The sequence below is a fragment of the Eumetopias jubatus genome, unplaced genomic scaffold (assembly GCF_037043125.1).
Source record: "Eumetopias jubatus isolate StellerSeaLion01/CBP00866 unplaced genomic scaffold, mEumJub1_p1.0 scaffold_5, whole genome shotgun sequence".
Lineage (NCBI taxonomy): Eukaryota > Metazoa > Chordata > Mammalia > Carnivora > Otariidae > Eumetopias > Eumetopias jubatus.
In genome coordinates, this window is record NW_028274811.1 from 27,988,457 (window position 1) to 28,056,069 (window position 67,613).

Here is a 67,613-nt window from a genome sequence, read left to right on the forward strand (position 1 = left end):
ATAATAGGGTATTTTTTGAAGTTTATCTTTAGCATTTCACTGCATGTGAACCTACCTGTATGTCTTCATCTTTAGCTATATACTGGAGAGAATTAGAATGGCTACGGCAGGAAGGCAAAAAATAAGAATATTTAGCATTTAATTTAGAGAATCTCATTTATGAATGCATCACAGAACCTATCAAGAGTTAGGCTTGGCTAATTTGATCACCAAGGCAGTTATAAAAACAGACAATTCAGGGTTTCAGGAAAAGGAGGTAGCAAGAAAGGGGGGTAAATTAACTCTTTCAGTTTCCATGAAACTATGGGCAACTTGGTGCAATGGCCCCATTTCACCTTGGGCTGAAGAATTACCCAGAAGGATATAAAGCACTCAGAGTCCTCCAGACCATTAAAGCCCCGAGCCCAGGAATCAAAGGCAATGGAAGAAGGGAACTCAAGGAAATGTCAGAATCCCCACGGATTGCATCAACACCTCTGAGCTCCCTGTTGGGCGACATTTCAGGCCCATTTGTGTAGAAAACCTGAAATGAGTTATCCAAGTTAGATACATAACCCCCACGCAAGTCTGCAAAATCTCTTCCCCACATCCGAGTCAGATTTGTAAGCCTTCTTCACAACCAACCACCCTTCTAAACGCTTTGAGATTTCATCTCCATGTACCCCCATTTTAGCCAAATCCATTGACTTTGACACCAATCCTCAAATGAGAGCAGACCTATGTTAAAGTAAGATTCCGTAATTCCACAGAGATAGTCAACAAACCTTAAGACCATCTCTATACCATTTTTTTGTCCTCAGAATTTCCAACCCTGGAAACCCCAGCGTAGTGCACATACAGGCTATTTGGTGGCCTTATGTAAGCATTTCAGGGAATTTTAGTGTGGGCCTTAGTATTTCAATGCTGCACTTATTAAAAAACGGAAGTTCCCTCTGACCCACGTACCAGATTTGGTAAGTCATTGTACCAACCAGAAAGGATTTTAAATCTATATTATTTTTGGCTCTGTTTTAAAGAAGCAAAGCAAGCTTTTGCTTCTGCCACGATCGCCGACCCTGTTCATGAAGCAAACTGGAGGGAAAACTAGTAAAGGACTCTCCCCGCCCTCAGCCCCATAAATTTAATCACTTGCTCTATAGACCTGAGATTCAGGCGACGCTCCCACGTGACCTGTTCTAATATCGTCATAGGGACACGTGGTTCTAGATACTTCGTCCCCTCCCCCTCAGGGGTGGATTGTTGACAACGCCGCCGGCAGTCACGTGGTCTTACGTCATCCCACCTCCTTTCCCTGAAATCTGTGGCCCCGGATGAGCCTCTCTGTCCCCACCCGGTCGAGTTTAAACTACTGAAAGGGGGAGACACAGGATGGTGTTTTGGTTTCGGGGTCTCTTAATCCACAATCCCCGACCGAGAACAGAGAACACTAATTTATCGATTAGATTAGGAAGCCAAAATGGATAGAACCCTGCTCAGAAGCTCCCATAACGAGCTCTCATACGCCCCGTGCCCTTCTCCCTCACCCCTCACTCCGTGGTACCGGCGGAGGGCGGAGGGATCTGGAGGCGGCGGAGGGAGACGTCATTGCAGGGTTGTTTGTGCAGCCTCGGCGGCGGCGGTGACCCACAGTGATTCGGCCGCCGCGCCGGGGGGTGGGGGGGCTGCGCGGGACTCTTTTCTTTCAGACTGACCGCGGGGCAGCTGGGGAGCATGTCGACTCCGGCCCGGAGGAGGCTCATGCGGGATTTCAAGCGGTAAGGGCCCTCACCTTCGCTTGGATGACGGCTCCTCACCATAGCTGTGGGCTGCAGGGCGGGGATCCGGGACACCTTCCTCTCATAACCCTAAGAGGGCCGACTGTGGGCCCAGCGGTACCGACGGAAGCCCAGTCCTAGCCCCCGTTCGCACTCCCTCATTCTTGCTTGCTTTTCCGACGTAAGAAATTTCGATACCCCCCCTCCCCCAAAAGTAAAAAGGATGGCTATGGTTTGTCCTAGGATTCCCCGCTGCCCACTTGGGTCAGCTGCCCGACGTTTGGCCCTAGAGCTCAAGCCTCATCCCTCCGCCCCTGCACCCTGTCATGCCCGGTCCCTGTCCCCCAGAAGCAAACCCTTGCAGAATCTTTTTCCCTGCTTGGTGCACCAGTTTTCCTGGATGGCCCTGCGGTCTTCGCTGAGGGGCAGGGTTGGGGCGAAAAGCGGCCCCCCCTCATTCTTTCTGCAGTGAGGGTGGGGTCTGCAGCGCGAGGTCCGGAGGTTGTTAACCCATCCTCCGAAACCCGACTCTCCCTCGCCCGCCCGAAAGGACCTTGAGAACTGGCTTAGAGACCTGGGACTCGGGCTGGTAGCCCGGCTGCCAGTGCCTTCTGGAACCAAGCTCTGTGGCCTGGTGTTAAAGCCCTATCTATAGTCTCCAAAGCCTGGAAAAATGCCTTTCTTGAGGCTGGCGCTAACCTGATACTCCCTGGGCCTCCTTTTGTAAAATAGGGTTTTGTTAGGTGGTGTTGGGGTTACTGAGGAGGAAGTGACTTTTTTTCAGTTGTTTATCTTTGAATACTTGGAGGTACGGGGCAATAAAATGAGAAAACTTAGCATTATGATCCACTGCACATTTTTAAGTGTTTTGTTTTTTTTTTCCTGGGGAGCTCTGCCCTAACTGAGACAAAATATCTATTATAAAAACTTAGGTTAACTGTTCAGGAAGTAACCTTTCAACTTCGCCATTATAAAGCCATAGGTGAAGCATTTAAACCATTGTTTTGGGCTTTGGGCGGTTTATCCTCGAATGTATTCGTAATGTAGCCGTTCACCCTTGGTGGGCGAGAAGCAGCGTAATTCTTTAAAGGCTTCTGGTCATCGTGGCTTAATGTGTTTGAGGTTGACTGAAAACTGTTTTTATGTAGCCTAATTTCAAAGTATCATATGACAATCACTACATATAGATACCTGTGTATAAAATGTCTCATTTATTTTTCTATTGAAATGACAGTCTTTACAAGGAGATGCTCTATTTGGTGCAAAAGTTGCCTTCTAAAGCTTAAAATCAAATTTCATGTTAGCTCAGTTGAGTGAAAGCCAAATAAAACTTCCAGTTCGTGTCCATTGTTACTCTGGTTTCTTACTGCCCCTCTCTGTTAAATTCTGAGTTGAACACATGACACCTTTGGTAGTTTTCCAAGGGTCTTCAGGTTACGAGAATCTGATTGTGACAAATGTTGGAAGGTAGCTTTGTATTGCTTCTCCTGATAGGAGAGGTAGATGTAGCTGTAGCACAGATCTTTAAAATGGGGACTGATGAAAAAACATAACTGAGGCTTGATTATTTTAAAGCTACTGCTAATTGAAGCAAATGGGATAAAGCTACTCGCCTGCCTAAAACTAGTTTGCTAATTGAATTGAATATCAGTGTTTTCAGTTATTTAGTGTTTGCCTTGAGGGTCCTTTGCGGGGGGGGGGAGGGGGTGGCCATGTTACACAGGTAGCTGTGGTTTGGACTCACATAGACCATCTTTGCATTTTTACAGCAGCAAAAAAGAGGGTCTCTGAAAATATTTTTTGCACTTGGGGCTTTTAATTTTTGTTGTTGATGGCAGTCTGTATGCATCACATCTCAAAGATACCTCTTAATCTTCATTTTCAAAGAGGGATGACTCCAAAGCTCTTTGGAAATTTAGACAATTTGGAGAGGTATTCAGTAAGTATATACATGGTTGATTTTTTTCCTTTTTAGTCCTATGGTTTATTCTACCTCAGCACAAGAACAAGGAAATGATTTAGTTTGTGTCAGAGTAGGTAGAATAGTCCATAAGGGTTCTCTTTGGCCTTCGTAGTGACCTTCATGTTCAACTTTGAAAATTACTACTCTCAATTTCTAGATTGCAAGAGGACCCACCTGTGGGTGTCAGTGGCGCACCATCTGAAAACAACATTATGCAGTGGAATGCAGTTATATTTGGGTGAGTAGAAAGATATAACAAATGATACATATAGTAATTCTTTAAGAAAAGTGAATGTATCAACTAGGCAAAGAGGCTGAAGTGGAATTGGGGGCTCTTACAGAAATTGCAAAATAAATTTAAAAAAAAATTCTGTGTTTTTGCAGTTAACTAAATTTTATTTGTGTTGGTGTTACTGCCTATGATTTTATAAGCACTTTGGGTTTTACCTGATTAAAAATATCATTTGAAACTGAACAAGAAAAGGTAAATTATTTTCTACAAAATAAAATGTACCAAGCAAATGTTTATGCTTGCATTTTTTTGGAACTGTAAAAAGACTAAGAAGAAAAAATACTCAGAGCGTCCAATGTGGCAAGAATAAACAAAAAATGTTAAACAAATTATATATTGCATGTATGCTTTTTTTTTTTTGCTAAGAGACGGGTTAGGGATGGGGGCATAGGGAGAGAGAATCTCAAGTAGGCTCCATAGCCAATGCCAAGCCCCACACGGGGCTCAGTTCTCACCACCCTAAGATCATGACCTGAGCCTAAATCAAGAGTTGACTGCTTAACCAACTGAGCCACCTAGGCACCTTGATTTAAAATTTTCTTATGCCTTTTCTCCTGTTTTTCTGGACTTGATCTTTTTTCTTTCACACTTCTTAAAACTAGGGTTTTGCACTAAAACTTCGAAGGGGCACCTTCATAAACAATTCTGAGTTGCCATCGAATTAGTTATGAGTCTATGTTAAATACTAGTGAAAAAGTTAGTGTATTCTTCTAAAGAGATATTAAATTCAAGCTAACTTGCAAGAAATAAACTTGATGGTGCAGCTTAGGAAAGATGAAATTGGGATATGGAGGCAGGGAAAAGATTTAAGCAAAAGAAAGTGGCTTTCTTGGTTACGTCAGTTCTATCTGGCTGTTTTGAACAAGAGCTGTTGCTCTGTTGGGAAGCAGAACACTTTGGTTTGGTGTTACAATTATCTTTAAAGGGTATTTCCATCTTATTGATATAAATTGAAAATACGACTTTTTTCTCTTAAGAATACACATTTACAAAATGGACTGGTTGGTATTTATGAACTGAAACTTTTGTGTGCTAAAATTATGAGCCTTTTTTTTGTTTTGATCTTTTTCTAAACCCCCCTAAAATGAAAACTTAGAAAATAGTTACCCTTTATTCCTACGTCCATAAAAATCTAGGGCTAAGATGATAGCCTTGTGACTCCACAGATCATTAAAATGAGCCCCTCTTTCTCTGAGTTTATCCTATCCACTCTTCATAGTCAAGAAGATGGGGATTCTCAATCTCAGCTCAGGTCTTGGATCTCAGGGTCTTAGGGGTGGGCCCTGTATTGGGTTCCACCCTGGGCCTGGAGCCTCCTTTTAAAAAAAAAAAAAAATCAGGAAAAGGCAGAATTAAACATCTTTTAATCAGAAATCTTCTTGTTTTCAGACCAGAAGGGACACCCTTTGAAGATGGTAAGTCATTCTCAATTATGTTTTCTGTAGTACTGGGACACTGCTTTTAAGTAGGAAATTATAACACCAACATTTCTAATTTAAAACTATTTTCTATTGTTACTAGGTCAAATTAAAATTAAATAATGCTACTGAGAATTTATAGTTCATAAAGGACTTTTTTCCACATCAGCTTGACCACCTCCATTGCCAGTTCTTTGTGTTACTTTGGTATTTGGCTGTAGAACTGTAGACCTAGATGGTAGGTTAAAGGAGAGTAATCATGCTCTTTTAACATTGTTATCTACGGTGGTAAGGTGTTGAGCTGAAATTGTTCTTAAACGTACATAGCTGGGGCATCTGGTTTGCTCAGTCAGTAGAGCGGTGACTCTCAATCTCAGGGTTGTAAGATTGAGGCGCACATTAGGTGCAGAGATTACTTAAAAAAATTTAAAAATCTTAAAAAAAAAAACCACATAACGTAGCTGCCAGTAGCCGCACATACTACAGCTTACTTTTGATACCCATAAATAGTTAGCATTCTGTGGAATCTTTTGCCTCTTAAATTTAGTTTTTTCACCAAGAGCCAGGAAAATGGAAAACTGGTTCTGATACATGTTTATAATTGAGCTTTTCATACTGATTTTAACCAGGTTCTTAGATTTTCCCTAATTATGGCATAGATATTTAAGAATTGTTGAACAGGTTTTTAATTATCAAAATGGCTCCAGAATTAACCCATCGAAGATATATACACAAAGATACTGATTGTACTATTTTTAAGGAGATAGCCTGAATGCCTAATAGGGGGAAATGGTTAAGCAAATTTATGATTTGTGGAATTAGATTGTGCAATATCATGTACTTGTTAAAGAATAAGGTAGATCTGGACTTAAGTCTCAAGAGACAAAGTTTCAGAATGATACATATTGTATTACATTTTTACCAAATAACATGTATGCAAGTGTGTGTATTAAAGGGCTGTGTACCATACTGTTGAAAGTGGTTACTGCTAAGGTGAGGGTAAGGAATGGAAGAGAAGTACTTAAGGACTTTAGCTTTTTGCACTATACCAGGGGTTCTTGGGTGGTCCATGAGCCCCCTTTTCAAGTCCCTAAGCCTGTTTCATGGATTCTTTGTAATTAAAACTGTCTTTATACCAATACTAAGACATTTGCCCTTTTTACTCTATCAGCATTTGCACTGGTGGTACCAAAACATTAGTGGCTAAAACTGGACCTGTGCAGTTTAGTATCCTGGCACAAATCGATACAGTGGCTCTAAACTGTACTAGTGGTCATTGTATGTATGTATGTATTTAGAAATTAAAAATTTTTTAAAGTTTTTTTTTAAGTAATCTCTACACCCAGCATGTGGGGCTTGAACCCACAACCCTGAGATCAAGAGCCTCACACTCCACCAACTGAGCCAGCCAGGTGCCCCATATTCTTTGCATTTTAAAAGCTGCCAGTTTCACTTAAAAATTTTTTGTCTTGATGGCAAAAAAAAGTCTTGATGAAGAAGTAGATGTTATTATTATTACTGAATGTCTGACCCTTGAGTATACATTTTTAAAATACTTTGTGTGATTAAGTGGAATGTATGCATAAAACACTTCTCTTGTGATGATTTTCTGGAGGAAAAGCACTTCTGCAGTTGAGTTGCAACTTAAACTTTTTTTCATGGAACATTTTTACTTGAATGAATGAGAGACAACCATAATTTAGATTCGACCGTTTGGCAGACATACTCAAAAGTGACTGAAGTGAGCTGTTAGATCAAGGAAAGTAACTGAGTATTGTTGCTACTGATAAAATAATGATTTCCCACTACTTTAAGACTTCTCTGATAACATCAGTAGGTGGTATTACCTAATTGTGGTTTGTTTTTGGATAGTATATCATGAAATGTGGCAACATTTACAAGAATTGTATCATTCATTGAACCAATATTTTCTGAATGACCAGTGTATAAAAGAAAATTAGGGATGGATAAAACATTTATGCAGCATGTAACAGATTTTAATGTAACTGATGGAAAAAGTATGTATGATTTCAGACTCTACATTGCAACTAACCCTTAAAACTTACCACTTCTTTACTGTAGTAATCAAAAAAGAGTATCTGTAATTATCTGAAAAAACTATTGAAATATTCCTTTTTCACTTAACATATTTTTGTGAGACCTTGTTTTCTTCCTGTACCTCATCCCAGAACAGCATATTGCAACAGATCGAATGCAGCAGTAGCTGAGAGAATCCAGCTGTCTTCTATTAAGCCAGTCATTAAAAAGATTTGCAGAAATGTAAAACAGTGCTAAGCTTCTAATTTTGTGGGGAAATATATTACTTTTCATTAAATGTTACTTAAGTTAATGTGTAGTGAGTTTACAGTAATTAATGAATGAATTTTTAAAAATTTTCTGGGTTGGGGCGCCTGGCTGGCTCAGTTGGTAGAGCATGTGACTCTCGATCTCAGGATCATGAGTTAGAAGCTCACATTGAGCATAGAAATTACTTAAAAAAAAAATTCATGAGTTAAATACTGTCTAATATAAGAAATACTGATAGTTATATTCAGTGGTGTGCTGGAGGTAGTTTGTACTGATTCATGAAAACAGATTGTTAAAAATTGGGAATTTTTGCAAGCTAATTAATAGAGCCAATATTTTAAAATGAAATTATTTTCCATTTTTGGTAGACATATATAAAATGGTATGTTGTCACATGTATCCCTTCCCAGCTTTGCATTCAGTTGACTTCCCATTGGAAGCTTGGCTGTGATTGGGAATAAGAGTATAAAGGGGTCCTGAGACTCCGTAAAGTGGGCAGGAAAAAACTTGAAAATTGCTGTTCATATGTGTGTAGGCTGAAATTTTTACAATGTACATTTTTTTAAATTAAAGCAAATTAAAATCATACTTTCAAAATACATAATTAGATATGACTATCTTCACTATTTAACTGTACTTTTCATAACACCTCTGATGTATTCAGGATATGAAATAGGTACCACATTTGATTTTGCTTGTATCTTTGTCTTCCCTAATCCCAAATTTCCAAGGAGCAAAAAATGTGAAAAGCTAGAGGTTGTATACCAAATATATAAAGATAAATTATCAGATAAAATAAATAGAAGAAAGGATTTTTGTTTTATTTTTTAAAACTATATTGATGAAATCAGAGCAGAACCTTCTAGAGACATCTGGAATGGTTTAAACTTTTATTGACTTCATTAGGAATAAGTCTCAATTTACTGAGTATGTCCAAGGGATTGCAGTTAGAATACGTCTCCAACCTTCAGGTGGACTTCCTCAAAATAAAAGAACTCTGGATAGTGAATAAACAGAATAGAAGTACAAAAACCCAATGGTTATTTCTGCAAAATAGATTTGGAATTGGAGTTGAGAGTTCTACTTTGTACACTGTGAACAGATTAACTTTCTTAGAAATGCGTAATTTTTTTAAAAGCCTGTGTCTGTACTGACCATAAAACGCTGCTTTACAAGAGTGTACCACGTTGGTCTATAACCAACAGTAGGCAGTTACACTTACTGGTTCTTGGCATATTTAAGTGAAAGGATTCGTATGGGAACAGAGAGACCTTTCAAATTAATGTCCATGCCTTCAATCTAAGTCCTTTGTCATGTGGTAGTTAGCCCCTCTCAAAATCTTTTGGCATTCCCCTTCTAAGCTATAATAAACTAGCTATAGTTCCCCAAATGTGCATTTTAAATTTCAGTAGCTAGGGCCAAATTGCTTTCCAAAAATATGGCAGTTTAACATTCCCACCAATAGCACATGAAAGTGTGTGTTCCCAAGTGCTTGCCAGTGCTGTGTGTTACCAGTCTAACGTAAATCAAAGTATATAATACGTTTTATGTGCTAAGACAAAATTGACATTACTTTTTGTGTGGTTGTGCAAAAACCACTATGGGTTGGGAATTCATTGATGAGATTAAAAAGTAATGCTTGTCTTTACCATAATTATTTTGGTTTGTTTTCTATCTAGGTACTTTTAAACTAGTAATAGAATTTTCTGAAGAGTATCCAAATAAACCACCAACTGTTAGGTTTTTATCCAAAATGTTTCATCCAAATGGTAAGTAACATTTTATTTATTAAACTTCATAAGTGATGGGGGGAAAAGAGTTCTTTCCTTCCTTGTAGGCCTTGCCCCATACTTCTCACTGCTACAGGCCACTTCTGGATGTTGCTTCCATGTCAGTATTAGCTACGTTTTTGTAGCCTGGAATCTTTAGAAGGTTCCAAATTTCAGGTAAAGTTGTTTTGTCTTAATGCTTTTGATTTTAAAATGATACCTATTCATTTGTAGAAATGTGAAGGATACCAAAAAGAATGTGTTGCTTAAAATTTAGCTTTAAAAAAAATAGGGCGCCTGGGTGGCTGTCGGTTGAGTGTCTGTCTGCCTTCGGCTCAGGTCATGATCCCACAATCCTGGGATCAAGTCCCGCATCGGGCTCCCTGCTCAGTGGGGAGTCTTATTCTCCCTTTACCCTTCCCCCCGGCTCGTGATCTCTCCCACTTTTTCTCTCTCAAATAAAATCTTCAAAGATAATAATAAATAAACTACAAATAAATGCTTGTACAAAATTGAGATCATATTGTAACTTTATATACTATGAACATCTTATGAATATTCTTTTGCATCATTCTTAATGGTTGCATACATGTTCTGTGAGGTAACCATAATTAATCTGTGTCCAGTTGTTGGTGATTTTCAGATTTTTTTTAAGATTTTATTTTATTTTGAGAGAGAGTGCAAGTGCGGGGGGGTTGTTGCAAAGGGGGGAGAGAGAGAATCTTAAGCAGGCTCCACATTCAAGGCGGAGCCTGCTCCATCTCATGACCCTGAGATCAAGACCTGAGCCAATATCAAGATTCGGTTGCTTAACCAACTGAGCCACCCAGGTGCCCCAAGTTCTTTGTAATTTTAAACAGCACTTTGAACATTCTTGAAAATCTTCCCAAATACCCATGAATATTATTAATAAGTTTTTAGAAGTGGGATTACTGGGTCAAAGGTTCATATATTTTTAAGGCTTTTTTAAGTACAGGTTTCCATTTTTTCTCTCGTTCTTACTTTCATTTGGAGAAATTTATTTACTTATTAAAGATTTTATTTATTTATTTGACACAAGGAGAGAACACAAATGGGGAGTGGCAGGGAGAAGGAGGAGCAGGGAGCCCAATGCAGGTCTCAGTCCCAGGACTCGGATCATGACCTGAGCTGAAGGCAGATGCTAACCGAGCCACCCAGGCGCCCCTGGAGAAATTTTATTCCTATTTTCCATAAATGGTTTCTGAGTGACTTTTGTAATTAAACTTGCTCTTCTATGACTTCCTGTTTACTTCTAATACATGTATATTCCTGGATAATAAATTACTGTACGAAAGACTTATTTTTCCAAAATATTTAAGCTTTCCTTTTTGTATCCTTTGCTCATTTAAATATGGTCTTCCTCATCAGTTAATTTACTTGCAGAAGGAGTCACTTAATATTTATTCCACTTTAGTTTAATCTTAGACTTGTTATTGAATTGACCCACAATGTAGTAAGGATCTGTAAATGAAGGAAGGTGGGAAAGACTGTACAATGTGCAGGAGGTTCTGTATTTGTAGGTATAGTGTTTTCGTCGTTGGGGAAACAGTGTATTAGATTATTTCTCATTCCTTCATATTAATAACAATGGTTTCCCTTTTTTCTTTTACCAGTACTTTTTTATTAACTTTCTGGTCTGTGCTGTTCATTCGTTTAAATTATATAGTTCAGGGGCTTTTAGTATACTGAGTTGTGTAACCATCACCATATCAATTTTAGAATATTTTTATCTCTCCCCCAAAAAATCCCATGACAATTGGCAGTCACTCCCTTTTCTCCCAGCACCCTAGCCCTAGGCAGTCGTATTTTCTTAACCTCTGTAGATTTGTCTGTTCTGGACATTTCATATAAATGAAATCCTATAATGCATGTGGTCTTTTGTGACTGACTTCTTTCAGCTAACATAGTTTTCAGGGTTCATCCATGTTGTAACTGTATTCTATTTCCTTTTATGGCTGAATGAAATTTCATTATATGAATATATATACTCTTGTTTATCCATTCATCGGTTGATGGATGCTTGATTTCTAGTTTACTTTTGGATTACTTCTTAGAAATAGTTACTAGTTCAAAACTTTAAAAATCATTTTGTGTTTTCATGGGTTTTACAGAGGTGATAATTGTTCTTTAGACTTGCCAAGTTTGATGTTCCTGTGGGATAGATAGTAAGCTGTTGACTAGGCTGCTTTAAAGCGGAGAATTAAATCTGGTCTAAAGCCAGTAAGTGGGAGGCGCCTGGGTGGCTCAGTCGTTAAGCGTCTGCTTTCAGCTCAGGTCATGATCCCAGGGTCCTGGGATCGAGCCCCACATCGGGCTCCCTGCTCCACGGGGAGTCTGCTTCTCCCTCACCCACTCCCCCTGCTTGTGTTCCTGCTGTCGCTATCTCTCTCTGTGTCAAATAAATAAATAAAATCTTTAAAAAAAATAAAATAAAAATAAAGCCAGTAAGTGGAAGTAGCTAGCACAGATGGATGGTCATTGAGGCTGTGAGAGTGAGTAACACCACCCAGAGGCTATATAGAGGCCAGAAAGAAGAGGATGGAGGATAGAGCCCTGAGAAATGACAGTATTTAAGTATAATTTGCCTCGTCTCCCCCCGAAAGCCTCACTTAATTCCTGTCTTTATGTAGGGTGATCGGGCTTACTCCAGGAAGCTTTCCAAAGTTTGACAGTATAACATTTAAATGCATTTCTCCTTTGTCAACACAGCAATTCTACTTCTGGAAATTTGTCGTGTAGACATAGAGTCTCACAAGTGGGTAAAAATTTATGTTCATGTTCATTGTATTTTCACATAATCAGTTCAAGAGGAAAAAAGACTTCCCAAATGTTAAAGACTTAAAACATATTAATCACTGGATTTTTATTTTATTTTTTGATTATGAAAGGAAACCATACTCATTAAAAACAAATCATAAAATATAAGAATCCTATTACTTACAGAGAGCCAGTACGTATATTCTGGCATTTATTTTGTAACTACACATACTTCAGATGAAAATATTTAAATATTTTGCAAAAAAATATCATTATCCTCTAAAAATTGAAAACTTATTAAGACATTATGGATCTTTATCAGTTAACAGAGGGTAGATGTGCATCATTTCTCTTGGCTACATTGGTATTAGTTATATGAATATACTGTTAATTTAGCCAGTCATCTCTTTATGGACCACAAGGTCTAATTTTACACGCTTATAAACAGTATTGTAGTGAACTTCCTATAAATAAAACTTCATCTGTCCACATTTATTTCTTTTAGGAATAATTTCTGGGAGAGTAATTATGTCAAAAAATAAGTATTTTTTTTTTCAAGAGCTTTATTTAAGGAGTTCAGAAATAGATGCTTTAAACAGATTGGCTATAAAGGTGGGTGTTGGAAAAATTTAGCTCTGACAAAGCTTCCTGATGAAAAGGTGCAAAATAAGAGATCTTAGTTTTAACACTGGTTTTCCTGTGAGACAAGAGGGTTTGGTAATTAATGTTCAGAACTCTGGGCCAATCATTCTATTTGTGGTAAAGATTTCTGTTTTAACTGTTTTAAATATGATAAAGTTAATAGGTAACCAATTTTAGTGTTGTTTTTGCAGTGTATGCTGATGGTAGCATATGTTTAGATATCCTTCAGAATCGATGGAGTCCAACATATGATGTATCTTCTATCTTAACATCAATTCAGGTAAGTGTGTGTTAGGTTGCATCATGATTTTTCAAGACTCTATGGGATACAGTCAGCTCCTTTAGGAGCAGTACCAGGTAACCAATGGCACAGCCTGGATAAAATCCTATGGTTTTCAGACAACTGGTCTGCTTTTTTGTTAGTGACCACATTGGATCAAATGCACAGTTTCCTGATCCTTGTGTAAATCAAGTGTTCTCACAGGTCAGGTATTATTTATTCCCATGAAGCATAGTCAGAGGATGTAGAAAAGGAAAATGCTTCTTGGAAATAGATGATTGCTTAGAAAAACCATAGGGACCTCAGGAAACTGCCAAGTGCAGAGAACCATTAAGTATGTTACCCTATCCAGGAAATCCTATTTTAAAAAAAGGTAGTGTAACCATTTGCCAAAACACTGTGGCAGATAATTTCACAGTTGACCTTGAATGACAGTTTTGGAGAGAGGTGGAGCGAGGGATGTTTTAGTTTACATGGATGTGAGAGGAACAGAAGTAAAATTTGGGTTTGTGACTTTTTTTAAAGCCTTTCCTATCAACATTTCTTTAATTCAGGTCATTTTATAAACATTGCTTTCAACTTCCCTATTTTATTCCCTTGCTGCTGGATGTATATGTTTTCTTGATAAAAGGAAACAAGACTCACTACCCAACTTACTGTCGGACATTTGCAAACCACAAAATAGAGTTTAACTTTGGAAAATGCTATTTCTAGGTATTGTATATTTAACCAAATCGAGCTGTTTATTTCTAGGCCAATGTTTCAGTATGTTGAAGAATATTCTTTCCCATTTTCTTTGAAATTGGAGGTCTTTTTTTTTTTTTTTTTTTTTTACAGTCTTGAGGTCTTTTCTTTACATTTATCACACCATGAATTCATAGGGAATGGGTTCCAGCAGTTCAGGCTCCTTTCCATTAGTTCTCACAAAGTGTGCTTCTCTGGGTGGGGCAGGCTGGCGCTTCAGTTGAACCCAAGTACCTTTCTCTTTGGCTTCCTTCTTTTTCTGATCATTTTCCTTCACACACTTCAGGAAGCTGTCTCGGCTCTTTTGAATGTTTAATATGCTCAATGCCTACATTAATTCTCTTGGCAAGAATCTTGCCCTTGTTTGTTTACAACAATGCCAACAGCATGCTGAGTAACGTTGTAGACTCTTCCAGTTTTGCCATGGTAACATTTGTGGGGCATTCCTTTTCGAACAGTGCCCATTCCCTTGATGTCCACAGTATCACCTTTCTTATAGATTTGCATGTATGTGGCCAAAAGAACAACTCCATGTTTTCTAACAGGTCTAGAGAACATATAGTGGGTACCTCTCTTCTTTCCCTTTGAGTTGGTCATTTTGGCGAATTACTGGAAGATGACGGTTCCGGCCGAAAGGCTGAAATTAGAGGTCTTAAGGTAGTTGAGTACTCTGTTTTGGAAGCTTCAGTTCTCTAGCAGCAGGAAATTATTAAATTCATCAAGCCATTTCTGAAAGTATTTAAGACCTAAAAATATAGAAGATATATACTAATATCTGCCATTTCTTTACTAATTTGTTCTTTTGTACAACTTCTGTGTTCCATATCTAGACCCATGTTAATGTAAAAAGTAACTCTCTACAAATCCTTTTTTCCTTTCTCTTTCCTTCCAGTCTCTGCTGGATGAACCGAATCCAAACAGTCCAGCCAATAGCCAGGCAGCACAGCTTTATCAGGAAAACAAACGAGAATATGAGAAAAGAGTTTCGGCCATTGTTGAACAAAGCTGGAATGATTCATAATAGACAACTGGTCTGTTAATTTTTTTCATCATTGTTGTGTATAATTTACCTCTCAGTAGAAAGGCTAACAAATTTTAAGTGCCACAGGTTTTAAGGATTCTGCAGAAAAAAAAAAAGTCCTTCAGTTTAGAACCTACAAAAGCTTGTGTATCTTGATTAATGTACTTTTTATTGCATGGTGTGAACTAAGTTATTGCTTACATAAATTTGTAATATATCCTGTTTGTATTTTTTTCCAAGTGTATAATGTTGGTGTGGAGTTTTCATGACAGAATAATACACATTTTGTAAATCTGTACTTTTTTCAAATATTGAATGCCTTATTTTTGAATTCTTTAGATTTTTAAATTGGAGAAAAGCACTTAAAGTTTTTTATATATGAATATTACATGTAAAGCTGTTAAAATACATAACTTCAGTGCAAGAGACTTTGTCACTTATTTCCTTATCTGTGTAGGAGGGGTTAATAAGTCTCTAGCTCTCCATCAATTGATAGTTTATTTCCAGTTTCAAAAGAACAGATTTATATTTTATCAAGAAATTCTTCAAATTTGATTCTAACCACCAATTATAATTTCCAACTTTATTTTAAATGTTTGAATGAACTAAATCCGTTTCACTTGAGCAATTATAGACATAACTGGTTTGATTCTGTCCAACTCTGTATTTAGGCCACTTGTTACTGTTTCTTCATGCACTACTTACTGTTAAACTGTACCTTTTGCAATTTCACAGTTTGTACCTCTACCATGAGGAATTGGCACCTCTACCTGGAGCAGAGAGCTAATGTAACTTATTTGCTGCTTGATAGCACTTTAAAAGAAGATTTTTGATAATGAAGAAAGTAAAACCGTAAACATTTACCAAAATCCATGCCCCACTATTAACACTGAGTAAGAGTTGGTTGCATTGGTTTAGCAAGGCAGATATTTGGAAGGATCTTGGTGTAACTTAAAATATTTGAAAACTGCCTTTTAATGCAATTGCGTATCTGTTTATTCTGGAAAAATGTTTTAATACCAGGGCCTGCTGAGTTGCTTTCTCTTGTGGAGATTTTTTTTTTTTTAATCTCCTAAGTTGTATAAAAGTTGTACTGCATCTTAGTTTACTGGATAAATTTAAAACACAGTATTGTAGAAAGCTAATACAAAGCTATCCTATGCCTTCAAATAGTACAGAAAATGGAAAATATACAAGTAAATTCTGTTGAAACACCTGTGTAGTCTTTCTAGTAGTTAAAACAGCTATTTGAGTAACCCCAATAGTTTCTTGTCCTATTCTTACTTAGCTTAGTAAGCTAACAGTTTCTCTGTTGGAAGACTAGGGTCACAGTGTCTGCAGCTTCTATTTTTTAAGCCAAGTTTAACACTGGAAGGATAAGTGCTGATGTTTCCCTTTAAGTTATTACTTGGCAAATTTTGGGGTAAGTGTATGATCTTAGGAAGCTTTTTATACAAATAAGAGTCCACTCACTGGAATTAATGGCCAAAAAGATGCTTACGGGTACTTTTTGGTTGTAGTAAATGTGATGCTTTCATATTCAGCTCTGAGACAAAGTGTAGCTTCTGTAGACATTTACTCCAGTGACTGACTCTTAAATATAAACAGTAGGTATGAGAGTCTCCCCTCTTATTAAATGCTGTTTGGTTACTGCTTCAAAATCTATTTTTATCTTAATCTGTTTTCCTTTCCCTATTTAAAAGTGAAATATTTCAAGTTGATAATTATAAGGGTCACATCTCATTTTGCAGGGAGTCTCTGAGCTCAAAGTCCTAAGTTCAACACACGCATAAAACTCATACCTCATCCACATTCCCATTGGAGAAAATTCTTAGGAATATTCCTCTCCCAATTACTCCTCCGTTTTTTTTCTTCAGCCTTGGAACAGATCCTATTTCTTTGGTTGAGTACTAGATGTAAACCTTCAATTTACAAGGTTATACCATACAAAAAATGTTTACTTTTACACTAGGTAAATTTTATAAGTGTGTGGTATAGCAAGAGGCTAGCACTAAGTCATTTATTTCAGTATGAAGTTGGATTCATTCTAAAGTTTAAATGCATTTGTGATGCACTTTCTGTAACGGTACTTCTGACGTAGAATGCTCTTACGTGCGTGGCACTATTTGAAGCACTTTAACATTTATGATCACATTTCATACAGTAATCCTGTGAGGTAGGTACCATTATATTACAGATGAGGAATCTAGATACAGAGAGATTGAGTGATTTGTTGAAGATCAGCGAGCTAGCAGGTGACAGAGCTGGGATTTGTACCTGGGCAATCTCGTCTTTTAGCCAAGAAGGAGACTATCCCTCAAGAAATAGTAAGGTATTGAGTTCAGTTTTAGAAAACCTGTTAGACTTAAATACATCCCTCTCATTTTTAAAAATACTTGAGTTGATTTAGACTTGGGCACAGACTGGTATCTATCTAGTGAATAAGTTTTCTTGGCCACCATTTTCTACTTCTATTTTTTTTGGTTATAGGAACACCTTCTGGTCTCTGATATAAAGGACTATGACCTTTGACTTATCAATAGACCAAAATTTTTTCCCCTTCATGGAAATATTCTTTTTTTAAAAAAATATTTTATTTATTTGAGAGAGAGAATGAGAGAGAGAGCACATGAGAGGGGGGAGGGTCAGAGGGAGAAGCAGACTCCCTGCCGAGCAGGGAGCCGGATGCGGGACTTGATCCAGGGACTCCAGGATCATGACTTGAGCCAAAGGCAGTCGCTTAACCAACTGAGCCACCCAAGCGCCCTCATGGAAATATTGAGTCAGCACCCCCACACACCCCAGTAAAAGTTCTGTGAATAACTTCTGAAACTGATCTAAAAATTCTTACTCCTGTAGGTAGGTAGAAGGTAGTGGAAAAGAAATCTATTAAAGGTGCCTTATTTAGTAACCGCATTTTGTGCTCCGTAAACAAAGTACCTGTCTACTTGATTTATTTAGTACTCTGAAGAAAGAACCCTAGGGCTCACATAATACAATTCAGAGTTATGTCTGAGGTATTTTGAGCTCTCGGTTCTCCCAAGTTTTAAGAGATAGGGATCAACTTTTTAGGTGTTGGTGGTATTTATTACAATTCCTTTCTATTGCATTTCGTAATGCAGAGTCCCAGAGGAATCTCAGTTATGTGGGGATTATTATGTAAATAGAAAAATCAGTAGTTGCAAAGCTATTAAAGGTAAATGAAATTGTCCATAGGGCAAGGGCCTTGTGCCAAGATGGTAGCTCTGTTACTTCAGTTCCCATCTAGTTAGGAAAAAACAACTGCTGTCAGGAATAAAGATTAGAGTAGTTTTCTTTAGTTATCCAAGTATATGACATAGAGGAAAGAGATTAGAAACAAAGTTTTATTGTTTTTTTTTCTGTCCTTTGAAAAAGAATATACAAATGTGTGTGCCATTCCTCTTTCAGTAATTTCTCCACCTCCCCCCAGCCCCAGCTGTATTGGTTTGAAACAATTTTAATAACGTCTTGAGGTTTTTACATTTCCTATTCATAGCATAGGTTAGGGCTTTTTTTTAAGTTGGGCCAGAAAGACAAATGAGCTGTGCCTTTTCTTTTGCAAACCTTTCTGAGTATATGACTCATCTCAAGCTCAGCAACGTCAGCTCCTTGCTGGTTGAAATCAAGAACCCTAGAAGGAAGGGCTCCAAGCTTCCTCTTTGGCATATGGAGGTTTCAGCCTTGGGTGAAAAGCCTGCATGGACTGACTTTCAGGAACTGCCATTGACTTAAGTGGTAAAGCTTGGCCACCTGATGCTATTATCAGACACTCACAATAAAATGTATGAGAAGACTAGAGAGTATATTCTGCTGACAGCAAATAACCTTTTAGCTGGTTAAAGAGGTCTTTATATGGTGACAGTCTTGGTTTACAAGTATGATGCTTCTGTAGTCTTGGGGGGAGCTTATCTAAACCCCTACCTGGAACACTGGGATCCTTAAAGTCATTGGGTTGGGTACTTGTCTACAGGGGATCAGAGCCTATCTATAAAAGGATCTCCAGCTCCATCAACCTGTACCATTTAGTTGTCATTATTCCTGGAATGCGGAGGGGTTCTGTGGTGTCTCGAAGGCTGCCAAAATGCAAACATTAAGAGCACTTAAGGCAGACCTCTTTATGCTGCTTCCTGTCTGAAGCCCAAGGTGTAAGTTGCCCTTTCCCTTCCCCATTTATAAACAAGGCCTTTTGCCAAGAATAGCACAGCCCACCAACTGAATTGGACCAGCTGCACTCCTGAATAAGAGCATGTCAAAGAGAGGTTTACAGCAATTTGGCCTCTGTATAGTCATTTTACAAAACTGAGTTGGGAGATTTTATGTTACTGTGGTGGTGTGAGTACAAAGACCATAAGGAACTGGAAGCTTCTTGTCTTGATAACATCCTGGGCAGAGCACAGGAAAAGAAATCAGAGATTCTAGTCCATGTCCACTTCAGACAAAGGCTTGGAATCTCACCTCCAAAGAAAAGCTGGATTGTAATCCCTGCTGTGTTTTAGCAGGCTGTAGGTTATAGACCTGTACCTGCACGAGCATGTAAGGCTGTGGTTTCAGGTCGAGACTTACCAGAACAGTTGGAAGGCTGCCTTTAGAATGAAGACGATGTCAATCCCAGGGGTGGACACAAGGGATCTTTTGCAAGCCAACAAGATCAGTGAGAGCTATTACTGGGGTCTGATGATGGTGAGGCTGATGAACCCATCTGTTCAGGGAGAAAGTTCCCTGCCCTGGCTTTTGTTAGCCCTTACACATTGGTTCTTTGATGGGCTGCATATTATTTTGCACTGAGCAGCTTGAGAACAGCACAATCCCCATGGCACCTTTTCAAGACCGAGTCTGACGGATCAGGCTGGAAGAGCAACAATGCAAGTACAGTTCCAAAGACTGGAATGCAAATCCAAATACTAGGAACCTCCTTTCCAGACACCCTCTGGCAGTACATGCACAGGCCTGGGCAGGAGGCCAGTAGGACAGCAGAGGACCTCTAGGGTCCAAGCTCCAAATCCTCTGGAGACACGGATTAGCAGGTTTCTGGTTTTTATAAAAGTAGAATGTAGTCATAAAAAATAATTTGGTAAACACAAAGGTAGAAGGAAGCATGAGTCATTGTCTCACCACCTGAGAAGTTGAAAACAAGTGGTTTAAGGAGAAGCCCAAAAACAAACCAAGCCCAACAGTTTCCAGTCAGCTGGGGTCCACAATTCACACTGAGTGATAAAGTCTCAACAGTTCACACGGTGAGACTCAGGCAAGCCTGCCATGCCAGTGCTAGGGCAAAGGCCATGTTCATGGAGAGAGGAGCGTATCCACAGCCTCCACAAGCCCCAGACCCCAGATGCAGGGGTACAGGAGTTCCAAGGCACCTGGTGTTAGGGGAGGACTGCAGTGGACCTATAAGCTCTGGCCACCTGCTGACCCCCAATCCCCATCCTGGAGGTTTTCTTTTCATTTTTTTTTTTTTGGTTTTATTTTTTTGAGAGAGAATGAGAAAGCACAAGCAAGGGGAGCAGCAGAGGGAGGAGAATCAGGCTCCCCACTGAGCAGGGAGCCTGACACGGGACTCTATCCCAGGACCCTGAGATCATGACCCAAGCCAAAGGCAGACTAAACCGACTGCGCCACCCAGGAACGCCTGGATGTTTTGCTTCTACCTCCCTCTCTGGGACTGCCAGGCATTTGATTAAGGCTGCATCGTTCAGTGCCTGCTGCCATTCATTTTGTCAGCATAGCTACTGAGTACTTAATGGGTGCCAACTCACATGTTTGGCCCTACTCTGCAACTGGAACTGATTTGGTCTGCCCTTCTGCAGCTCTGGGGATGGAGCCTGGTCTTGTGGGGGTCATTGTGGGTGCTCATTTTTCTTTTGTGTAAGTTAGTTGAAACATTTGTTTTCCCAGCTTGGCCTCAAAGGGAGAGTAGGGTAGGAATGAAGCAGGGAGAGCTCACTAAATGCCAGGTACTTAAAGAGAAATTTTTCCACTGAAGCCTCCAATAAAGATCAAAGTAAGAATCATCCCCCACTTTGAAGATCCCTACACTGATGTGAAGTAAATCAGGAGGAAGGAATTACCTACCAGTTCACATCTAGGTCCAGTTAAATATTCTTAATATGAGAAGATATCAAAGAGACAGGAAAATGCAGCCCCAGCAGTGAGATTTTGGTGCTAGGATTCAGAGCAAAGCAAGGGCTTTTAGTCAGCAGGCCCGAACAGTTCAAGGTTGACCTCCTTACTGTTAAATCACCCTTTCACTAAACCAGGGGAAGACCAAGACCTGCTTTAAGATGCCCTAACAGCATGTCTCCCAGGCAAATAGGTTGGAAGACCATAATCAAGGCTATTTTGGGGTCATCTGCCTACTTTTCCTAGGCTGGGAAAGAAGGATGGGACTTGGGCTGGGACCACCTGGGTTATTTCTAAAGAGCCCTCCTTGCCTGAGAGCACTGTCAAGGAAAAAAGTTCTGGTTCACATGTTCATGCCTAGGATATGCTAAGAATTATAGCTCTAATGGGAACTTAATAGTTTCAGTTTTTACTTTTCTTTTTTGATTCCCAGGGGAATCTGTTCAGGTGATGTATTCTTGTTACCCCCACGTCCTCAGCTGGTTCTCTTGTCTGTGGGCAAAGCTTCAGGCCCACCTCCCTCCCTGACAAAAGCACATATGCAAAGGACTCTGCCCCTAATGCTTGGCATTGTGAGAAAAACTAAACCAAAATGAGAAAGGCAACCAACACACTGCCACCCCTAGACCTGAGAGTCCTAACTTGGAAGGAATAGAGTAAACTTCGGGGAAGAAACAGAACCTCATCTGGCTTGCTTTTCACTTAATGAATAAATAGCCTCTTTCACTTGCTTGCTCTTTATTTTAATGAAAAGCAAGCCCAGAGAGATTCTTCTTCCCAAGGAATGTGTGTGTGTGTGTGTGTGTGTGTATAAAACTTTTTATATATAATATGTATATATGTAATATATTTTTTATTTTTTTATATACACACACACATATATATATGTGTGTGTGTGTGTAAATATATATATATATATAATCTCCATGAGGGCAGATTTTTTTTAGTGTGCATTCAGTATTCGTTAAAGGAAGCAATTTCCATGACTACAATCTGTTTAAGTTCTAAAACTCTTGCCTCTTAAGATTTGTGTTTAATCTTACTTCCTACAGAACCAAAAGATGTCTCTTAACTAGTAAAGGATGAGAGCCATGACTAGATGACATGATACCTAGACTACAGTCCTCAGACTCCAGAAGTTGAGTCTCTTTCCAGACAAAAGGGGACCCAGCAGAGACTTTAGGGCTAAGCAGCAGAGAAACACTGAGTTACCTGACATTTAGAATAATAATAAATCTCATTTCAGATGCGACAGTGTGTATTTTCAGTGCCATTTACTACAAATAGCAAAGCCTCAGAGGATGGGCAGTGATAAATGAATCCTCCCAGTGCCCATGGAATAGGTAAGCCCTCAGGTCCACATGGATCCTGGAAAATCCTTGCCTCTGCAATGGTAGAAAATTCATCAGGTGGGCTATAGACTCTAATGAATATTGTAAAAAGCAGTTTTCTGGGTAATATAAAAGGGTATCACGGTTAATTGAGCACCCTAAACTGTACTGTTAGTACTTGCTTCTCACAAGGTCTTGAGACAAGTCTTTAACAGAAAAAATGCTCTCTAGTTGTTATTTGAAGGTAACAATTTACCATGTCCCTTCCTATGATCTCATTTGATCCTTACCCCGTGTTGGACAGCACTGCATATTCCAAGGCCAGTATCTTACAGTGAGCTGCAGTTTCACCATTCAGAGTGGGCCATTCTACCTACACTACAAGGACTGCTGCAATGCAAAAATTTAGATTTCTATGCCACTTTCTATCCCAGAAAAACAAAGGATGAAATTCTAAAATACTGCTTAATTTTATAGATGAGATAGCTACAAAGGTTTTAAAGATGAGAAGAAAAACAGAGACAGCTTAAGCTGAGGAAATGATAAGAAAACCCATTAGAAAATGGTTATCAGAAAATTTGCTTTTGATTAACTAGAGAAGTCTTCAGAAATACAGCGAAGAAGAATGGGGAAGGGGAACATGCAATCAGTGCACAATTTAAGCTTGCTTTATGAAATGGATATGTTCCTGACAGGACGTTATTATTTTAAAAGGGCATTATATCTTACAGAGAAAATAGGATCCGTTATGAGAAACCTGTGAAAGATGCATTTTAGAAGTGAACATCCCCACTCTGATATTTCCCAATTTTAAGCCTCACAAATTAGTAGAGGTAACCAGAATAGAAAGAGGCTAGGCCACATGTGAGGACGAGGCTAAGGCTCACTGAGCACTAGCTTACCCCTGCAACATCTTCGTCTTTGCCACAGCTCTTTGTGCTAGGTATTTCTAGGACTCCATTTCCCAGGTAAGGCTAGGGAGAGAAATGGTTTGCCCAATTATATCAGAGATCTTGACCTCACGTGATCCAGGCTAGTGATTGCTACAGATTAGAGCCAGAAGCCACACAGAGATGTGCCCATCTAAGGTCTGATGCTTGTCCTTAGGCTTGAGCAGTGGGTGAGAGTCATCCCACTTGTCTGTTCCCAGCATCATGCTCCCACAGCCAGCTCTCCTTTTCAGCACTCCTGGTTGTTTTTTTTTAATTACCTGGGTTTACTGGTAGGTTCAGCTAAGACAGGGTCCACTGCCTTATTCACCATTATCCCAAATACCAAGCCCAGTGATGAGTGAATTCTGCTGTGACTGTTATACTGCTGACCCCAAATGAAGTCCCTCTCTCAATATTTATGCCTGGAGGTAAGTTCTTAATGGTGAGTACTAAATAAGAAATAGAGGGCTCCAGGCTGGCTCAGTTGGTAGTGCATGCAACTCTTGATCTCAATATCATAAGTTCGAGCCCTAAGTTGGGTGAAGAGATTACTTAAAAATAAAATCTTAGGGGCGCCTGGGTGGTTCAGTCAGCGAAGCATCTGCCTTCAGCTCAGGTCATGATTCCAGGGTTCTGGGATCAAGTCCCACATCGGGCTCCTCGCTCAGCAGGGAGCCTGCTTCTCCCTCTGCCTGCAGCTCCTCCTGCTTGTGCTCTAACAACAAATAAATGAAATCTTAAAAAAAAAATTTTATGGGGCGCCTGGATGGCTCAGTCGTTAGGCATCTGCCTTTGGCTCAGGTCATGGTCCCAGGGTCCTGGGATCGAGCCCCACATCGGGCTCCCTGCTTCGCGGGAAGCCTGCTTCTCCCTCTCCCACTCCCCCTGTTTGTGTTCCCTCTCTCACTGTCTCTCTCTCTGTCAAATACATAAATAAAATCTTTAAAAAAAAATTTTAAATGAATGAATGAGTGGAAGAGGGGAGGGATAACAGATATATTAACTAAGTGGGGAAAATATGAGAATTTCAGAGCAAAACAGCATTGCATTAAACAAGTATTTCTTCAGGGGCTATGGGCAAAGCAATTTCTTAAGTCTAGAAGACCAAAACCCTCAGGATCCCTGCAGAAAAAGAGAATGTGGGCTTTACTCAGCTGCCTAGACCTTCTAGAAAATCTATAAATCAACTAGGCTGCCTGGATCAAGCTGTGGCATCTGGTGTCCGTTTTAAAATAAGGCCAGATGCCTTTTCATAAGCCGTCTCTTCCTATGAGCTGGTAGGTACCTGAGGCCTATGAATTGATTCTCACTCATCTCTTAAAAAAGATGAGTGTGTGTGGCAGTGGCCATAAAGATGGCATAAACTTCAGAAAGAAATAAGGAGATAATGGCGCCTAGGTGGCTCAGTCGGTGAAATGTATGCCTTCAGCTCGAGTCATGATCTCAGGGTCTTGGGATCGAGCCCTGAGTCGGGCTCCCCGCTCAGCGGGGAGTCTGCTTGTCCCTCTCCCACTGCCCCTCCCCACTTCTCATGCTCTCTTTCTCTCAAATAAATAAAATCTTAAAAAAACAAATAAGGGTTGGTTTGCCTCAGTGCGGGGAGGGGAAAAAACCATAAAACAGAATCAGACTTGAAAATACATTATTGAAAAGTCCAAATTGTAAAATTCACTACCGGCAATTATTACAACAACATAAAAAAAAAAAATAGGCATCTTTAACAAAAAGTTTGACATTCAAAAAGTGAAAATAAAAAAAAGGGCATGATTTATAAATACATAAATATCCATGCACACTTTTACAATGATAGCTACTGGAAGAATGAGACTGTCATGCCAACTGCCTCTTTCCTACATGTTGGAAATACCAGGAATCTTAAGAGAGCTGCTGTGGTCCATGTCACGCTCATCCCAGCCTCCTTCCTAAGCCTGTAGCTGATGTTGAAAATGTGATGAATCTTCTGCCTCAGCTTTGATGCTGGGAAAAAAAAGAAAAGGTTATTTAGCCATGAGTCCAGCAAATCTAATTTATAAATTAAAATACAGCATGAGGGGTGCCTGGGTGGCTCAGTCAATTAAGTTTCTGCCTTCCACTAAAGTCATGGTGCTGAAGTTCCAGGACTGAGTCCCACATCGGGCTCCCAGCTCAGTGGGGGGTCTGCTTATCCCTCTCCCTCTGCCTTTCCCCCCGCTTGTTTCTCTCTCTCGCTCTCTCAAATAAATAAAATCTTTTACAAAATAAAATACAACAGTGATACAATATTTATCTACCTAGATGGAAAGTAGACTCAAATTATTATTTTACTACATACAGAAAATTCAACAAAACATTGAACATACCATCTATTTGGAACCTAGAGCCTAATTTTTTTGTCTTGACACCTGTGATCTATAAATGCTGACAATTTAAAGTGATAACAGAAACACCTGAAATATAACTTTCTTCATGGCATGCTCTTCAGTGAAGGGTTCTAAAAGTAGAATCACACAACACTCTTCTAAATTAAAATCAGTCGAATCCAGGTAGTAATTCACAAGATTTCACATTGACTCAGGATATTTAGGAGATGTGAAGGTTATGTATTTCTGGATTTCACACTATTAGAAACTGTAAATGCATATCTTCAAATAGTGGCGAACTGAAGCAGATATATTCTTCCTGGGTGCTCTCTAGCACCTTTGGTAAATTTAAACTTGGCTTTAGACAACTTTTAAGCTGGGTGCGAAGAAATTTTGGCTGTCACCTTGTATTTGAATGGATTTCCTTAACATTTAGCAGTGCAAGTGAATCAATCTGAGAGTCTTTTTAGTAATCAGAGTTTTCAAGGTATGACCTATTTCCTAGCTAAGCCTGTCACTCCAGTCTTTTTGAGCAATGAAAAAGCAAAATTCCTCAGGAAAAGCAAAATATAACAAGTCTTTCCCCTTTTAGGAGAATGCAGTATCACCAAAGAAACCACCATTACTCCAAAGGAAAATAAAATCCCCTAAGCCATCTTTCAAATTTCCCAAAGAACAGACCAAGACTACGGCAGCCGAGAAGCTGCCAACAGCTCGGGCTGCTTCAAGTATGGTCTTTGACACAAGGTGTTGGCATGTGATTTACTCATCCTGAGCACTGGGCAACAGACTGGCCTGGGGGGTCAGAATCAGCTTTTCTGGCTTTTTCTCTTTCTAGTGGATAAAGGGGAAAAGGTAGCTCCACTCGTCTGACAGGCTGAATTTGTTTTAATACTTCCAAATACTTGCTGCTTTAAAATCACATCTCCTTTCACCACAGGAGTGGCTTTTCCATTACCTTAGCGCTTGCCAAGACTGGACATAATGCACAGAAAAGCACTTCTTCAAAGGCAAGTATGCTTGTTTTCCTACCTTCTCGTTCACATTTCAAATCCAGTCACCTTCTGTACTGCCATTTTCCTTCTTGGATAAAAATGTCCTCAGGAAAAATGGGCCAAGAAATTAAGTTGACAAATTCTTTCTGTGAGCCAATAATGATAGCTTCCTAGCTAATCACTCCTCTTTCTCCTTAAGACAATGGCTTGGAAATATTACCTCTGACAGTGCTAGTAATGACACCTTCCTGAGTGAGCTGCTGCCCTTTGTGAATTACTGCTCGCTAATGGATAAAGCTAGTCTGCCACAAAGGCTGCTAGTAGCTGCCTAGGGATGACTGTTAGATAACTGAGATTGTTTGCTCAGTATATCTGTATTTGAATCCGAAGAAAAATCATACACTGCAACTGTGTGATAAATACCACCTGTCAGAGAACAATGCTCATTTCTTTTCTCAGACCAAAATAATAAGTTGGATACACCACAGAGATGTATCTGTCTCAAAACTGCAGTATATAATTTTTTTAAATCTTACTTTATTTTTAAAAGATTTTATTTATTTATTTGAGAGAGAGAGAGAATGAGCACGGGGAGGGATACAGGGGGAGAGAAAAGCAGACTCCCCACTGAGCAGGGAGCCTGATACGGGGCTCAATCCCAGGACCCTGAGATCATGACTTGAGCCAAAGGCGGATGCTTAACCGACTGAGCCAGCCAGGTGCCCCTTAAATCTTACTCTAAAGAAATTATGTCCTAAGTTACCTTCACTGTCCAGTCTCAAGATGCCAACAATGCCAGGTGATTCATTTCTACTTGCTAGCTAGCTTTAAAACCCACCTAAACTCTAATTTTAGAGCTCAGGATCTATTCTAGGCAGAACTACGACACTTTCAGGTGCATGGCTCAGTATCAAGGGGTTGTTTGTTTTGTTTTTTGGGGGGGTATGTGGCCTAGCAATGTTGCTTAATGTTTGCCAGCCTCTATTACACGCAAAAACTTCAGGCAAGAGACAAAAGAACTGCTGGGAAGTCCCCATGACTCTTTCCAGTGGCTTCCCAGGGTGGCCTTCAATAGAGAAGGAACAGCCTTCAACACCACCCAAGTCTGTCATAGCACACACATCAGAAGATTCCTTCTAAGAATCGAAGTATCTAGAAGTCTTAAGAACTGGCAAAACTCTACATACACTTTAAGGATCCTACTTCTCAGGATAACTGAGTTTCATTTTCAGTGGTATCAATAGTCTAAAACTTGGCTACTAAGAAAACTTAAGTTTTATTTGAAGGAAGCCGAAACACACATAATCCGAAAGTGCTCTAGAAGTAGAGGCTCCCTGCAGGCTTCTTCCAGGTAGCTAGGTGAGTATGACTAGTCTGATGGCAGAGCTGCTTTCAGGGATACCAGGTTTGTGCCTGAGGACTCTTCTCTGGAGGCTGACACTGGGCAATGACAGTGTCAGAAATGAACATCCCAGGGCAGAGGACTCCTATACTGTGGAGGTTCAAGACCCCTTCACAGTATTAACAGATTAGAGAAACACCCTGGCCCAACACACACATGTATTTCTTCACACTGGTCTATGGACATGCTTATCAATTACAAAAGCTCCTTAGTTTCCCTTGGTCTGTGACCCAAACACCATGAAGGGTTCTGATCTCTAATAGTCCATAAGACTATGACTACATATAAGACAGAGAAGTATAGGGGCACCTGGGTGGCTCAGTTGGCTAAGCATCTGCCTTCAGTTCAGGTCATGATCTCAGGGTCCCGGGATCGAGCTCTGCATTGGGCTCCCTGCTTCTCCCTCGCCCTTTGCCCCTCCCTCTTGCTCGTTCTCTCTCTCTAATAAATAAAAATCTTTAAAAAAAAAAAGACAAGTATAACAAAATTGACTTGAAAAAAGTTTTAAGGACGACGAAATACCTCTTGGGAGTAAAAAGCAAGGAAAGAATCTTCCACACGCAGTTAGGAAGTAAAAGCTGATTCTACTCCTGCCTAGGGTGCACTCAGGCAGCCAGCAACTATCTAGCTGCCCCATGACTGAGCCCCAGGAACCACACCACTATGGGACACTGATGAACTGCCCAGAGATTTTTTTTTAAAGTATTACATGAGACAATCCAAAAAGTCACAAACTTCCAATTTCTGACCCCAGATTCAGATTTTAAAAGAGTATTTTTTTTTAGCAAAACTATTTGAAATCAAGTGGGGTGTGCTTTCAGACTGAAGTACTTTATGGGAAGCAGAGGTTTTGATTAGTTCCTTGATACCCACACAGAAGGGAACCTCTTTATATGCCCTGCCTCCCAAAACAAAACCCAACAAGGATGAGGTAAGGGCTTACAATGAAGGGCGCCTGGGTGGCTCGGTCGTTGGGGGTCTGACTTCAGCTCGGGTCATGGTCCCAGGATCCTGGGATCGAGTCCTGAGACTGGCTCCCTGCTAGGCAGGGAGCCTGCTTTTCCCCCTCCCACTCCCCCTGCTTGTGTTCCCTCTCTCGCTCGCTCTGTCAAATAAACAAATTAAAAAAAAAAATCTTAAAAAAAATTTTTTTAATGAAAGGGCTTAGATCCTTGAGAAGTAAACAATAGACTCTAACGCATCAACATAAAAGCAGGGGCCATTAATGCTATACCATTTCAAATGCACTTAGAAATCCTGTTTACCTTTTTCATTAATTCACTCCTGGTAGTAAACTGTGGTAGGTCTTCCACTTCAATCCCATCAGCCATTTCCATCACTTTGTCTAAAAGGTCTTTGTTGTAACTGCACAATAAAAAGAAGTAAGATAAAAACCATGGAGAAATTACTTGTCACTATGGGTTAATGAGAAATTACAAGTAGCCCAACTCAGCATTCTCATGTGATACTACAGGGGAAATGGACACATGCTCAGCAGCAGGTTAGGAAACCGTTCTTCTGGCTTGTAGATTCAGAAGCGACTGTAGGAATGCCAATAGAGCAGGCGTTTCAAGATTTACAAAACAAAAAAGATTTACAAAAATAGAGACACTGTACATATGGCAGTACATATTCGTGGATACAGTATGAGGACCAAAATGTTTTATTTTTTAAATACATGGAATGTTGGTCTAATGTAAATAACATCATTTGTTCATTTTTCCAATTTTCTGACATTTTCCTAGTCTTGGAGCCCATTAGCCAGGATTTCTCAGGGGCACCCAGAAAACAGACGAAAAGCCTTTGGCACTGCTCCTCCAAATCCTGTTCTAACAACCCCAACAAACCAAGTGGCTAAGGGCTGGCGGAAGCATGTGACAAGAGTCAGAGAGCCAAAACGGGCACAGAAACCAGGACTAAGACAAGTCATCTTACTATCCTAGCACAATTTCAAGACACTAAAATAAAAGGATGTGGGACCTTCAAGATTTGACACCTTCTTCACTGAGGGGGTAAAAGGGGTGCCTTTTCGAGCACTTCAACAACAGCCCCTTGAAGTCATCTGTTATTTTCCTAACAGGAAAGGCAGAGAGGCAAAACAGTCCATCAGACTGGGGAGTGGGGAGAAAAAGCCAAAGGCCACAGATCACATCCTGCCATAAATGGTAAAATCCACAATCCTGCCAGAAGACATATGGCCCTCTCTCAGCTCTTTCATATGTAAAATGGGGATCTCAGTTTCTGTGTCTGCACGTTTGCCATGTGGGTGGAAGGAGCCAAGACACAATGTACTCCGCAAAGGCGATGGTTTAAACTAACAGTATTAATACAGATGACAATGGCATTTTAGCGCCCACCATAGATTGAGCTCTTGCTAAATAGCAGCCTGTGCTAGGTGTTTTTTTGTTTTTTTGCTCTTTAATATTGTAGTCATCACAACTCATTTTCCAAATGAGGAAATTGAGGCTCTGAGAGGTTAAACGTCTTTCCAACGAGCTGGCTAGCGTGGGAATCAGCCATAGGCCAGGCCAGTGCGGCGGGAGGTTGGGGGCGGGGTCAGCACTGGGCAGGGGTCGGCCCTAGGGGAGGGCTGCGGGTCTGAAGGCAGGGGATAGGGTCAGCCAGCCCGCAGGGGTCCGCACCTGCAACCCAGGAAGAGGTGGTTGGCCCACACCATGGAGAGGGACAGCAGCTGGTCCAGGCGGCCACCGCCATCGGGCGGGTCGCGGTAGTCGGGCAAGTGGCGCAGAATGAATTCCATGCGAGCCTTCCATTGCTTCTCGCTCTCCGAGTAGGAGCGGAACTGCTCCGCGAAGTCGGCGGCCTGCCGCACCCCCGAAACTAGCTCCTCCACCGCGGCGGCCGCCTCGCCACCCACCATGGCGCCCTCCGCCGCCTAGGGCCGCACCCGCCCGCCGCCTTCCCGACTCGCATCGCGCCACGTCTTGGCGGCTAGAGGGGCCCCTGCGGCGCGCGACTGCTCCGGAGGACCGACCTGGAGCGCCCTCGCCGGGAGCGGCGGCCTCACCCGCTCGGGCCCCTCAGACCTCCACAGCCTGCTGCGCCTGGCATGCGTCTACATGGGGGCCGCTGAGGCCGTTCTCAGTCGACCCCGCGGGGAACCGGTAGGGAAACTGAGGCCCCCAAGCACAAAGACGGAGTGCCCCTCTCCTATTCGGCGGCTGGGTGCCAGCCAGAGCTGTGCTGTGTCCTTGCCCTGGGGGCTCCCCGGGCGCCTGGCCGCACACGGATGCCCTCAGTTCTGAGGGCTTTATATGTGTAGCTGCTCCGAGTCTGTCTTTGATTAATTCCCAGTTGTGGCCCGCCTTCCTGGAGCTAGCCATCCGTCCAATTAAATACCTGCCAGGCTTTTTGCTAGATGCTGGGGATGCAAGAGAGCCAATTCAGATCCCTGGACTAATGAACTTTGCCGTCTACTGGGGGAGGCAAACATTGGTGAAAGAATTGCTTGAGTGAAAAATTTCAGCGTTGGCAGATGTTAATGAGAGGCCCAGAGTGTTAGGAGCGTGAACAAGCAAGGGACCTGATCCAGACTTGGAGATCAGGGAAATGATGCTGGAGAGCCGAGGGATGAATAGGAGTTAACCACGTAAAGAGACATAGGCCATGGCAAGACACAGCCTGGCCTGGTAAGAGAACCCAAGATCTGTGGGACAGGGTCCTAGAGTGGAGGAGATGAGGCTGCAAAGATCAGCAAGAATAGTAGGCCATGGTAGGGACTGTGGTCTAGATCCTAAGAAGAATGCGAGTGTCTGAAGGATTTTAACCAGAGCAGTGACACCCCTGTTTCCAAAAGATGTTGGAAGGAGCCAGAATAGATGTGTCCACATGAGATGAGCAAGTGAGACTGGCATAACTCTGCTGTCCATTCAAGGGACAGGGAGCAGATCCACTGAGAGAAGAGCTTACTTGTAAGTGGTGAATTTCCCATCCCTGGAAGCATTCAAGTATAGTACTTGGGAAATCACTTGAGCCGCCATCAGCCTTGAGAGATTATTGACCTAAGATGATGCCCCTTCATCTTTCATCACTTGTGGGGAGAGGTATAGAGCCTGGCCTAGAGTCCATGATCCAGGTCTCCAGTGTAGTATATTGTGAATAGGATCCAGGGACAGAGCCAACTGTGCTGTCTGCTGTTTCTGCAGCTTCTGATGGGATGTCAGGACCCCAGCAGGCAGAAACCCCATCCAAAATGGAAATATCAGGCAGTATAATGAGAAGACTGTGCCTGCAGACCCAGCACCAGGCTCAGCGAAGTCCCATTATGGTTAACAGTAAGGAGGCATGCCACTCTCACCCTGGCAAGCAAGGAGAATGTGAACAGTCACAGCTTCTCCACAGCAATCAGGAATAGGTGCCCACAGCTGGGGCTCTCAAAATTGAGTGCAGATCACACTCCCTGAGGGACTTGTTGAAATAGCGATTCCCGGGCCTATCACTGGATGCCCAGAATCAAGGTTCCGAGTATTCCATCTGCTACTGACCAAACTTTGAAAAGCATTGATGAGGCTTCTCTGAACCAAATTCTTGGTCACGTGCTGTACAGTTGAGAAGCTGGCCCCGAAATAGGAACCCAGGCTTTGTTATCAGCAGCTGTAGCTACACAGCTAACTCGGCCAATGGGGTGGGAAAAAACTAGGGGTCATCCAGCAACGAGATTATATACCTACATACAAATATATTCAAACATGCATGCAAGGTATAAGAACCCAAAAGTGCACAAATAGGTATTATTAAAAATAATATGATATTGTTACATTATTCTTTCAAAATGTGAAGCTGTCTAAAAATGTTAGTATTAACATTTTACAGGACCCTGTGGCAAGTCCAATTCTTGTCCAGGTTATTATTTCTAATTTGTTTTTATGATTCATATTTCCTTACAATGGAGTACTTATATAAACAAGAATCAATTTTCCTACCTCATCTTTTTTTTTTAAGATTTGTTTATTTATTTTAGAGAAAGAGCACGAGCGAGCAGGGGAGGGGCAGAAGGAGAGGGAGAGAGAGAATCTCAAGCAGACTCCCCACTGAGCATGAAGCCTCACATGGGCCTCAATTTCATGACCCTGAGATCATGACCTGAGCCAAAATCAAGAGTTAGAGGCTTAACTGACTGAGCCACCCAGGTGCCCCTCTTTTTTTTTTTTTTTTAAGACTTTATTTATTTGACAGAGGGGGAGAACACAAGCAGCGGGAGTAGCAGGCAGAGGGAGAGGAAGAAGCAGGCTTCCCACCAAGCAGGGAACCTGATGCAGGGCTCGATCCCAGGACCCCAGAATCATGACCTGAGCCGAAGGCAGTGCTTAACCAATTGATCCACCTAGGTGCCCCCACCTCATCTTTTTTTTTTTTTTTTTGTAATCTTTATTGGGATATAATTCACATACCATAAATTCACCCATTTAAAATATATAATTCAGGTACCTGGGTGGCTCAGTTGGTTAAGCGACTGCCTTGGGCCCAGGTCATGATCCTGGAGTCCCTGGGTCGAGTCCCGCATAGACTCCATGCTCAGCAGGGAGTCAGCTTCTCCTTCTGACCCTTCCCCTTCTCATCTGCTCTCTCTCTCTCTCTCTCATTCTCTCTCTCTCTCAAGTAAGTAAATAAAATCTTTTAAAAAAATAAAGTATATAATTCAGGGGTACCTGGGTGGCTGAGTCGTTAAGCGTCTGCCTTCGGCTCAGGTCATGATCCCAGGGTCCTGGGATCGAGCCCCGCATCGGGCTCCCTGCTCGGCGGGAAGCCTGCTTCTCCCTCTCCCACTCCCCCTGCTTGTGTTCCCTCTCTCCCTGTATCTCTCTCTGTCAAATAAATAAATAAAATCTTTTTTTAAAAAAAGTATATAATTCAATGGTTTTAGTATAGTCACAGATTTGTGCAACTATCAACACAAGCTGAATATAGAACATTTCATCACCCCCAAAAGAAACCCCATACCCTTTAGCAGTTACTTCCCATTCCCTCTAGCACCTTGCAACCACTAATCTTTTTGTCTCTATGGGTTTCCTATTCTGCACGTGTAACATAAATGGAATCATATAGTATGTGGTCTTTTGTGTCTACCTCTTTCACTTATATCATGTTTTCAAGGTTCATCCATGTTGTACCTTGTGTCAGTTCTTCATTCCTTTTTGTGGTTGAAAAACACTCCATTATATGGGCGCCTGGGTGGCTCAGTCGTTAAGCGTCTGCCTTCGCCTCAGGCCATGATCCCAGGGTCCTGGGATCGAGCCCCGCATCGGGCTCCCTGCTCGGCAGGAAGCCTGCTTCTCCCTCTCCCACTCCCCCTGCTTGTGTTCTGTCTCTCGCTGTCTCTTTCTGTCAAATAAATAAATAAAATCTTAAAAAAAAGAAAGAAAGAAAAACACTCCATTATATGGATATGCCTCATTCTGTTTATCCCTTCACCATTTGATGGACATCTGGGTTGTTTCTACATTTTGGCTCTTATGAATAATGCTTCTGTGAACATTCATGTTCACGTTTTTGTGTGACATCCGTTTTCAATTGTCTTGGATATATACTGGATTGCTGGGTCTATGTTTAACTCTTTGAAGACCTGGCAGATTATTTGCCACAGTGTCTGCCCCATTCTAAACACTCACCACCAATGTATGAGGGTTCCAGTTTCTCCACATCCCTGCCGCCAATTACTATTTTCCCTTTTTTTTTTTTTTGTTATACTCATTTTAGCAGGTACAGAGTTATATCTCATTGTGGTTTTGTATCTCCCTAAGAACTAATGATATTGAGCAACTTTCATGTGATTATTGACCATTTGTCTATCTTCTTTGGAGAAATGTCTATCTAGATACCTTGCCATTAAGAGACAAAAAACACATTATTTTTGAGAGCAGTTTTATTTTTTATTTTTTTAAGATTTATTTATTTGACAGAGAGAGACACAGCGAGAGAGGGAACACAAGCTGGGGGAGCGGGAGAGGGAGAAGCAGGCTTCCCTCTGAGCAGGGAGCCCGATGTGGGGCTCGATTCCAGGATGGTGGAATCGTGACCTGAGCCCAAGGCAGACACTTAACGACGAGCCACCCAGGCACTCGAGAGCAGTTTTAGGTTTGCAGCAAAATTGAGCAGAAAGTGCAATTTCCATCTCCCCCGTCCCTCCTCTCCCTCCAACTATCAATATCTAGCACCAGAATGGGACATTTGTGCCATTGACACATCATTATCATCCAAAGTCTATAGTTTACATTAGGGTTTACTCTTAGAGTTGTACGTTCTGTGGATTTTGATGAATGTGTAAGGACATGTATCCACCATTATAGTAACATACAGAATAGTTTGCTGCCCTAAAAATCCTGTCTTTTGAAGAGCAAAAGTTTTAAATTTTGATGAAATACAAATTTATTTCTTCTGAGTTATGCTTTTTGGTCTAAGAAACCTTTGCCTAACCCAATGACATGAACATTTTCTGTTTTCTTCTGGAAGTTTTAGGTTTTACATTTAGATATATGATTCATTTCAAGTTAATTTTTGTATATGATGCAAGGTATGGGTTGTCAAGAAGGATAAAGGATACTAGATCTCACCCTACTTGCAAGCTAACAAGTTACCGTGCCACAGTTTCAATGGCTGCTGGTAAAAGACATAAGCCTCCTACATATAGTCAAAGACCTTTATGACCCACAGAACAGGGAGCAGCACGGGCTTCAGGTTTATGTTGGTTCCCCTTGTCCACAAGTTCCACAGGAGCTATGCCAAAGGGTCAGGTGGATGAAGTACAAATGGTACACCCAGTGGGTTTGTATCACGGCTGAGGAACACTAAGCTTAGGGAACAGCAGTCTTTTTATAAAGGACTGCAAGCAGACCTGCCCAACCTTCGGCCCAGAACAATACATAACCTTTTTAATCTGGACAGTAAACAAACCTGCCCTTTACTCTGAAGGTGGACACTATCTCTAAGCTGTCTTATGGACAAACATCCTTAAAAAGACCGTCTGCAACAAAAGGGCAGTTAGTGTCTAACTCTTAAGATGTGCAGATGCATGAGAGACCCACTGAGAATTATGAGAATTGTCTTCCAACAAAAGTTGAGATTCTTTTTTTTTTTTTGCATATGGTCATCTAATTGGTCCAGTACAATTTGTTGAAAAGACTATCTTTTTCCCATTCAATTACCTTAATATCCTTGTCAAAAATCAGTTGACCATATTTGTGTGTGTCTATTTCTGGACTCTATTCTGTGTCATTGATCTATGAGTCTATCTTATTACCAATACTATACTGTCTTGATAAGGGTGACTCAGGAGTTAGCAAACTTTTTCTGTAAAGGGTGGGCTACATATAATTCCTGTTGCATATTTTTCTTTGTTTCTTTTTTCAACTATTTAAAAATGTAAAAAACATTTGTATCTTGTGGGCTTTACAAAAACAGGCTGCAGGCTAGATTTTGCTCATGGGTAATAACGTGCCAACCTGAGCTGTAACTTTATAATAAGTCTTTTTTTTTTTTTTTTAAGATTTTATTTTTTTATTTGAGAGAGAGAGAATGAGAGATAGAGAGCCTGAGAGGGAAGAGGGTCAGAGGGAGAAGCAGACTCCCTGCCGAGCAGGGAGCCCGATGTGGGACTCGATCCCGGGACTCCAGGATCATGACCCGAGCCGAAGGCAGTTGCTTAACCAACTGAGCCACCCAGGCACCCTATAATAAGTCTTAAGATCAAATTGTTTCAGTCCTCCAACAGTGTTCTTTTCCAAAATTGTTTTGGCTATTTTATTTCTTTATATATATTTATATAATATATATATTTAAATTTATATATATATATATATATTCATTTATTTATTTATTTAAGTAATCTCTACACCCAACATAGGGCTTGAACTCACAACCCTGAGATCAAGAGTCACATGCTCTTTTTTTCTTTTTTTTAAGATTTTATTTATTTGACAGAGAGAGACACAACAAGAGGGGGAACACAAGCAGGGAGAGTGGGAGAGGGAGAAGCAGGCTTTCCGCGGAGCAGGGAGCCTGATGCGGGGCTCCATCCCAGGACCCTGGGATCATGACCTGAGCCGAAGGCAGACGCTTAACAACTGAGCCACCCAGGCGCCCTGAGTCACATCTCTTCTGACTGAGCCAGCCAGGAGCCCCTTTTGGCTATTTTAGTCTATTGCTTTTTAATACAGATTTGAGGATTAGCTTGTCAATTTCTAGAAAAACAGGCTGCTGGGTTTTTAATTGGGGAATCTATAGATTGATTTAGGGAAAATTAATATCTTTAATAATATTGAATCTTGGAATCCATAAACATGGTATATCTCCCCATTTATTTAGGTCTTGTGTATTTTAAAACCCAATGAAACATTAGATTAATATACATATTTACTACTTCATTTGTTCTTCATCCTTCTCTATCTCTTACCTTCCATGTGGTATCATTTTTCTTCTAACTGAAAAATTTTGTTAGTATTTCCCTTAGTAAAAACCTGCTGGTGACAAGCTCACTTTTTGTCAATCTGAAAATGACGTTATTTTGCCCTCCGTATTACTTATATGGCTGCATAACAAGTTTCTCCAAAACCTAATGACTTAAAAAAAATAAACATTTATTATCTAACAATCTGTCTAAAACAGGAATTCAGGGGGCACCCGCACTTGGTGCATTTGGTTAAGCGTCAGACTCTTGGTTTAGGCTCAGGTGGTGATCTCAGGGTCGTGAGGTCAAGCCCCTCATCGGGCTCTGCACTCAGCAAGGAGTCTGCTTAAGTTTCTCTCTCCCTCTCCCTCTGCCCACCCCTGCCCCTCTCATGCACACGTGTAGGCACACACACACACACACACTCTCTCTCTCTCTCAAATAAATACATAAATAATTTTAAAAAACAACAACAGGAGCGCCTGGGTGGCCTGATCAGTTAGGTGTCTGCCTTTGGCTTGGGTCATGGTCCCAAGGTCCTGGGATTGAGCCCCCCATCGGGCTCTCTGCTCAGCGGGGAGCCTGCTCCGCCCACTCCTGCTGCTTGTGCTCTCTCTCTGTCAAATAGATAAATAAAATCTTTAAAAAAGTAAAAAATAAAAATAATAAAAAATAAAAACAACAACAGGAATTCAGGAGTGGCTTAGTTCTTGAGCTAAGTATCGTTCTGGCTCAAGGTCTCTGATGGTGTTTCAGTACATTTGTTAGCTGAGGCATCATTTATGTGAAGCCTTGTTAGGGCTAGAGGAGCCACCCCTTAGATGGCTATTTGCTACAGATCTTGGTGCTCACTACATGGACCTGTCCACAGGGCTGCTTGTGTGTCCTCCCTCATGGGGCAGGGGTCTCTCTTCAGAGTGAGTGTACCAAGAAAGAGCAGGGCAGAAGCCTCAATATTTTTTATAACATGGACTCATAGGTCACATACCATCACTTGTAACTTACTCTGTTCATTAGAAGTAAGTCACTAAGCTCAGTACACAATTGAGGCAAGAAAATTAGGCTCCATCTTTTGTTTTTGTTTTTTTTTTTAAACAAACATTTTATCTATTTATTTTGATGGAAAGAGAGAGAGAGGGAGCCCGATGCGGGACTCGATCCCAGGACCCTGGGATCACGACCTGAGCTGAAGGCAGATGCTTAACGACTGAGCCACCCAGGCACCCCAGGTTCCATCTTTTGAATGGAGTGTCAAAGAATTTGTGAATTTATTTTAAAGCCACCACACTTCTCTCTTTTCCTCTTCTTTCATCACCTTCTTCCTCTTCCTCCTCCCTCTGCTCCTCTTCTTTCCTCCTTCTCCTCAGATTATCTTCTAGAAATTTCCTCAACAGTTCTATTGATTGTGGCCCTGAAAACCTTAAGAGAATTCTAGAAGATACTCCAGAAAATGATCTAAAATGTTTCTATTCAGTTTCTTTTTTAAGATTTTATTTATTTGACAGAGAGAGAGAGAGAGAGCGTGCCTGCGCATGCACACAAGCAGGGGGAGTGGGAGAGGGAAAAGTAGGTTCTATACTGAGCTCTCTTCAGTTTATTTTACCACAAATTTATTTCTTGTGTCTACTTTGCATTGGTTACTACATCTAACATATCCTAAATATCTGAGTCTCTGTTAAGTAAATTGTTGCTTTTCTGTTGTGAAAAAAAAAACATACTTTTTCATTTTAAGGAAATATCCATTGATTCCCATTTCGCTGAGTGTCCTGTTTTTAATCAAGAATAAATATTTAGGGGCCCCTGGGTGGCTCAGTCTTTAAGGGTCTGCCTTCGGCTGAGGTCATGATCCCAGGGTCCTGGGATCGAGCCCCGCATCAGACTCCTTGCCCAGTGGGAAGTCTGCTTCTCCCTCTCCCCCTCCCCCTGCTTATGTTCCCTCTCTTGCTGTGTCTCTCTCTGTCAGATAAATAAAACCTTTATTAAAAAAAAAAAGAATATGTATTTAATTTTTCAAATCCATTTTCAGTACCTATAAACACAATCATATAATTTTATATTTAGAACTATTAATATGATGATTTATGATGATTTATATTAGTAGATTTTCTAATATTGAACTTCATTTCCATTTCTAGAATAAACTCCATTTGGTCAGAATTTATTATTCTTCCAATGTGCTTTTTTTTTTCTTTTTTAAGATCTTATTTATTTATTTGACAGAGAGAGAAACAGAGAGAAAGGGAACACAAGCAGGGGGAGTGGGAGAGGGAGAAGCAGGCTTCCCGCCGAGCAGGGAGCCCGATTCGGGACTTGATCCCAGGATCCTGGGATCACGACCTGAGCTGAAGGCAGATGCCCAATGACTGAGCCACCCAGGCACCCCTCCAATGTGCTTTTGGATTCTACTTGCTAAAATTTTATTTAGGGGGGCGCCTGGGTGGCTCAGTCGTTAAGTGTCTGCCTTCGGCTCAGGTCATGATCCCAGGGTCCTGGGATCGAGTCCCACATCGGGCTCCCTGCTCGGCGGGAAGCCTGCTTCTCCCTCTCCCACTCCCCCTGCTTGTGTTCCTGCTCTCGCTGTTTCTCTCTCTGTGTCAAATAAATAAATAAAATCTTTTAAAAAAATAAATAAATAAAAAAATTTTATTTAGGGTTGCCTGGGTGGCTCAGTCGGTTAAGCATCTGCCTTCAGCTCAGGTCATGAACCCAGGGTCCTGGGATTGAGTTCTGCACTAGGCTCCTGAGCCGGCTTCTACCTCTCCCTCTGCCCCTCCCCACTGCTTGTTCTTTCTCTCTCTCTCTCAAATAAATAAATAAAATCTTAAAAATAAATTAAAATTTTTGATTTAGGATTTTTGCACTGATATTTATAAATGACATTGTCCTACTTTTTAAAATTCTTATTATAGTTTGGTTTCAATGTACTTATATTTGCTTTATGAAAAGAAATTGTAAGTCTTTATTCTTTCCTAGATTATGGAGCATTTTATTTTATTTTTATTTAATTTTTTTAAAAGATTATTTATTTATTTATTTGTCAGAGAGAGACAGAAAGAGAGAACACAAGCAGGGGGAATGGAAGGCAGAGGGAGAGGGAGAAGCAGGTTCCCCACTGAGCAAGGAGCCCGACAGGGGATTTAATCCCAGGGACTCCATCCCAGGACTCCAGGATCATGACTCGAGCAGAAGGCAGAACCTTAACCAACTGAGCCACCCAGGCGTCTCGATTAAGGAACATTTTATTTTTTATTTTTTTATTTTTTAAAGATTTTATTTATGGGGCGCCTGGGTGGCTCCGTCGTTAGGCGTCTGCCTTCGGCTCAGGTCATGATCCCAGGGTCCGGGGATCGAGCCCCGCATCGGGCTCCCTGCTCAGCAGAAGCCTGCTTCTCCCTCTCCCACTCCCCCTGCTTGTGTTCCCTCTCTCGCTGTGTCTCTCTCTGTCAAATAAATAAAATCTTTAAAAAAGAAAAAGATTTTATTTATTTATTTGACAGAGACACACAGGTAGAGAGGGAACACAAGCAGGGGGAGTGGGAGAGGGAGAAGCAGGCTTCTCGCGGAGCGAAGAGCTCCATGCGGGGATCGATCCCAAGACCCTGGAATCATAACCTGAACCGAAGGCAGACGCCTAACGACGGAGCCACCCAGGCACTTTTCAATTAAGGAGCATTTTAAAAATCACTGGAGGGCGCCTGGGTGGCTCCGTCGTTGAGCGTCTGCCTTTGGCTTGGGTCGTGATCCCAAGGGTGCTGGGATCGAGTCCCGCATCGGGCTCCCGGCTCAGCGGGAAGCCTGCTTCTCCCTCTCCCACTCCCCCTGCTTGTGTTCCTGCTCTCGCTGTCTCTCTCTGTCCAATAAATGAATAAAATCTTTAAAAAATAAATAAATAAATAAATAAATAAATAAATAAATAAATAAATAAAATAAAAATCACTGGAATCATCTGTTCTTTAAAGGTTAGTAGATTAGTAGAATTCACCTATGAAACAATGGTCCTGGAGTTTGGGGGGTTTTCTGGGAAGGAGGGGTAAGCATTTGACAAATTCTGTCAAATTATTTTGACAAAATTATTTATTAAAATTATTTATTATATTTTACAATATTATATCTGTATAATATTTATGCATATTATTTTTATTCAAATTATTTTAACACATTTTATGCAAATCAGTCTGTTTCGGTTTTCTACTTTTAGTTTTCTGTTAAAATTGTACATTTTTATTGGTTTTAAAATTTATTTGCATAAAATTGTATAAGGTAGTCTCTTACAGGGTTTTTTTTTAATATTTGTTTATTTCAGAGAGAGAGAGAGAGAGAGAGAGCACGGGGATAGGGAGGGACAGAGGGAGGGAGAGACTTTTTTTAAAAAAGATTTTTGTTTATTCATTAGCGAAAGAGAGCACAAGTGGGAGGGCCAGGGTAGGGGTGGAAGGGTTGAGGGAGAACCCAACTCTTAACATCATAAGAGAGGCCCAGGCACCCTCTCTCATGATTTTTTGTTTGTTTTTTATTTTCTAGTGTTTGTGTGACTCTTTCCCTCCCACTTGTAATTTTTTATTTTGGGTATTTGTACATTTTCTCTCTCTCTTTTTCTTTTTTTTTTTGTGTGTTTTTTTGTTAAAGACTTTATTTATTTGAGAGAGAGTGAGAGAGAGAGAGCATGAGAGTGGGGAGGTCAGAGGAAGAAGCAGACTCCCTGCTGAGCAGGGAGCCCGATGTGGGGCTCAATCCCAGGACCCTGGGATCATGACCCGAGCCGAAGGCAGACGCTCAACCGACTGAGCCACCCAGGCAACCCCTTTTTTTTTTTTTTAAGATTTTATTTATTTGACAGACAGAGACACAGCGAGAGAGGGAACACAAGCAGGGGGAGTGGGAGAAGGAGAAGCAGGCTTCCCGCGGAGCAGGGAGCCCGATGCAGGGCTCAATCCCAGGACCCTGGGATCATGACCTGAGCCGAAGGCAGATGCTTAACGACCGAGCCACCCAGGCGCCCCTCCCTCTCTTTTTTTAAGATTAATTTAGTTTATGGCTTACCTAATTAATTGAATTTTTTCTTTTTTTTCTTTTCTCAAGTTTTTATTTAAATTCCAGTTAGTTAACATAATTGAACTTCCTAAGAACAAGGTTGTTTATTAGTAAGTTCCACTATAGTTTTGTTGTATTAACTGATTGTTTCTGTATTTATCTTTATTAATCTTTCCTTTTGCTTTCCTTTGGCTTATTTAAAAAATCTTTTTCTTTGGGGTGCCTGGGTAGCTGGGCGCCTGGTTAAGCGTCTGCCTATAGCTCAGGTCATGATCCCAGGGTCCTGGGTTCAAGTGCCGCATCGGAGCCTGTTTCTCCCTCTGCCTGCCGCTCCCCCTGCTTGTGCTCTCTCTCACTCTCTCTCTGGCAAATAAATAAATAAAATCTTTAAAAAAAAATCTTTTTCGGGGCGCCTGGGTGACTCAGTTGTTGAGCGTCTGCCTTCGGCTCAGGTCATGATCCCAGGGTCCTGGGATAGAGCCCCGCATCAGGCTCCCTGCTCCGTGGGAAGCCTGCTTCCCCCTCTCCCACTCCCCCTGCTTGTATTCCCTCTCTCGCTGTGTCTCTCTCAAATAAATAAAATCTTAGAATAAATAAATAAAAAATAAAATGATCTCTATAGACTGCTAAATTAAAAAAAAATCTTTTTCTAGCTTTTGAGCCAGTTTAATCCATTTGTTTTTCTTTCATTTGTGTTGATATAATTATTCAAGGTAATGAATTTTTCTTTGAGTACTACTTTAGATGAACTCATAGATCCTTCTATATGGTATGTTCATTATTGTTGCTTTCTAGAAATTCTGCAGTTTTGAATTTATATTTTCCTTTTGATTGTGGAGTTATTTAATATAGACCCTCCCATATGTATCCAAAGAGAAGGACAATTTCTGTTTGTTTTCTGAATATGTTATAAATGTCCATGTTTGTTGTGTTGGTATTATAAGATGCTATCTGTATTATTTTTTACTGTGGGAATTTAATGAAGTTTGGTTTGTGGCCTAATACATAAAGTTTTGTGTATGTGCAAGTGTGTATTTATGAATATTCCAGAGCACTTGAAAAGAAAGTATGTTCTCTATTCTTAGGGCACAATGTTTGATGCATATCAATAACACCTACCTTTTGGATTATGTTGTTTGGACTTCTAGATCATTATTTAATCTTGGCCACTTGATTTGTTTTGGATTGGAAAAATCAAAGTCTTGTATAATTAGTGTGTCTCTGGCTAAATTTCCTTGTATCTCTATAGTTTCCATTATATGAAAGTTCTTGCTCTATTATTTGGTGCATAGATATTCATAGCTTAAATTTTCATGATGAATTGTAGTCTTTAGCATTAAACAGTCCTTCTCTTTATCTTGGTTAAAGCTTTTGATCCTGAATTTTATGTTGCCAGATACTAAGCTGTTTAATGTTTGCAATTTTTTGGTACACCTTTCTTTGCCCATCCTTTCATTATTAACCTTTCTAGATCATTTTGTCTTAGACGTCCACCTACTCTAGAGTTGGATTGGACTTTGAATTCCATTTTGAAAACAGTTTAAAAAAATGAGTTAAGGGGCACCTGGATGGCTCAGTCGTTAAGCATCTGCCTTTGGCTCAGGTCATGATCCCAGGGTCCTGGGATCGAGCCCCGCATAGGGCTCCCTGCTCAGCGGGAAGCCTGCTTCTCCCTCTCCCACTCCCCCTGCTTGTGTTCCCTCTCTCGCTGTCAAATAAATAAATAAAATCTTTTTTAAAAAAAGAGTTAAACTCATTTATATTTATTGAGATGACAGATGTATTTGTTCTCAATTCTGTCATTATGTTGTGTTTCCATAATGTATTTTTGTATTTCCCTTTCTTCTTAATGTAGTTTTGATATTTAGGAAGGTTTGTAATTTTGTTCTAGAAGTTACCTGTGTAAAATACCCTTGATTCCCTACTATGAACACAAAAAAAAAATCTTGTAATCCAGTCCTTCATACAGTCAATAGTATTATCAGTCTTAAGTGTTTATATTAAATATGCTTAAGCTTCTACTTGATTTGGAAATTTTAAATACTCTCCTTTGAATCTATTGATTCGAGGCAATTAGTAAGCTCATTCTTATTCCTTTTTTCTCTCTCTCCTGTGTTTTATTAATAATAAGAAATTTCTGGGCGCCTGGGTGGCTCAGATGGTTAAGCGTCTGCCTTCGGCTCAGGTCATGATCCCAGGGTCCTGGGATCGAGTCCCGCATCGGGCTCCCTGCTCCTTGGGAGCCTGCTTCTCCCTCTGCTTCTCTCTCTCTCTCTCTCTCTCCCCACCTCTGTCGCTCATGAATAAATAAATAAAATCATTAAAAAAAAAAAGACTGCAACATCCTTTAAAAAAAAAAATAAGAAGAAGAAATTTCTGCATTATTAAGGCGTATAACATTTGCACCCTGATCTCTATATTTGTTTTACTCTTATTTCTACAGTTAAATACATTCAGTGCTCAAGGAAGGTCCTTTTACCCTGATTTCATCAGGCTCACCAAGTGGTGCTGTGACTGCTGTTTTATAGTTCTAGGAGGTTCTTCAGAAAGGGCTCATAAAAATAATATTCCCTGATTTCTTACAGGTTTTAAGACGTTTGTCTTTAAGCTTTATACTTGAAGATCAGGTTGGTGGGTGAAATTATTGGTCCATACTTTTCTCCCTTTGAGTGTCTTGCAGGTGTTGGTCTGCTGTTTGTGGTAGTGATTTTTGCCCTAGAAAACTGGTGGAGGAGTGGAGAGGTGCGACCAGGGGGGCTCTCCGTGTTACCCCAGTGATGGACCCCTGACGTGGCTTCTGTGGGAAGTCACCCCCTCTGGATTTCAGAGTTTGGGTGAGGAGAGCTCTTCTGTCCATCTGTCTCCCAGAATTTTTTACAGGCTTTGTTTCTAAGAGTACTTTTAAAAGTTTTTCTCTTCCCCCTTTGGTGCTTTCCAAGACTTTCCAACTGTTCCCAGCAACCTCGAGTTGTTCAATTTAGGTCTTGTGCTTGTAGTTCTCTTTTGGAGTAGGACCCTCCCCTTCTGAAAGGCAATGATTGCGGGAGATTTCTGACCTCTCTGAGGCTGTATGTCCCTTCCTCCCTCAAGGTTGTTCACCAGCTCTTCTGCTTTTTTTCATCTTCGGCAACTCCTAACAACACTTTGGAGGTTGCATCATGTTTTCACCAAATGCGTAGTTGGCAGATTTGTTGTTAATCCTTGTTGAGTGTGACAATTCAGAGCCAAGACGCTTCTGAGTTCCTTCTGAAATGGAACGTTCTTTTTTTTTTTTTAAGATTTTATTTATTTATTTGAGGGGGGGTTGAGACACAACCAGGGGGGAGGGATGGAGGGAGACGGAGAAGCAGACTCCCCGCTGAGTGGGAAGCCTGATGCTGGGCTCAATGTGGGGCTCAGTCTGAGGACCCCAGGATCATGACCTGAGCTGAAGGCAGACGCTTAACTGACTGAGCCACCCAGGCGCCCCACATTCTCCTCTATTTTTAAGTTTTGATAAAAAAATTTTAATTAATGCCACTATGACTTATCCTTTCAACTGAACTTCTATGGACATGAGGAGGTTTATTTGTTTGTGTTTTCTTCTGATGAACTTCTAGAAGTGACATTCCTGGTTTAAAAGAGCAGGCACACTTTTAAAGCTTTTGCTGTGTTTTGCCAAAGTACCCTGTAGATAGAAAGTCTGTACCCAAGTTTGTACCAGTCACGACTTCCTCTTTAAAGCTAGTGAGTAGGAGCGCCTGGGTAACTCAGTCGGTGAAGTGTCTGCCTTCGGCTCAGGTCATGATTTTCAGGTCCTGGGATGGAGCCCCTCGTAGGGCTCTGTACTCAGCGTGGAGTTTGCTTGTCCCCTCTCTCTGCTCCTCCCATCCCCTCCCCCCCTTTCTCTCTCTCTCTCTCTCAAATAAATGGATAGGTCAAATCTTTAAAAATAAATAAATAAACTAGTGAATAATTATTGCAATCACTGCTCCCACATTCTTGAATCCCCAAACTCTCCTGAGCAAACTCTTCCTTCTCTTTGTGCAGCCCCCTCCTTGGTGACTGCTGCACTGAAGCCCCCAGCCTAGATGCCCTGGCATAGGGACAGGTGTCTGGAAAAACAGTAAGTCACTTACTATTAAGAGCACCCATAAGCTCTTCTGTTCTGATTTTGGTCTCAAAAAGGAAGGCCAAGGGGGCGCCTGGGTAGCTCAGTCATTGGGCGACTACCTCCGGCTTGGGTCATGATCCCCAGGTCCTGGGATCGAGCCCCGCATCAGGCTCCCTGCCGGGGCAGAAGCCTGCTTCTCCCTCTCCCACTCCCCCTGCTTGTGTTCCCTCTCACAGTCTTTCTCCCTCTCTCTGTTAATTAAATAAATAAATAAAATCTTAAAAAAAGGGGGGGAGGCCAAGCCAACCGTGAAAATGCCCCTGGAAATGGCTCAAGGAGGCCTCCTAGAGGGTGGTCAGGTGAGAGCACAGAACCATGGACACCAGGGTTTCCTATTTCTTCCCACCACACATAAGCTCAGCAGGTAACCCAAATTCATAGTGGTCCTGGAAGTGTCAAGAGGAAAAAATTACCTATTTTCCCCTCTATACCTGACTGACAGAACTGTTAAATAGCCAAATGGACTGGAGAAGTGGTTTTATTCTTACCCATCCTGCCTTGGAAAACCTGAAAATTCAAGTGCATTAAAAATAACAAGTGCAAAGAGCTCTTGGAGCCCTTCAAGCTGGCCCTTCAAGCTGGCTTCCCAGCATCTGTGAGGAAGGTTTTACCAGCCAAAGGCTGGGAAGCATTAAAAGCTTTGAAACCTTATGATCCACGACTATTAAAGAAGTTTCTAAATTCTGAATATTCCTCTCCTCTGGCTTCTCCTGTATCCTGACTCGCCAACAGCCCTGGGCTCCCCCAAGAACAAATAATATGCAAAAGTTTTTTTAGTCTACTTATGATAATTACCTCAAATTAACATCACAAGGCAGTGGAAATTACATTCCCCAAAGGCTTCCTAGTGCAGGAAGTTACCGTGCAAAGGTAACTGCAATGTAGTAATGTGAAAATCAGGTTAGCTTCTGTTGTGCAAAAATTTTTCTGTTAATCCATTATTTATATTCATATAAGATGGTGTTTCTGTATCCAAATGCATGAATATTTTAATCTGTTGTAAATGTAAGCTTAAGGTTTTTTTCTATCGAATTAGACAAGTCTCTCTGCCAGAAACCATAAAGTTGATGTTCTTAAAACAGCAATCTAGTGGCTGCTTTTACCTCACCAAATGAATGTTCAGCATTCAGATCACAGAAAGTTATAGTTCTTCCTATTTTGTACGCCTCGGGCCATACCAGGAGTTCAGTCTGAGTGCCTTATTTTAAGCACACGTTGATGAACTAGTGCTCATAGGGAAGGAGCTGGAGACCAGGTGGCGGGGCAGGAGGGACACAATTGGACGGGCACTAGGACTGTCTTCAGATCTTTGAAGGACTATTTTGTAGAAGACAGCTCATTCTTCTTTGCTTTTCAAGGCAGGCATAGGGACCAAGATTGAGAGCTATATGAAGTCAGATTTTATCTTTAAATAGAAAAACTTTAAACAATTATTGTTGTCTGAAAAATACAGAGTAACTTCCTTGGGTTGAACTGAGCTCCCAGTCATCTCACATCTACAATAAATTTATGATTGAATGAGATACATAATTAAGTATTTTACAATTAAAAAAATATTGCCAAAGCTATTTGTTTTTAGAAAGCCTTGAAAATGCTTAAACAAAGCAAACTCTTTAGTGATTCTCGCCACTAGTTTTGTAGACTAGGACCCTGTAGCTAATCATCTTAATCCCAGTCAGATTTCTGAAAACTCTTGCCTGCCTGGCCACCCTTGACATCTACGCACATAAGGAATAATTAATAGCGAAACAAAGAAAATGCTTTATATTTGTGTCCTTCCTCATTTTGAAATATCTGGATTGTAGCTGATTCTCTGTATACATTTATGTATTTCCAAATTATATATTTGCATATTCCAGAAATGATTTTAGCTTCAGGAGGACTCACATATCCTTAGTGTTACTTCTACTAACTCCAAAAACCACTTTCCCTAGCACAAAAGGAAGAAAATGATTACATTCCTACCATTAGTCAGTGGTGGTAAACAATCTCCCCACAGTTCAAGAAAAAAATCCTCCTTTGAGAGTGAAACTCTTCAGTAAGCTTACTGTAGACAAGATTAGGCATCTGTCTAAGAATTTATTGAAGAGATAGTTTTTTGTTTGTGTTTTGTTTTTTATCTTTAAATAATTGCTACACCCAACCTGGGGCTTGAATTTACAACCCTGAGATCAAGAGTTGCACACTCTATGGACTGAGCCAGCCAGGGACCCCAAGAGATAGTGTTTTTAAAAAAAGGAATAAGGGATGATGTGTGGGTGTGGGGTCCCACTCCTGAATTTAGCAAAATTAAGGTGATTTGTCATCCTACCCGTGCCCCTCTTAGAGGAGAAAATGCAGCAGGAGCGACGGTGATGACCTGCAAGAGCCTTGGGCCCAGCTCCTGAGCCTTGCGGGACAAATGGAGGGAAAAGTTCCAGGTGTTGGGCCCTTGGGGGACCTCACTGCCAGTCACAGGGCAAGAATGGCACCTCTTTAATAGCCTCAAGAGACTGGCCAGGGACTGGTTGGCACCATGCTATTCTCATCTTGACTACATCACAAATCACTGCTCAGCAACTGACCAGGTAGTTTTTTCAGTTTCTATACATGTCCCCCGCCCTGTGAATATAAATTGCAGGTGAAATTTCTGGTTCCACTATCTATTTAGCCAGAGGCCTAGCCTGTGGAATAAGCAAAAGGAGAGCCCACCTTTTAGAGCGCCAGATTTAGCAAAATGAAAGTACTGGATACCCGGTTAAATTTGCATTTCAGATAAACGACAAATCATTTTTTAGTGTAAGTATATCCCAGATGTGTTTTCTCTGGCAACCTCACCATATTTTCCAATCCATATTTAAGACTTGGAAAGAAAAAAAAATGAATGAGTGCATGGATGAAAAGAATGATCAACAAGACAGAAAGAAATCACAGATGTAATTAATGAATATCTAACACGTTTTTGTCAATTTATAATATTTTCTTTAGATTTTTCTTTTAAAAATTGTTTTTTATTTTTATGACAATAATGTATACACACAAAAATTCAAATGGTACTCAAGGCATAGGATGAAAAATAGCAGTCCCCTGTCCCACCCAACCCCAACCCCAGCCTGATAACCCAAAGGTACCCAGTTAAATAAACTCTTTCAGCTGTTTCTCCCAGTTTTAACCTCCTCCTCCATTTCTCTAGATAATACGCTTATAGTGCTATTTTGTTAATTGTCAATTTTAGACATTATCTGTTTTCTTGCAATTATGGGAGATGAGGATTTACTTTTATTTTATTTTATTTTTAAAGATTTTATTTATTTATTCATGAGAGAGGGGGAGAGAGAGAGAGAGAGAGAAGCAGAGGGAGAAGCAGGCTCCCAAGGAGCAGGGAGCCTGATGCGGGACTTGATCCCAGGACCCTGGGATCATGACCTGAGCCGAAGGCAGAAGCTCAACCATCTGAACCACCCAGGTGCCGAGGATTTACTTTTATACATTGACACCTGCATCCCCCTTCTCTTTCCTGCAGCTTCCCAACGCTGTTTATTACAATCTTTGGCTAAATCAATAATGTGTGTTTATGTTACTTTGGCTATGTAAGTTTTCGTGGTGTTGCATTTATTTGCAGTTTATCCGTCATGGGCTTTTTATTCTTTTTTTTTTTTTTGTAGGCAGTTATTGCTTCATGTTTTCCATTTACTCAGTTTTTTAATGAACTAATTACTAATTCTTACAACTGTCTAATAGCCCCTTGACAGAATTTCCTACCTGGGCATACCTGTCGGGTAATCTGACCATCTCTCACCTGAAGTTCTCTATCCTCTGGCTCAGAGGGGAGCTTTTGCCCCTAGGCCTTCCACCCCACTGTCATCAAGGCTCTCCTTCAGCATCGCCCTGGGCACCCCTTTGCTCTCTCCTGGGCATGTCATCCTCATTTTTGGATTCTTTTTTTTTTTAAGACCTTTTTTTTTTTTTTAGAGAAAGAGGAGGGAGGAGCAGAGGGAGAAAGATAAGCAGACTCCCTGCTGAGCACAGATCCTGAAGCGGGGAGGGGGGGGGGCGCTGACCCCATGACCCTGAGATCATGACCTGAGCCCAAACCAAGAGTTGGATGCTCAACTGACTGAGCCACCCAGGCACCCCTCATCCTTGAATTATTCTCTTGTTTGGGTGGAGAGGTTCCTGAGAAAGGGAGCATGAGAGGCCCATTATTTGTGATCCTTTGTGTCTGAAAACATCTCTTATTCTACCATTTCTCTTAACTAATGGTTTGGATTTAGATTTCTAAGCCATAAATAATTCTCACTTAGAGTTCTAAAGGCCTCACTCCATTATCTCCCGGCTTCCAGTGTTGCTGTTGAGAAGTCTGGTGCCATTCTGATCCCTGATCCTCTCAATTGACCTGTTTTTCCTCTCTGGGTCTTTTTAGGGTCTTTTCTTTCTTTTTTTTTAAGATTTTATTTATTTATTTGACAGAGAGAGACACAGCGAGAGAGGGAACACAAGCAGAGGGGAGTGGGAGAGGGAGAAGCAGGCTTCCCGCTGAGCAGGGAGCCCGATGTGGGGCTGGATCCCAGGACCCTGAGACCATGACCTGAGCCAAAGGCAGACGCTTAACAACTGAGCCACCCAGGTGCCCTAGGTTCTTTTCTTTATCCCTGGTGTTCTGACATTTCGTGGATAATGAATCTTGAAATAGAAATCTTATTTTCTCTCCCTGAGGATTATATAGCATTTTTAAAGCTTTCTTCTCCCTGAACCTAGACGTTCTTCCTCTCCTTCCCCTCCCCACATACCTGTTTCTCATGTCTGATGCTTTCCTTAAATGTCTGGGGATCATGGCTGTCTGATAATATCTAAGAATTATGCTTTGAAGCAATGATTCCCTGGTCAGCATGCTTGGGTGGAACTTGTCAAACAGTGGACTTCCCTGTAGAGGGGAGTTGGCTCTTCCTTTGAGGGTCTGTATCCATATCATGTCTGTATCTGTAGGTCTTCCCCTTGAGTTTGCTCAGCTTCTACAGAAAAGTGTTGTATAGTCTCCATTCTGGGGGTAAGGGTTGTGCCTAAACCCACAGGTTTTCTGAAAGCTGGGTGAGGAAAAGGGGCTGGAATTTCACCTTTCAGCATGTAGATTTCTGTCTGTTCTCCATATTTTCTGTACTTTATGCCCTCCCTCCCCAGTGAGCACCTCAGGTGACCTACAGGAGTGGGCAAGGTGTGGGACCCCACTCCCCCCCGGGACTGGGCTCTCCCATGGCCTCCATCAGCCCGCCCATCTGCAGCTCTGCCCTGGCTGTCCCCCAGAGCCCCTGTGCAGGAATCAGGGCTTCAGCTTCCTCCATGCTGCCGTGTGACTCATCACTCCTTCCTCTGCTTCCCACCTTCCAGAAATGTGCTCCATCCTTTGTCTGCTGCAATCTCCTCGCCTGTTCTCATAGACCTTGTGGATTTCTAACTCTTTTTACTCCTTTATAGTTGTTTTTAGTAGAGTTTTGGGAGGGAGCAGATGGAGATTCATGAGAGGCTCTTCTGCCACATTTACCCAGAAGTTCTTTCAGGTTCATTTTCACTCTGAAGCCCTTGAGGGGAACAATTTCCAGACCCCGTTCTGAAATAATGCCTGCTTTCAGTCAACACAATCACTTTGTATTTTATTTGGGGGTAGGTGTTTCTTTATGGGAAAAGGATTTCAAAGTCCAAACTCACACACTGTTTAATTGTATTAATAAAACACTCTTGACCTTTTGAACAAGATCCAAATGTGGCCCTCTGCTTTTGTCTAGGACTGGGGGACGAAAAAACATGAGCGGCATTTTGAAACATGGCCCTGGCCCCAGTGCTTACCAGACCTGCTCTGTCTCCCCGGCTTGAGTTAAAAGCAAGGAGAATGCTGCAATACCATTTCCTTGGAATTAATCACGAGCCCCAACACTCCTGCTCTCCTGTGTTTACACATTACTGCTATTGTGTTGTCTCTGCTGGCGGATCTCCTTTCATCTGCAGGCCACACAAAACTCTCTTCAGTTAAAGCTACACACGTGGCTCTTGAATTAAGAGGGGCATTATAGCAATAATTCCTCATTCCTTTTATTGGAGGGCTCAAAGTCTTAAGGAAGGGATCACTCTTGTTTCAGTGTGTTCTGCTGTAGCCAGCTGACACTTAAAGTTCAGATAAGCAAAGGAGAGCACAGGGCCAGGAGGCCATCCCAGGGAGAGTAGCTCTGTAGCTGGAGCATGGGGTTAAGGGGAGAATGAATGAACCAGGATGGAGAGGGCCTTGAATGCCACACTAAGGAGTTTGTGCTTTCCTGCAGGCAGGGCAAGCTACTCAAGGATCTTTAGCGAGAGAGTGACATGAGATAAACTATGCTTTAAGAAAATTAGGGGCACCTGGGTGGCTCAGTCGTTAAGCGTCTGCCTTCATCAGCTCAGGTCGTGATCCCAGGGTCCTGGGATGGAGCCCCGCATCGGGCTCCCTGCTCGGTGGGAGGCCTGCTTCTCCCTCTCCCACTCCCCCTGCTTGTGTTCCCTTGCTCCCTGTGTCTCTCTCTGTCAAATAAATAAAATCTTTTTTTTGTTTTTTTTTAAAGATTTTATTTATTTATTTGAGGGAGAGAGAGAGACAAATAGCAAGAGAGAGCACGAGAAGGGAGGAGAGGGAGAAGCAGGCTCCCCACCGAGCAGGGAGCCCAGTGCGGGGCTCGATCCCAGGACCCTGGGACCACGACCTGAGCCGAAGGTAGACGCTTAACGACTGAGTCACCCAAGCGCCCCTCAAATAAATAAAATCTTAAAAAAAGAAAAAAGAAAATTAACCTGAGAGCTGAGGTTGGGGGATTTCAGAATAGGGAAGAGGCTAGAGTCTAGGCAGCCAGTTAGACAAAGTCGTTCTTAATCCCGGCTGCATAGATCACTGGAAGAGCTTTTTACAAAAATCTACAACCTGGCCTGTACCCTGGGAGATTTGGTTTCAGGGGGTCTGAACCCAGGGAGGGAGGGAATGAAGAATCTGTGTTCTTAAAACATTCCTATTCACAATAGCACTGAGCTATTCTGACAAACCAATAAAGGGGACTAGGCCTCAAAGTGGGGAGGCAGAGGAGGAACCAGATTGGAAGGGGGGTGGGGGAGGGGGAAGGAAGAGAGGGTCCCCCCTGACTCCTGCCTGTTTCAGGGCCTCAGGGGAGGGAGGGATGAGGAAGACCATCAAACTGGGCTTGGAGAGCCAAGTGGAGGCTGGTGCCTTCCCTAGAGCAGAGCTAGAAGAAGATCAGATTTGGAAGAAGGTGGTGCCAGTGGACATGCAAGTGCCAGAGGAGCCTGGGACTTGAGTGTCTGGTCATGGAGTATGTGGAGTCGGAGAAAGGAGACTACAGTTCACATCCCACTGGTCACCCGAGTGTGTGGGCACATGCATGGCTATATGTGGACACCCCAACGGTCCTCTTCTGCCGGAGTCAGAAAGTGTGGCAGTTCAGAGATCAGGCCCTGGAAGCCAGCAGTCCTGTTGGCGTGGCCGCGGGAGCCACAGCCTGCTCGCCCGCAGAAAGCCAGTGATGCTAGCCGTCTGGCTGTTGGGCTGATTTGGTCCGCTGCCCGCGAAGGCTGGGCTCAGAGGCTGGCACACAGGGAGCACGCTGTAAACGGAGGCTGGGAGTAATACTACAACATGTGAGCTCACTTCTCCAGCCAGGGAGTCGTAAAGTCTTTCATTCAGTGTCTCTCACTCCTGCAGCTGGAGAGCTATCAAGTATTTCATTCAGTGTCAGGGGACAAGTCCGCAGGAGGGCATGAAACCTTTCGTTTGGTGCTACCTACTGCGGGTGGCATTCTCTGGGTGTGTTTTTGGCGAGTCCTTTGCCTTTTATCTCTAGGACTCCTCAAGAAATGACAGTCCCTTGATGCTGCATTTAATTGGAGACGCGCTCAGAGATGGTCGAGAATAACTATGACGCCTGAAATGTCAAGCTCTTCAAAAGTCTGCCACTGCCCTCCCTGACACCCTGAACAGCTCTGGGAGCCCAAACCATGCAGCCCCCAGAGCATACCTGGGAAATCTGAGTGACGTTGACATGCAGGCAGCAGGAAAGATGCACGGTGAACCGAGGAGCCTGTGCTGAGCTCAGAAGAGGTGAGTTGATGATCTGCTATTTATAGCTGCACTAAGAGGCTCTGGCCGCCAGCTCGGTGTGTGAGGCTGCTGGGAATGATGCCTTCACAGAGCTGAGAGCACAAAATGCAATTGGCGATTCATGGGCAGCAACCGCTTGAAATACAAACATTCCTGTGCCCCAGCCCTGCCCGCCTTTCAGACGCCCCCTTAGGAAGCTTGTTGAACAGAGTTGCCAGCCTACGGCCTCCCTGTTGGCATGCATTTGGACAGAAAGTGAGGGTAGGCAGGTTCTGCTCCAACCAGGGGCCTGAGAAGGGCAGTAACACTCCTCCGAGGACATCCAAGAGCCTGAGCCTTCCCCTCCCAGAGGCCTTGGCCGGAACCCAGGTCAGGCTGAGTAAGAGCCAAGCCCTGGGCCTGGGGGCCGCCTGTGTTGCTGGGCCCCAGAGGGCGTGCGGGTCAGAGAGAAAGAACACTTCCTGCTCCTGCCCTCTGTCTCCAGGGGCAACACTGGTCATGGAGCAGCTTCCTGATGATGCTTGTTCTGCTGGACATGCAAAAATGTACAATGAAGAAATCCTGGTAGCTTTTTAACTTTTTTCCCCCAATTCCACAGACCAGCACCTGTCACCTAAAATAGCTGTTGTTCATTTTCCTTTGGTAACATCTTGGCTTTCAGGCCAAAGTCTACTTGGAGGCCCCAACTCAACTCACCCTCTGCCAGGAATGCGCTGGCGGGGGGGGTCTCTTAGCTTCCTGCAACCAAGACTGGAGTGAAAGGACCCAACCAGGATAATGAGGCATAAACCAGCCAAGCTCTGGAGCCAGACTGTCTGAGCTGAAATCCCATCTCCATAATTGCTGGCTACTTGGCCTGCATCAAATTCCTCTGAGACTCAGTTTCCTCACTGGGAAGATGGGGATAATAACAGGACTTACCTCACTGGATGCTGAGGAAGATGAAAAGAAGAGACCTACATAAAGGGGTCAGCACAGTGCCCGGCACGTGGAAGGGCTCCACAAGTGGGAGCTGCAGCCACCACCATGCTGGTTTTTGCTATGGTGTCTTGGCCCCTATCCTGACACCACTCTTAGGACACTGAGGCTCCTTATGGAGGTGGTGCCCTGGGGTCTTGACAGGGACCCTCTGCCCATTATGAATACACCCCTCATCAGGCTGCTCAGAGAAATGGACTTCACCCCTGGCTAGTTTGGCCCTTTGCATTGCCTGTCCCCCACCCTTGCCTGGGAATGAGGTGCCTGTCCCTCGGGGTTGGACCATGCCTGGGCCTGACCACCCTACTTCTGCCCTTCTGGGTCCTGGGGTGGCCCTTGGGGGCACTAACTATCACCATCCAGGGGGAGGACCTCACCTGAGGTGCCAGGCACTAACCTGAGGTCTGTAGCCAGCAGGTTACCCACCTCACCTACCAGCTGCACACGCATTACAAACTGCTGATTCATGAAGGCTCATGTGGCTTTGGCTGTTTGTACATTCTCTCATCTCCAGCTGTCGGCCAAAACCTAATTGTAGCTGTCACTTTGGCAGCGAGATGCTGTGATGTGTCCTAATGCAACTGCCTCGGCTCCACAGCAGTGAGCTTTTAGGAGGTGGGAGGAATCTGCAGCTGCTCCTGTGGAGAGAGCCGTTCTGGAAAGTGGTCTGTGTGATGTTCACCCAGGTGCAGCCATGGAGGTGGTGTGAACACCAGGGTAAGGCCCTCCATTAGAACTGGCACTGGTGTGCTTTGGTCTGCAGCTACAGTAATGCTATTCTGATGACATCAATTAATAAGAGAGAGACTGCCACTGAACTGAGGCATTTTGAGCAGCTAGGAGAGCTTGGAAACCACCTTTAGACTTATATATAAGTTGGGCTCTAGCATGCATGGGGCGAATGAGGGGTTAGACAGTAAGGTACACAGTGTAGGGAGATGGTGCCAGAGATATAGCTGGGGCCAGACTGGGAAACAAGGGACTTGAAGGCCAGGCCATGGAGCTTGGACTTGATCATGCAAGCAATAGGGAGCCACCGAAGGACTTAAGGAAGAAAGTGATGTAGTCAGACAGCACTGGGAGTCTGAGCTCGAACATCAAAGTAGTGGCAGTAAGAGTAAGACTCTTCCTCTCTACAACAGTGGTATGCTCCTTGGGAAGGTTTCTGGAGCACCAGGAGCATTGGCCCCTGGATTCATGAGTGGCTGCGACTTCATGCTTAGTGGGTAAGTGTGGGAAAGGCCAGCATTTGTCTGTTGAGTGTGCAGCAAGCAAGGGGAGGCACGGGGCTCATGCCTTCCTTTGTCCTTGATCCTTCTAGGCCAGAGTTCATTAAGGAGCCACTTGTGTGCAGATGTGGTAAATGCAAGGGATTACGGACACTTATGCCAAAGGTCAGGGGAGCCTCCTGGGGCTGAGAGATGGTCGCACTGTCTGTGGGTATTGTCTCCCCTACTGTACATACACACTTAGAAAACAGCAGAGACAAATGTCCTAGTTTGGTTGATAGAAGTATTCCTCCTAGAAGGAAGGTTTTACTTTTACAAGAGGTTGTACTTAAATCAATCCCAGTTTATAGGTTGGTTTCACGAAGAGAGAAAAATATGAAGTGTTGGGACCATTGACAGTGGGTGAGCCACCCACGGCATTGGAAGCCAAAGCATATCTGGACCATCGTGTAAGTCAGGAGGAAAACAGGATTCAGTTGACAGAAATTTTGTGTCCCCTTTTCAGAAATGCATTGTTGTGCAAGCAGAGGCTTGGCAGTGATTCTCCCTTTCAGCTGCAAGCTAGGGAGGGCAGGATACCTCTCAGACTGTTAGGGGAGGAAAGGTAGGAGGAAGAAATCCCATTCTGGTGTGAGCTTCCATCAGCGTTCGCCAGGTTGGGCTGCCAAGGGGCTGGAGGGAGGCGATGTGGCAGGTGTGGAACAGTGAGGAAGTCCCCTCACCTGGGCAGCTCCTGACACAAGTTGGCTGTGGGTATTGTCTGGAAATCCTTTGGCCTGTGGAACCCTTTGGCCAATGGGTGGAGCTTGAACCTCATCCTCTTCCCTGAGGGTAGACAGCATGTCATAACCACCTCTGCCTACTCATGGCTGGCTTGTAGCAATATGCCAAGATGTAGTTTTACCCTATTTAGTTTGCTTTTTGCTTTAAAACTTAACATATAATAGGTTTATAAAAGTTTTTTATTGTCAGAAAAGTGCAAACAACCATATGTACAGCCTCACAAATAATTATACAGTAAATGCTATTTTTTTTTTTTATATATAAAGAAACTACAGAGGGGCTCCTCGGTGGCTTAGTCGGTTAGGTGTCTGACTTCGGCTCAGGTCATGATCTCGGGGTCCTGGATTGAGTCCTGCATCCGGGCTCCCTGCTCAGCTCTCCCTCTCCCTCTGCCCCTCCCCCTGCTTGTGGTCAATCTCTCTCTCTCAAATAAATAAAATAATCTTTTTTAAAAATATAAAGAAAAGTACAGAAAAAGAAATAAATGACCCTTAAACCTTTGCCTGGACAACTTCCACTGAAATTCTATTAACGTGGGGCTGAAACTCAGAACCTTAAGATCAAGAGCCACATGCTCTACCCATTGAGCCAGCCAGGCGCCCGTTCACAATACATTTTATTTTTTTTTAAAGATTTTATTTATTTATTTGTGAGAGAGAGAGAGCATGTGCATGAGTGGGGGGGGGCGGGCAGAGGGAGAGAGTGGGAGAAGCAGACTCCCCACTGAGCAGGGAGCCCAACACAGGGCTCAATCTCAGGGCCCCAGGATCATGACCCGAGCCGAAGGCAGACACTTAACCAACTGAACCACCCAGGTGCCCCATGATACATTTTAAAAGAGGATGCAATCATGCCTCTCCTCAGATATAAAATTAATATGTGTCAAAGATTTATTTTAATCTATCAATTAATGAGAGAAGCACTAAAATATTACAACCAATTCAAAGGAGAACTCGAAGTATCACCCATAGATATTCAGATAAGGAATGCTGAAGAGATTTTAGAAATGGATCCAAAACTGGTCAATACCCACAAGACAATAGTCAGTTGTGCTCCACCAGGCAGTCTGTGTTTCTGTGAACAGGAATTGCTTGCATTCCTATCAAGCTTCTACAACTTAACTTCCATCTTTAGAGTTGAGAGTTGTCTAGTCAAAGACAACAGAAGGCAGAGAGAACCTAGGTGCATTGGTTACTCAGGATGCCCACTCAATTTCAACATCTTTCACAGTTGTTCCCTCCACTTGTAATGGGCTCCCTACCTACATCCTTCCTAGAATTTCCTCTACCCACTACCTCTGCTACCCACTACCAGCTCAGCCAACCCCTTTGCCCATGTTCCAGGTGATGAGCCAGGACTGGAAGCCCAAACTGAGAGAACAAACCATTGCCTGGGCTGAGCCAGCCAAGTGCTCCCAAGGCTCTAACTCTGCTTTTGTGGTGGTGGGCCCTGGAGTTGCGAGCCAGGCCAACTCAGGGTTGGCAGTCACGTTGGGCCTTGTTAAAAAATGGTTAAGGTTTTATGAAAAGGGATCAGATTAAAAAAGCAGAGAGAAAAGACTTGTGGTCCAGCACAAAAGACAAAGTGCTTGTCTAGTTCCAGCCGTCTAGTTCCCAGGATGACTTTGTGCATTTGGATTCTGTGAGAGTCCTCCTTTATGTTGGAGTCAGCTTGGGTGGGTGTCTGTTCCAATAATTCCCTACCTAAGAGAATAACTGACATGCAAGATGTATTATGACTGAGGGGCGGCAGGTAGCGTCTCGATCCTCCCTGTCTGAGGCTATTTCCCACAGAGCTTGTGGTCTGTGTTGGCACCATGGAGCATTATAGCAGCCCCAAAGGTCGGAGGCAGAACAGTCCGTGATACAGTGGAAAAGAACAAATACCTGACTCACTTTGCACCCTTGGACCATCACCTCACCTCCTATGAACAAGTTTCTTTTCTCTCTCTCTTTTTTTTAATGTTTATTTATTTAGTAATCTCTATACCCAGTGTGGGGCTCCAACTCATGACCTCAAGATCAAGAGTCACATGCTCTTCTGACTGAGCCAGCCAAGCACCCCACAAACAAATTTTCTTATCTTAAAAATGGGGGGCAGTGCTCCTTTCTGGCTTGCCTCCCAGGACTGCTATGGGGTTCCAGTGAGAGGCTTGGGTATAAATCTACTGCCAAGGCCAGTCATGTGGTGGGAACTGAGCCCATGGCTCTGGCAAGATGGGAGAGCTCACCCCCTCTGTGCAAAGTGCTTTGGGAGAAGAGGTTTTGTGCAAATGGCCAGTCATGATTAATTGATGGGGAGGCTCTCAGGCAAAGGATCAGATTTCATAGATAAATACACACACACACACAGAGGCACAGTTTGGCTCTCATGAGAAGAAAATGTTCATTCAGGGTAAGACAAGCGTATCTAAATGAAGGCTTTCCATACCTTCAACAGGTACCTTCTCACAACCTTCATTCATGAGCACGTACTGAACACTGTCCCAGGCACTGAGATACTGAGATACTGAGATAAAGAGTTAGCTCCTGCTGTTATGGTCCTGGGAGGCAGACATACAAAAAGCTTTACCAAGGAGTGTAATGAGCACAGACAGAGGATATACTAGCAGCACGAAGGCGGGGCACCCACCCATGACCCCAGTGGCTTCAAGGATCTTCAGAACGTGTACAGAGTAAAGTCGGGTGTTGCTGGAGTGTTGAGGGAGGTAAGGGGCTGGCTGAAGTGGGCAGTGGGGCCATGGGTCATGTGGGGACTTGGGGCCTCAGAGGGAATTCCATGCTTAAGAAAGTGAGTGTTATGTCAGATATGTACAGACATAGAACAGTCACTGTGGCTGCCCATGGAGCACAGGTTGGAGGGAAACAGACTAGAGGCATAAGGACCCATCAGGAGATGGTTATAGGCATCCAAACAAGAAGAGATGACCTGAGGAAAGGAGTACAGGGAACTGATTCAAGAAATGTTTAGGCCAGGATTTAACCTGAGAAACAAGACAACAATGACCCTCAGGTTTTTAGCAAGAGTGACTGCAGGGAGGATGGCGCCATCATAGGAGAAAGGAACCACGGGAGGAGAAGCAGATGGGGGTGGGTGGGGCTGGACGATGTTGACTCAGTTTGAGACATGGTGAGTATGAAAGACCTATGTGCATGCAGGTGGAAGCATCCAAGGGGAAGGTGGATACATAGGTCTAAAACCTAGGGAACAGTTTGGGCTATGAAGCTGGAGTGACTGTGGGCACAGACAGGTTTATAAGAGTGTGGCAGGGAGGAGAGAGCAGGAGAAGAAGTGGAGGACGCACCCTTTAGCCCCAAAATTCTCTCCTGCTGAGAAGGAGGGTGGGAGGAAGGAATAAGGGCAAAGAGGGGGTGTTTGGAAGCCTCCTTATGGGAAATAGGAGAGAATCTGACCCAGGCCTAGCAACACAGGGGCCCTACTGGCTTTGGAGGTGATACATCTGCATTGGCACAGATCTGTCCCCCTTAGGATTTTCTACAGGACCTAGAAGCCAGGAAAGCACGCTGGATATACTGCCTGGGCTGTGGTCTTGCTAGAAGGTTGTGGCAGAAGGAAGTAAGAGGTGTGGAGCAGAGACAGCTAACTGTTTACCAAAAAACCATCATCCTCTGCCCTTCTATAGAATAGAATTGAGGGTGGGAAGGGGTTTCCCAGCAAAGACTACATTTCCCAATAAACACCCCTCCCCTCACATCTGTTGTATCTGAGAGGAGTCCATTGACTTGTTCTTGCCAATAGAATGTCAATCAGGGAAGACGTGTCATTTCCAGCCCAAGATAGTTAAGCAGCAGACATATCATCTCCACCTTTTCTTTCTCTTGCCTCCAGATTGAGATCCTCTCAGAAACCACATGTTGGAGGTGGCAGAGCCATAAGGTAGAAAGTTCCTTCTCCCTGACTCACCACTTAGAGGAGAGATACCAACTGAACAGGAACACCTGTTTGGGTTTAATGTGAGCAAGAAATCAACTATATTGTCTGAGCCAGTATATAGTTTGGGATTTGTTTGTTATAGCATCTAGCATTACCGTAATAAATACAGGGCTTAAGAAGATTTTTGGTTGTTCAGATGGTTCTAATGGGGCCAGGCTGGGGAAACAATTGAGGCCTCCAGGGACTTTTTGTTAAAGTCCAAGAGCAGGAGTGGAGAGAGGACTGGAAAAATCTAACAAGTAGGAGGTCAAGGCCTCTGGTAGAATTTGGGAGGCTAAGATTTCAGAGAGACTCTATCCCACTGTGTGGCAAGAGCCCAGTGGGAGAAGGTGAGGACGAGTAAGCAGATCCAGGAATTGTGATGCTGGGGGTCATGAATTGTGTTGGTTGGTTAGTCCACTTGGATGTCATAGTCTGTGGTGAAGCAGGACATGGGATAGAGAGGAAGCCTCAGGGGGCTGGCTATTGTCTTGCAACCAGGACACCAGGAAGGAGTGCTTTAGTAAAAAGAAAAGACTAGCAGGACTGCCATACCTCAGTCCTGTGCCATGGCTGACTGGACCTGAGCAGGGCATCTCGTCACCGCTTAGGATTTGCTCACTAGGCCACCTGAGATGCACACCTGAAAGCTGGCCCATGAGAGGAACACCTGTAAATGCTGAGGTAGGCTCATTCCATCCAGAATCTGCCTGAGTGCTATCTTCAGTTGGTAGAGCAGCTTGGCACTCTCCAAAGTGCTTATTTACATATCCTTTTGAACCTCATGGACATCCCAGGAACACCCATATGAAGACAGTGTCTCTCTGTACCAGGTAGAGTCACCAAAATGTTCAGTGAGATCCCTCAAGGTGGGGTAGAGCCAGGATCTCCCTGTGGTTCTGTGAAATTCCTTTTACAGGCATTTACAGAAATTCCTTTTACAGACATTTGTAGACATTAACTACCCATCATTTTAGGAAGATTTAGGCCTCAACATACCACTGGCAGCAGGCATGACTGAGACGGTCTCCAAAGGCACTTCCAGCTAGCAATTCTTAGAAGAGTTTCTAAATGTGCACCTGGGTGGCTCAGATGGTTAAGTGTCTGCCTGCGGCTCAGGTCATGATCCCAGGGTCCTGGGATCGAGTCCCGCGTCGGGCTCCCTGCTCCTTGGGAGCCTGCTTCTCCCTCTGCCTCTCTCTCTCTCTCTCTCTTCCATGAATGGATAAATAAAAAATCTTAAAAAAAAAAAAAGAAGAGTTTCTAAATGAATGGTGCCAAAACAGGAGTAGGTATAGGAGAGGCAGAATGCTAAAAATAATAGTTGTGGAAATAAGAGTAGTTTATTTCTCTTAAAAAAAAAAAAAAGCCTGAGGGGCACCTAGGTGGCTCAGTGAATGAGCATCTGCGTTTTGGTCTTGGTTTTGGCTCAGGTCATGATCTCAAGGTCCTGCGATCTGGGATCAAGCCCTGCATTGGGCTCCCTGCACAGCAGGGAATCTGCTTGTCTCCCTTTCCCTCTGCTCCTCCCATTGCATGCGCTCTCTCTCAAACAAATAAATCTTAAAAAAAAAAAAAAGTTTGAGGGGCGCCTGGGTGGCTCAGTCGTTAAGCGTCTGCCTTCGGCTCAGGTCATGATCCCAGGGTCCTGGGATCGAGCCCCGCATCGGGCTCCCTGCTCCACGGGAAGCCTGCTTCTCCCTCTCCCACCGCCCCTGCTTGTGTTCCCTCTCTCGCTGTATCTATCTCTGTCAAATAAATAAATAAAATCATAAAAAAAAAAGTCTGAGGTAGATCAAGGGTCAAGGGTTGCTATGGCCTTCCACAATTTCAGAGGCTAAGGCTCCTCTTTTGTTGCTCTCCTCTATTGTTCCGTAACAAATCACTTCAAAAGTCAGTGACTTAAAACAACAATAAACATTTATTATCTCACACTTTCTGTGCATCAGGAATTCAGGAGTAACTTAGCGGGGTGCTTCTGGCTTGAGAATCATGAGATTGCAGTCAGGATATCAGATGGAGCTCTGGTCGTTTGAAAGCTTGACTGGGACTGCAGGTTGGTTCCACTGTTGGCAATAAGCCTTTAGCTTCTCACCACCAGTCATCCTCCATAGGGTTGCTTGAGTGTGCTTACAACATGGCAGCTGGTTTCTACACGCCTAGAGCAAATGATTCAAAAAGAAGTAAGACAGGGGTGCCTGTGTGGTGCAGTGGGTTAAGCGTCCAACCCTTGGTTTCAGTTCAGGTTGTGATCTGGGGGTTGTGGGATCAAGTCCTGTGTCAGACTCAGCACTGACCACAGAGTTTGCTAAAGTTTCTATCTCCCTCTCCCTTTGCCCCTCCCCCTCCTCCCCACCCCACCCCCGCTTATACTTTCTCTCTCTCTCTCAAATAAATAAATAAATCATTAAAAAAAAAAAGGAAGACAGAGGCTGCAATGTCTTTTACGATATAGCTTCAGAAGTCACACTGCCATTTCTGCAACATCCTATTGGTTATACAGGTCAGCCCTATTTAATATGGAACAAAACTAAGCAAATACACGAATACAGAAGTTGAGAGTCACTGGAGGCCACCTTGGAAGTTGGGCTGCTGCATCTGCCGTCCTCAAAGTGTGACTTCACTCTCATGTTTCAAGATGGCTGCTCTAACTCCAGTTATCACATCACCAAAGGTGCTCTTTAGCTAGCACGAAGAAGGTAGAAAGGAAGAAGGCATGCCTTTTCCCTTAAGGATACTTTCTAGAAGTCAGATACACCATCATACTTATATCTCATCAAAACTTAGCCACATAGCTGGAAAGGAGGCTAGGAAATTTAGTATCTGTGTAGCTATCTATCTATATTTATTTATTTACTTATTTATTAAGTAGGCTCTATGGCCAGCTTGGGGCTTAAACTCACGACCCCAAGATCAAGAGTCTCATGCTCTAGCAACTGAGCCAGCCAGACACTCCTAGTATTTATTTTTGATGGTCATGTGCTCAGATATTGGGGGGCAGTTGGCAGTTGGCAGTTGGCAGTCTCCGCCACACTAGCAATGTTCCTGTGTGTATTTCAAAGGATGGGGGTGGGGGAGGGGAGCATAGAGACCATCCCTCCCTTGGGTTGTTGACCTAGCTAAGGACTCGTGACCTATCTTGTCTGGTAAATAATTGTGGTGTGTGTGTGTGTTTCAGCCATGGGGGGAGAAGTGCAGATTAGTGTTTTACCCTGTAGTTATGAATCTCAACGTAAAAAGAAAATAGTCCTTAGAAGATCTCTGGAGACAAATGAGCATTAAAAACAGACCGAGTCCTAAAACCTAGTCAAGGGTCATCCCAAGAATGAAGATGATCCAGAAAATGAGAACATTACCACCGGAGGCATGGTGAGGGCAGCCTCATTCTGCACTCAGACCTGCAGGTTTAAATAAATTCTAGGCAGCCCGATTTACTGATCCAAATGCAGAAGCACAGATGGGCAACTCTACCAGCTGTGTTTTTAAAAGATCATATGATTCTTGATCAATGAACCAAAGAGACCAAATGCAGACGTGTTTAAAGCTGAGCTGCAGATTTGCCCAGAGACCTCTTAGAGACCAGAGCCAGGGCTTGAGCAGCCAACTGGGTGCTGACTCAAGATGGGGTGAGGGAGTAGGGAGGGTGATGAGCCATCAGACAGCCAGAGAATTCTGAGGCCTGAGGGTCCACGGAAAAGCTGCCCTGACAGAAGTAGGGCAAGACTCTGACTTGGCCAAGTGGCTGGTGACAGGAAGCGCTGTTGTCCTAGAGGAATGCAAAGTCTGAAGCAAGAAGCCCAGGGGTGAAGCACCCAAGAGGACAACTGGTACTGCTAAGGCCCTTCTGACAGGGGCTGGCTTTCTCCTTGCTACACAGCCTGCCTGGGCAGTAGGTCCTTATCCAGAGGGTGGAAGAGGTAGACTGAGGACTCGGAGGTCCTTGCTTCATGAGGGTGGCTAGGGGTTTCCTACCTGCCTGGCTGGTCTCACATGACCTGCCCATGGCCCAAGCTGGAGGACATACCTGGGTCCTGAGTCCCCACCTGGCCATCTCCAGATGAGGTTGGCAGGACACCCTCGGGAGACAACATACTTGGGCCACAACCCATGCTCTTTATTGCATGTGGGTTGTCAGTCATCACCATATTGTTGTTGTCCAAGGGTCAGTTTCCAGAACAGCGAGGGGATCACCAAAGCTCCCGGCCTTCCCCACTCTGCTTTGGCCTGAGTCCCAAGTTCAGCAAGAACTTGGGGGACTTCTACTGGCTCCTAGTTTGAGGACCCTTTCAAGAGAGACACCTCCGGGGACGGCCAACATCAGGCTCCAACCTTGGGCAGGTTCCTGGAGGCTAAGGGTGGGCTGGTGAGGGGGTTAAAGCATCTTAAAGTGGACTTGAATTGGCTTGGGAAATCTGGGACTGTTCATCATGGCTCTGTTGCACCAGTGATTAATGAGCTCAATGGGGCAGACACTAGGCTACCCCCTGGGGACACAGAGCAGAGGAAGCTTCATATGACATCACTCCAGACACATAAATAAAGCAAAACAGAGGAGGGTGTAATGTGCAGTGATGGGTACAAGTACAAGATACAGAAGTAATGGTGGAGGGGAGTGTGCTAGCAGAGCAGTCAAGGAAACCTTCACAGAAAAGATGATACCTGCAAGAAAGAACTGGAGTTCCTCAGCTGACAGTGGGGCCAGGTGAGGAAGAGCATCCAGGTGGAAGGAACAGTAGGCCCCAGAGCTCTGAATTTGAAACCGCCTGTGGTAGAAGAAGAAAATTTCCTTGCCTTTGTGTGTACCATACTCTGAAGTTTCTGGGCCCTTTCAGGGTACAGTGTGGACCCGATCTCTTCCACTAAGCCACTGAAAGGAATCAGAGACAGAAGATGCTCCCTCTCTTCAGGATTTGTTGGCTTTTCGTTCATCTTTGAGTCCTCAGCACCTGGTCATGACGTTGGAGGTACCATAACAAGGAAGGAGAGAATGCTTTTCTGATCTTGGAGAATCTACCTCAAACCCAGTCCTTTCCTATGTTAAGTCTCCAGGTGACCTTCGATGGCCCCTTAGGCATGACTGTCCCCAGTAGCCTCTGATGGGGCAGGAGGTAGGGCTAGGAGGTGTACTGGGTGGGGCATTCTGGTCTCCCCTCCTTGGTGTCATACCTAGTCTGTCAAGGTGTCTTGGTCTCTCTGGGATCCTTTGGAGCCCCCAGCATTGCTGAAGTACCCATCCTGCCTCTTGCAGGTGGCCCTGAAGTATGAGAAGCATCATCTGGCTGAGGTTGGCACATCGTCATCTCTTATTTTGTGGTGTACCAGCTAGCTTTTCCTCCAGGACCCAGAAAAATGTGATATGCAGGAGAATCACTAGGTGACCCAAAACCAAACAGTTGCTCTGCAGTTCTTCTATGAAGTCAGAAAGAACTAGAGGCCCCAAGAGGTCCAGTGGGCACCATCTCCTTCCTAGGTCAAGGTGGGAAAGTGGAACCGAAACAGAGCCATGCTGGGATGCTACCCTGTCTCCAGCTCCAGGTGGACCAGGAACCTCAGACACAGAGCTACCAGGGCCCAGTGAGGCTATGGGAGGATTTTCAGTACAGGCAGAGGGTGGGCCCTGTCCTAAGTATCAAGGTCCTGGCCAGCCCAGCTCATTCATTCACATGCCTCTTTCCCCTGATTATTGTTCCTCTCATTGGGATGTACAAATAGTCTCCTGGCAGCCCTGGTCTTTCTCCCACCTTTGCCAGCTCCAACCCCAAGGCCTAGCTCAGATTACATCCCTCTGGCTCAGAGATGCCTTAATTACAAACTCCTGGGTCTGGCATTCAAAGCCCTACCCACTACAGTACTAACTCACCCCTCACCCTGGATCTTGCTTTTATCTG

The 67,613-nt window shown here is 43.0% G+C and overlaps 2 protein-coding genes across 2 annotated transcripts; one reads left to right on the forward strand and one right to left on the reverse strand.

Moving 5' to 3' along the window:
* The first annotated feature begins 1,587 nt into the window (after window positions 1-1,587).
* On the forward strand, window positions 1,588-16,182 carry UBE2B (ubiquitin conjugating enzyme E2 B). The gene is made up of 6 exons (XM_028103534.2): window positions 1,588-1,754; window positions 3,875-3,955; window positions 5,399-5,424; window positions 9,414-9,503; window positions 13,115-13,203; window positions 14,840-16,182. The coding sequence occupies exons 1-6, from the start codon at window positions 1,711-1,713 to the stop codon at window positions 14,966-14,968; spliced, it is 459 nt and encodes a 152-aa protein (XP_027959335.1). The 5' UTR covers window positions 1,588-1,710; the 3' UTR covers window positions 14,969-16,182.
* A 2,133-nt stretch (window positions 16,183-18,315) lies between these two features.
* Window positions 18,316-31,027, reverse strand: XTBD1 (XRN2 binding domain containing 1). Its single transcript, XM_028103706.2, has 3 exons — window positions 30,751-31,027; window positions 29,374-29,473; window positions 18,316-25,349 (listed from the first exon to the last, which is right to left on the reverse strand). Exons 1-3 carry the CDS (start codon window positions 30,987-30,989, stop codon window positions 25,338-25,340), a joined length of 351 nt encoding a protein of 116 aa, XP_027959507.1. The 5' UTR covers window positions 30,990-31,027; the 3' UTR covers window positions 18,316-25,337.
* Between the last annotated feature and the right edge of the window lie 36,586 nt (window positions 31,028-67,613).

Coding starts and splice junctions, on each gene's coding strand:
- UBE2B (XM_028103534.2), top strand. CDS start 1,711: ATGTCGACTCCGGCCCGGAGGAGGCTCATGCGGGATTTCAAGCG. Junction 5,425..9,413: donor AGGGACACCCTTTGAAGATG/GTAAGTCATTCT, acceptor TTTTCTATCTAG/GTACTTTTAAACTAGTAATA. Junction 13,204..14,839: donor CTATCTTAACATCAATTCAG/GTAAGTGTGTGT, acceptor CTTTCCTTCCAG/TCTCTGCTGGATGAACCGAA.
- XTBD1 (XM_028103706.2), bottom strand. CDS start 30,989: ATGGTGGGTGGCGAGGCGGCCGCCGCGGTGGAGGAGCTAGTTTCGGGG. Junction 29,474..30,750: donor CACCTCTTCCTGGGTTGCAG/GTGCGGACCCCT, acceptor TTTATTGTGCAG/TTACAACAAAGACCTTTTAG.